The sequence below is a fragment of the Schistocerca gregaria genome, chromosome 3, assembly GCF_023897955.1.
Source record: "Schistocerca gregaria isolate iqSchGreg1 chromosome 3, iqSchGreg1.2, whole genome shotgun sequence".
In the NCBI taxonomy this organism is placed as follows: Eukaryota; Metazoa; Arthropoda; class Insecta; order Orthoptera; family Acrididae; genus Schistocerca; species Schistocerca gregaria.
The window spans coordinates 55,313,247-55,385,335 of NC_064922.1; positions in this window are offsets into that span (position 1 = coordinate 55,313,247).

The window sequence follows — 72,089 nt, forward strand, 5'->3', positions numbered from 1 at the left end:
TTACAGAATGCCTCCAGATGTGCATCGGAAACTACTACTGGTCTTCCAGGGAACGATCTGAGCGTAAACTCTTTGAGACATTCCTCAGATGGAGGAAAGTGCGCATGGTGACTGTTGTATTCAATCCCGATGCAATTTCTATGTTTCATCAACAGTCTTATAGTCCACAGATTACAGAATGCCTCCAGATGCGCATCGGAAACTACTACTGGTCTTCAGGGGAACGATCAAAGCGTAGACTGTTTGAGACATTACTCCCATGGAGGAAAGAGAGCATGGTGACCGTTGTATTCAATCCCGATGGAATTTCTGTGTTTTATCAACAGTCTGAATGTCCACAGATTACAGAATGCCTCCAGATTTGCATCGGAAACTACTACTGGTCTTCCAGGGAACGATCAAAGCGTAGACTGTTAGAGACATTTCTCCCGTGGAGGAAAGTGCGCATGGAGACTGCTGTATTCAATCCCGATGCAATTTCTGTGTTTCATCAACACTTTGAAGGTAACAGACTACAGAATGCCTCCAGATGTGCATCGGAAACTACTACTGGTCTTCCAGGGAACGATCAAAGCGTATACTGTTTGAGACATTGCTCTCATGGAGGAAAGTGCGCATGGTGACTGTTGTATTCAATCCCAATGCAATTTCTGTGGTTCATCAACACTCTGATAGTCCACAGATTACAGAATGCCTCCAGATGTGCATCGGAAACTACTACTGGTCTTCAAGGGAACGATCAAAGCGTAGACTGTTTGAGACACTACTCCCATGGAGGAAAGTGCGCATGGTGACTGTTGTATTCAATCTCGATGCAATTTCTGTGTTTCATCAACACTCTGATAGTCCACAGATTACAGAATGCCTCCAGATGTGCATCGGAAAATACTACTGGTCTTCGTGGGATCGATCAAAGCGTAGATTGTTAGAGACATTACTCCAATGAAGGGAAGTGCGCATCGTGATTGTTGTATTCAATCCCTATGCAATTTCTGTGTTTCATCAACACTCTGATAGTCCACAGATTACAGAATGCCTCCAGATGTGCATCGGAAAATTTTACTGGTCTTCCAGGGAACGATCAAAGCGTAGACTGTTTGAGGCATTACACCCATGGAGGAATGTGCGCATGGTGACAGTTGTATTCAATCCCGATGCAATTTCTGTGTATCATCAACACTCTGATAGTCCACAGATTACGGAATGCTTCCCGATGTGCATCGGAAACTACTACTGGTCTTCCAGGGGACGATCAAAGCGTAGACTGTTTGAGACATTACTCCCATGGAGGGAAGTGACCATGGTGATCGTTGTATTCAATCCCGATGCAATTTCTGTGTTTCATCAACACTCTGATCGTCCACAGATTACAGAATGCCACCAGATGTTCATCGGAAAGATCTTCTGGTCTTCCAGGGAACGATCAAAGCGTACACACTTTGAGATACTACTCCCATGGAGGAAAGTGCGCATGGGGACTGTTGTATTCAATCCCGATGCAATTTCCGTGTTTCATCAACACTCTGATAGTGAACAGATTACAGAATGCCTCCAGATGTGCGTCGGAAACTACTAATGGTCTTCCAGGGAACGATCAGAGCGTAAACTCTTTGAGACATAGCTCAGATGGAGGAAAGTGCGCATGATGACTGTTGTATTCAATCCCGATGCAATTTCTATGTTTCATCAACAGTCTTATAGTCCACAGATTACAGAATGCCTCCAGATGCGCATCGGAAACTACTACTGGTCTTCAGGGGAACGATCAAAGCGTAGACTGTTTGAGACATTACTCCCATGGAGGAAAGAGAGCATGGTGACCGTTGTATTCAATCCCGATGGAATTTCTGTGTTTTATCAACAGTCTGAATGTCCACAGATTACAGAATGCCTCCAGATGTGCATCGGAAACTACTACTGGTCTTCCAGGGAACGATCAAAGCGTATACTGTTTGGGACATTGCTCTCATGGAGGAAAGTGCGCATGGTGACTGTTGTATTCAATCCCAATGCAATTTCTGTGGTTCATCAACACTCTGATAGTCCACAGATTACAGAATGCCTCCAGATGTGCATCGGAAACTACTACTGGTCTTCAAGGGAACGATCAAAGCGTAGACTGTTTGAGACACTACTCCCATGGAGGAAAGTGCGCATGGTGACTGTTGTACTCAATCTCGATGCAATTTCTGTGTTTCATCAACACTCTGATAGTCCACAGATTACAGAATGCCTCCAGATGTGCATCGGAAACTACTACTGGTCTTCGTGGGATCGATCAAAGCGTAGATTGTTAGAGACATTACTCCAATGAAGGGAAGTGCGCATCGTGATTGTTGTATTCAATCCCTATGCAATTTCTGTGTTTCATCAACACTCTGATAGTCCACAGATTACAGAATGCCTCCAGATGTGCATCGGAAAATTTTGCTAGTCTTCCAGGGAACGATCAAAGCGTAGACTGTTTGAGGCATTACACCCATGGAGGAATGTGCGCATGGTGACAGTTGTATTCAATCCCGAGGCAATTTCTGTGTTTCATCAACACTCTGATAGTCCACAGATTGCAGAATGCCTCCAGATGTGCATCGGAAACTACTACTGGTCTTCCAGGGAACGATCAAAGCGTAGACTGTTTGGGACATTACAGCCATGGAGGAAAAAGGGCATGGTGGCTGTTGTATTCAATCCCGAGGCAATTTCTGTGTTTCATCAACACTCTGATAGTCCACAGATTACAGAATTCTTCCAGATGTGCATCGGAAACTACTACTGGTCTTCCAGGGGACGATGACAGCGTAGACTGTTTGAGACATTACTCCCATGGAGGAAAGTGTGCATGGTGACTGTTGTATTCAATCCCGATGCAATTTCTATGTTTCATCAATACTCTGATAGTCCACAGATTACAGAATGCCTCCAGATGTGCATCGGAAACTTTTACTGGTCTTCCAGGGAACGATCAAAGCGTAGACTGTTTGAGGCATTACACCCATGGAGGAATGTGCGCATGGTGACAGTTGTATTCAATCCCGAGGCAATTTCTGTGTTTCATCAACACTCTGATAGTCCACAGATTACAGAATGCCTCCAGATGTGCATCGGAAACTACTACTGGTCTTCCACGGAACGATCAAAGTGTAGACTGTTTAAGAATTACTCCAATGGAGGAAAGTCCGCATGGTGGCTGTTGTATTCAATTCCGATGCAATTTCTGTGTTTCATGAACACTCTGATAGTCCTCAGATTACAGAATGCCTCCAGATGTGCATCGGAAACTACTACTGGTCTTCCAGGGAACGATCAAAGCGTAGTCTCTTTGAGAAATTACTCCCATGGAGGAAAGGGCGCATGGTGACTGTTGAATTCAATCCAGATGCAATTTCTGTGTTTCATCAACACTCTGATAGTCCACAGATTACGGAATGCTTCCAGATGTGCATCGGAATCTACTACTGGTCTTCCAGGGGACGTTCAAAGCGTAGACTGTTTGAGACATTACTCCCATGGAGGGAAGCGACCATTGTGATCGTTGTATTCAATCCCGATGCAATTTCTGTGTTTTATCAACACTCTGATAGTCCACAGATTACAGAATGCCACCAGATGTTCATCGGAAACAACTTCTGGTCTTCCAGGGAACGATCAAAGCGTACACACTTTGAGATACTACTCCCATGGAGGAAAGTGCGCATGGGGACTGTTGTATTCAATCACGATGCAATTTCTGTGTTTCATCAACAGTCTTATAGCCTACAGGTTACAGAATACCTCCAGATGCGCATCGGAAACTACTACTGGTCTTCAGGGGAACGATCAAAGCGTAGACTGTTTGAGACATTACTCCCAACTAGGAAAGTGTGCATAGTGACTGTTGTGTTCAATCCCGATGCAATTTCTGTGTTTCATCAATGCTCTGATAGTCCACAGATTACAGAATGCCTCCAGATGTGCATCGGAAACTACTACTGGTCTTCAAGGGAACGATCAAAGCGTAGACTGTTTGAGACACTACTCCCATGGAGGAAAGTGCGCATGGCGACTGTTGTATTCAATCTCGATGCAATTTCTGTGTTTCATCAACACTCTGATAGTCCACAGATTACAGAATGGCTCCAGATGTGCATCGGAAACTACCACTGGTCTTCCTGGGATCGATCAAAGCGTAGATTGTTAGAGACAATACTCCAATGAAGGGAAGTGCGCATGGTGACTGTTATATTCAATCCCGATACAATTTCTGTGTTTCATCAACTCTCTGATCGTCCACAGATTACAGAATGCCTCCAGATGTGCATCGGAAACTACTACTGGTCTTCCAGGGAACGACGAAAGCGTAGACTGTTTGAGACATTACTCCCATGGAGGAAAGTGTGCATAGTGACTGTTGTGTTCAATCCCGATGCAATTTCTGTGTTTCATCAATACTCTGATAGTCCACAGATTACAGAATGCCTCCAGATGTGCATCGGAAACTTTTACTGGTCTTCCAGGGAACGATCAAAGCGTAGACTGTTTGAGACATTACAGCCTTTGAGGAAAAAGGGCATGGTGACTGTTGTATTCAATCCCGATGCAATTTCTGTGTTTCATCAACACTTTGAAGGTCCACAGAGTACAGAATGCCTCCAGATGTGCATCGGAAACTACTACTGTTCTTCCAGGGAACGATCAAAGCGTAAACTGTTTGAGACATTACTCCCATGGAGGAAAGTGTACATGGTGACTGTTGTATTCAATCCCGATGCAATTTCTGTGTTTCATCTACACTTTGAAGGTCCACAGAGTACAGAATGCCTCAGATGTGCATCGGAAATTACTACTGGTCTTCCAGGGAACGATCAAAGCGTAAACTGTTTGAGACATTACTCCCATGGAGGAAATCGCGCATGGTGACTGTTGTATTCAATCCCGATGCAATTTCTGTGTTTCATCAACTCTCTGATCTCCCACAGATTACAGAATGCCTCCAGATGTGCATCGGAAACTACAACTGGTCTTCCAGGGAACGATGAAAGGGTAGACTGTTTGAGACATTACTCCCATGGAGGAAAGTGTGCATGGTGACTGTTGTGTTCAATCCCGATGCAATTTCTGTGTTTCATCAATACTCTGATAGTCCACAGATTACAGAATGCCTCCAGATGTGCATCGGAAACTTTTACTGGTCTTCCAGGGAACGATCAAAGCGTAGACTGTTTGAGACATTACAGCCATGGAGGAAAAAGGGCATGGTGACTGTTGTATTCAATCCCGATGCAATTTCTGTGTTTCATCAACACTCTGATAGTCCACAGATTATAGAATGCCTCCAGATGTGCATCGGAAACTACTACTGGCCTTTCAGGGAACGATCAAACCGTAGACTGTTTGAGACATCACTCTCATGGAGGAAAGTGCGTATGGTGACTGTTGTATTCAATCCCGATGCAATTTCTGTGTTTCATCAATACTCTGATAGTCCACAGCTTACTGAATGATTACAGATGTGCATCGGAAACTTTTACTGGTCTTCCAGGGAACGATCAAAGCATAGACTGTTTGAGGCATTATACCCATGGAGGAATGTGCGCATGGTGACAGTTGTATTCAATCCCGAGGCAATTTCTGTGTTTCATCAACACTCTGATAGTCCACCGATTACAGAATGCCTCCAGATGTGCATCGGAAACTACTACTGGTCTTCCAGGGAACGATGAAAGCGTAGACTGTTTGAGACATTAGTCCTATGGAGGAAAGTGCGCATGGTGACTGTTGTATTCAATCCCGATGCGATAACTGTGTTTCATCGACACTCTGATTGTCCACAGATTAAAAAATGCTTCCAGATGTGCATCGGAAACTACTACTGGTCTTCCAGGGAACGATCAAAGCGTAGACTGTTTGAGACATTACTCCTATGGAGGAAAGTGCGCATGGTGACTGTTGTATTCAATCCCGATGCGATAACTGTGTTTCATCAACACTCTGATAGTCCACAGATTAAAAAATGCTTCCAGATGTGCATCGGAAACTACTACTGGACTTCCAGGGAACGATCAAAGCGTAGACTGTTTGAGACATTACTACCATGGAGAAATGTGCGCATGGTGACTGTTGTATTCAATCCCGATGCAATTTCTGTGTTTCATCAACACTCTGATAGTCCACAGATTACAGAATGAGTCCAGATGTGCATCGGAAACTACTACTGGTCTTCGAGGGAACGATCAAAACGTAGACTGTTAGAGACATCACTCCCATTAAGGAAAGTGCGCATGGTGACTGTTATATTCAATCCCGATGCAATTTCTGTGTTTCATCAACATTCCTATGGTGTATAGATTACAGAATGCCTCCAGATGTGCATCGGAAACTACTACTGGTCTTCCAATGAACGATCAAAGCGTAGTCTCTTTGAGAAATTACTCCCATGGAGGAAAGGGCGCATGGTGACTGATGAATTCAATCCAGATGCAATTTCTGTGTTTCATCAACACTCTGATAGTCCACAGATTACGGAATGCTTCCAGATGTGCATCGGAAACTACTACTGGTCTTCCAGGGGACGATAAAAGCGTAGACTGTTTGAGACATTACTCCCATGGAGGGAAGCGTCCATGGTGATCGTTGTATTCAATCCCGATGCAATTTCTGTGTTTCATCAACACTCTGATAGTCCACAGATTACAGAATGCCGCCAGATGTTCATCGGAAACAACTTCTGGTCTTCCAGGGAACGATCAAAGCGTACACACTTTGAGATACTACTCCCATGGAGGAAAGTGCGCATGGGGACTGTTGTATTCAATCACGATGCAATTTCTGTGTTTCATCAACACTCTGATAGTGCACAGATTACAGAATGCCTCCAGATGTGCATCGGAAACTACTACTGGTCTTCCAGGGAACGATCAGAGCGTAAACTCTTTGAGACATTGCTCAGATGGAGGAAAGTGCGCATGGTGACTGTTGTATTCAATCCCGATGCAATTTCTGTGTTTCATCAACACTTTGAAGCTAACAGACTACAGAATGCCTCCAGATGTGCATCGGAAACTACTACTGGTCTTCCAGGGAACGATCAAAGCGTATACTGTTTGAGACATTGCTCTCATGGAGGAAAGTGCGCATGGTGACGGTTGTATTCAATCCCAAAGCAATTTCTGTGGTTCATCAACACTCTGATAGTCCACAGATTACAGAATGCCTCCAGATGTGCATCGGAAACTACTACTGGTCTTCAAGGGAACGATCAAAGCGTAGACTGTTTGAGACACTACTCCCATGGAGGAAAGTGCGCATGGCGACTGTTGTATTCAATCTCGATGCTATTTCTGTGTTTCATCAACACTCTGATGGTCCACAGATTACAGAATGGCTCCAGAGGTGCATCGGAAACTACCACTGGTCTTCCTGGGATCGATCAAAGCGTAGATTGTTAGAGACATTACTCCCATGAAGGGAAGTGCGCATGGTGACTGTTGTATTCAATCCCGACACAATTTCTGTGTTTCATCAACTCTCTGATCGTCCACAGATTACAGAATGCCTCCAGATGTGCATCGGAAACTACTACTGGTCTTCCAGGGAACGACGAAAGCGTAGACTGTTTGAGACATTACTCCCATGGAGGAAAGTGTGCATAGTGACTGTTGTGTTCAATCCCGATGCAATTTCTGTGTTTCATCAATACTCTGAAGGTCCACAGATTACAGAATGCCTCCAGATGTGCATCGGAAACTTTTACTGGTCTTCCAGGGAACGATCAAAGCCTAGACTGTTTGAGACATTACAGCCTTTGAGGAAAAAGGGCATGGTGACTGTTGTATTCAATCCCGATGCAATTTCTGTGTTTCATCAACACTTTGAAGGTCCACAGAGTACAGAATGCCTCCAGATGTGCATCGGAAACTACTACTGGTCTTCCAGTGAACGATCAAAGCGTAGACTGTTTGAGACATTACTCCCATGGAGGAAAGTGTGCATGGTGACTGTTGTATTCAATCCCGATGCAATTTCTGTGTTTCATCTACACTTTGAAGGTCCACAGAGTACAGAATGCCTCCAGATGTGCATCGGAAATTACTACTGGTCTTCCAGGGAACGATCAAAGCGTAAACTGTTTGAGACATTACTCCCATGGAGGAAATGGCGCATGGTGACTGTTGTATTCAATCCCGATGCAATTTCTGTGTTTCATCAACTCTCTGATCTCCCACAGATTACAGAATGCCTCCAGATGTGCATCGGAAACTACTACTGGTCTTCCAGGGAACGATCAAAGCGTAGTCTCTTTGAGAAATTACTCCCATGGAGGAAAGAGCGCATGGTGACTGCTGAATTCAATCCAGATGCAATTTCTGTGTTTCATCAACACCCTGATAGTCCACAGATTACGGAATGCCTCCAGATGTGCATCGGAAACTACTACTGGTCTTCCAGGGAACGATCAAAGCTTAGACTGTTTGAGACATTACTCCCATGGAGGGAAGTGCGCATGGTGATCGTTGTATTCAATCCCGATGCAATTTCTGTGTTTCATCAACACACTGATAGTCCACAGATTACAGAATGCCACCAGATGTTCATCGGAAACAACTTCTGGTCTTCCAGGGAATGTTCAAAGCGTAGACACTTTGAGATACTACTCCCATGGAGGAAAGTGCGCATGGGGACTGTTGTATTCAATCCCGATGCAATTTCTGTGTTTCATCAACACTCTGATAGTGCACAGATTACAGAATGCCAAGAGATGTGCATCGGAAACTACTACTGGTCTTCCAGCGAACGATCAGAGCGTAAACTCTTTGAGACATTGCTCAGATGGAGGAAAAAGCGTATGGTGCCTGTTGTATTCAATCCCGATGGAATTTCTGTGTTTTATCAACAGTCTGATAGTCCACAGATTACAGAATGCCTCCAGATGTGCATCGGAAACTACTACTGATCTTCCAGGGAACGATCAAAGCGTAGACCGTTACAGACATTTCTCCCGTGCAGGAAAGTGCGCATGGTGACTGGTGTATTCAATCCCGATGCAATATCTGTGTTTCATCAACACTTTGAAGGTAACAGATTACAGAATGCCTCCAGATGTGCATCGGAAACTACAACTTGTCTTCCAGGGAACGATCAAAGCGTATACAGTTTGAGACATTGCTCTCATGGAGGAAAGTGCGCATGGTGACTGTTGTATTCAATCCCAATGCAATTTCTGTGGTTCATCAACACTCTGATAGTCCACAGATTACAGAATGCCTCCAGATGTGCATCGGAAACTACTACTGGTCTTCAAGGGAACGATCAAAGCGTAGACTGTTTGAGACACTACTCCCATGGGGGAAAGTGCGCATGATTACTGTTGTATTCAATCTCGATGCAATTTCTGTGTTTCATCAACACTCTGATAGTCCACAGATTACAGAATGCCTCCAGATGTGCATCGGAAACTACTACTGGTCTTCAAGGGAACGATCAAAGCGTAGACTATTTGAGACACTACTCCCATGGAGGAAAGTGCGCATGGCGACTGTTGTATTCAATCTCGATGCAATTTCTGTGTTTCATCATTACTCTGATAGTCCACAGATTACTGAATGCCTCCAGATGTGCATCGGAAACTACTACTGGTCTTCGTGGGATCGATCAAAGCGTAGATTGTTAAAGACATTACTCCCATGAAGGGAAGTGCGCATGGTGACTGTTGTATTCAATCCCGAAGCAATTTCTGTGTTTCATCAACTCTCTGATCACCCACAGATTACAGAATGCCTCCAGATGTGCATCGGAAACTACTACTGGTCATCCAGGGAACGATGAAAGGGTAGACTGTTTGAGACATTACTCCCATGGAGGAAAGTGTGCATGGTGACTGTTGTTTTCAATCCCGATGCAATTTCTGTGTTTCATCAATACTATGATAGTCCACAGGTTACAGAATGTCTCCAGATGTGCATCGGAAACTTTTACTGGTCTTCCAGGGAACGATCAAAGCGTAGTCTCTTTGAGAAATTACTCCCATTTAGGAAAGGGCGCATGGTGACTGCGGAATTCAATCCAGATGCAATTTCTGTGTTTCATCAACACCCTGATAGTCCACAGATTACAGAATGAGTCCAGATATGCATCGGAAACTACTACTGGTCTTCAAGGGAACGATCAAAGCGTAGACTGTTTGAGACATTACTCCCATGGAGGAAAGTGCGCATGGTGACTGTTGTATTCAATCCCGATGCAATTTCTGTGTTTCATCAACACTCTGATAGTCCACAGATTACAGAATGAGTCCAGATATGCATCGGAAACTACTACTGGTCTTCGAGGGAACGATCAAAGCGTAGACTGTTAGAGACCTCACTCCCATTAAGGAAAGTGCGCATGGTGACTGTTGTATTCAATCCCGATGCGATAACTGTGTTTCATCGACACTCTGATTGTCCACAGATTAAAAAATGCTTCCAGATGTGCATCGGAAACTACTACTGGTCTTCCAGGGAACGATCAAAGCGTAGACTGTTTGAGACATTACTCCTATGGAGGAAAGTGCGCATGGTGACTGTTGTATTCAATCCCGATGCGATAACTGTGTTTCATCATACTCTGATAGTCCACAGATTAAAAAATGCTTCCAGATGTGCATCGCAAACTACTACTGGTCTTCCAGGGAACGATCAAAGCGTAGACTGTTTGAGACATTACTACCATGGAGAAATGTGCGCATGGTGACTGTTGTATTCAATCCCGATGCAATTTCTGTGTTTCATCAACACTCTGATAGTCCACAGATTACAGAATGAGTCCAGATATGCATCGGAAACTACTACTGGTCTTCGAGGGAACGATCAAAGCGTAGACTGTTAGAGACCTCACTCCCATTAAGGAAAGTGCGCATGGTGACTGTTGTATTCAATCCCGATGCAATTTCTGTGTGTCATCAACATTCCTATGGTGTATAGATTACAGAATGCCTCCAGATGTGCATCGGAATCTACTACTGGTCTTCCAGGGAACGATCAAAGCGTAGTCTCTTTGAGAAATTACTCCCATGGAGGAAAGAGCGCATGGTGACTGCTGAATTCAATCCAGATGCAATTTCTGTGTTTCATCAACACTCTGATAGTCCACAGATTACGGAATGCCTCCAGATGTGCATCGGAAACTACTACTGGTCTTCCAGGGAACGATCAAAGCTTAGACTGTTTGAGACATTACTCCCATGGAGGGAAGTGCGCATGGTGATCGTTGTATTCAATCCCGATGCAATTTCTGTGTTTCATCAACACACTGATAGTCCACAGATTACAGAATGCCACCAGATGTTCATCGGAAACAACTTCTGGTCTTCCAGGGAACGTTCAAAGCGTAGACACTTTGAGATACTACTCCCATGGAGGAAAGTGCGCATGGGGACTGTTGTATTCAATCCCGATGCAATTTCTGTGTTTCATCAACACTCTGATAGTGCACAGATTACAGAATGCCAAGAGATGTGCATCGGAAACTACTACTGGTCTTCCAGCGAACGATCAGAGCGTAAACTCTTTGAGACATTGCTCAGATGGAGGAAAAAGCGTATGGTGCCTGTTGTATTCAATCCCGATGGAATTTCTGTGTTTTATCAACAGTCTGATAGTCCACAGATTACAGAATGCCTCCAGATGTGCATCGGAAACTACTACTGATCTTCCAGGGAACGATCAAAGCGTAGACCGTTACAGACATTTCTCCCGTGCAGGAAAGTGCGCATGGTGACTGGTGTATTCAATCCCGATGCAATATCTGTGTTTCATCAACACTTTGAAGGTAACAGATTACAGAATGCCTCCAGATGTGCATCGGAAACTACAACTTGTCTTCCAGGGAACGATCAAAGCGTATACTGTTTGAGACATTGCTCTCATGGAGGAAAGTGCGCATGGTGACTGTTGTATTCAATCCCAATGCAATTTCTGTGGTTCATCAACACTCTGATAGTCCACAGATTACAGAATGCCTCCAGATGTGCATCGGAAACTACTACTGGTCTTCAAGGGAACGATCAAAGCGTAGACTGTTTGAGACACTACTCCCATGGGGGAAAGTGCGCATGGTTACTGTTGTATTCAATCTCGATGCAATTTCTGTGTTTCATCAACACTCTGATAGTCCACAGATTACAGAAAGCCTCCAGATGTGCATCGGAAACTACTACTGGTCTTCAAGGGAACGATCAAAGCGTAGACTATTTGAGACACTACTCCCATGGAGGAAAGTGCGCATGGCGACTGTTGTATTCAATCTCGATGCAATTTCTGTGTTTCATCATTACTCTGATAGTCCACAGATTACTGAATGCCTCCAGATGTGCATCGGAAACTACTACTGGTCTTCGTGGGATCGATCAAAGCGTAGATTGTTAAAGACATTACTCCCATGAAGGGAAGTGCGCATGGTGACTGTTGTATTCAATCCCGAAGCAATTTCTGTGTTTCATCAACTCTCTGATCACCCACAGATTACAGAATGCCTCCAGATGTGCATCGGAAACTACTACTGGTCATCCAGGGAACGATGAAAGGGTAGACTGTTTGACACATTACTCCCATGGAGGAAAGTGTGCATGGTGACTGTTGTTTTCAATCCCGATGCAATTTCTGTGTTTCATCAATACTATGATAGTCCACAGGTTACAGAATGTCTCCAGATGTGCATCGGAAACTTTTACTGGTCTTCCAGGGAACGATCAAAGCGTAGTCTCTTTGAGAAATTACTCCCATTTAGGAAAGGCGCATGGTGACTGCGGAATTCAATCCAGATGCAATTTCTGTGTTTCATCAACACCCTGATAGTCCACAGATTACGGAATGCTTCCAGATGTGCATCGGAAACTACTACTGGTCTTCAAGGGAACGATCAAAGCGTAGACTGTTTGAGACATTACTCCCATGGAGGAAAGTGCGCATGGTGACTGTTGTATTCAATCCCGATGCAATTTCTGGGTATTCATCAACTCTCTGATCACCCACAGATTACAGAATGCCTCCAGATGTGCATCGGAAACTGCTACTGGTCTTCCAGGGAACGATGAAAGGGTAGACTGTTTGAGGCATTACACCCATGGAGGAATGTGCGCATGGTGACAGTTGTATTCAATCCCGATGCAAGTTCTGTGCTTCATCAACTCTCTGATCACCCACAGATTACAGAATGCCTCCAGATGTGCATCGGAAACTTTTACTGGTCTTCCAGGGAACGATCAAAGCGTAGACTGTTTGAGACATTACAGACATGGAGGAAAAAGGGCATGGTGACTGTTGTATTCAATCCCGAGGCAATTTCTGTGTTTCATCAACACTCTGATAGTCCACAGATTACAGAATGCCACCAGATGTGCATCGGAAACTACTACTGGTCCTCCAGGGAACGATAAAATTGTAGACTGTTTAACAATTACTCCCATGGAGGAAAGTGCGCATGGTGACTGTTGTATTCAATCCCGATGCGATAACTGTGTTTCATCGACACTCTGATTGTCCACAGATTAAAAAATGCTTCCAGATTTGCATCGGAAACTACTACTGGTCTTCCAGGGAACGATCAAAGCGTAGACTGTTTGAGACATTACTCCTATGGAGGAAAGTGCGCATGGTGACTCTTGAATTCAATCCCGATGCGATAACTGTGTTTCATCAACACTCTGATAGTCCACAGATTAAAAAACGCTTCCAGATGTGCATCGGAAACTACTACTGGTCTTCCAGAGAGCGATCAAAGCGTACACTGTTTGAAACATTACTACCATGGAGAAATGTGCGCATGGTGACTGTTGTATTCAATCCCGATGCAATTTCTGTGTTTCATCAACACTCCAATAGTCCACAGATTACAGAATGCCACCAGATGTTCATCGGAAACAACTTCTGGTCTTCCAGGGAACGATCAAAGCGTAGACACTTTGAGATACTACTCCCATGGAGGAAAGTGCGCATGGGGACTGTTGTATTCAATCCCGATGCAATTTCTGTGTTTCATGAACACTCTGATAGTGCACAGATTACAGAATGCCTCCAGATGTGCATCGGAAACTACTACTGGTCTTCCAGGGAACGATCAGAGCGTAAACTCTTTGAGACATTGCTCAGATGGAGGAAAGTGCGCATGGTGACTGTTGTATTCAATCCCGATGCAATTTCTGTGTTTCATCAACAGTCTTATAGTCCACAGATTACAGAATGCCTCCTGATGCGCATCGGAAACTACTACTGGTCTTCCAGGGAACGATCAAAGCGTAGACTGTTAGAGACATTTCTCCCGTGGAGGAAAGTGCGCATGGTGACTACTGTATTCAATCCCGATGCAATTTCTGTGTTTCATCAACACTTTGAAGGTAACAGATTACAGAATGCTTCCAGATGTGCCTCGGAAACTACTACTTGTCTTCCAGGGAACGATCAAAGCGTATACTGTTTGAGACATTGCCCTCATGGAGGAAAGTGCGCATGGTGACTGTTATATTCAATCCCAATGCAATTTCTGTGGTTCGTCAACACTCTGATAGTCCACAGATTACAGAATGCCTCCAGATGTGCATCGGAAATTACTACTGGTCTTCCAGGGAACGATCAAAGCTTAAACAGTTTGAGACATTACTCCCATGGAGGAAAGTGCGCATGGTGACTGTTGTATTCAATCCCGATGCAATTTCTGTGTTTCATTAACTCTCTGATCACCCACAGATTACAGAATGCCTCCAGATGTGCATCGGAAACTACAACTGGTCTTCCACTGAACGATGAAAGGGTAGACTGTTTGAGACATTACTCCCATGGAGGAAAGTGTGCATGGTGACTGTTGTGTTCAATCCCGATGCAATTTCTGTGTTTCATCATTACTCTGATAGTCCACAGATTACAGAATGCCTCCAGATGTGCATCGGAAACTGTAACTGGTCTTCCAGGGAACGATCAAAGCGTAGACTGTTTGAGACATTACAGCCATGGAGGAAAATGGCATGGTGACTGTTGTATTCAGTCCCGAGGCAATTTCTGTGTTTCATCAACACTCTGATAGTCCACAGATTACAGAATTCCTCCAGATGTGCATCGGAAACTACTACTGGTCCCCCAGGGAACGATCAAAGTGTAGACTGTTTAAGAATTACTCCCATGGAGGAAAGTACGCATGGTGACTGTTGTATTCCATTCCGATGCAATTTCTGTGTTTCATGAACACTCTGATAGTCTACAGATTACAGAATGCCTCCAGATGAGCATCGAAACTACTACTGGTCTTCCAGGGAACGATCAAAGCGTAGACTGTTTAAGACATTACTCCTATGGAGGAAAGTGCGCATGGTGACTGTTGTATTCAATCCCGATGCGATAACTGTGTTTCATCAACACTCTGATAGTCCACAGATTAAAAAACGCTTCCAGATGTGCATCGGAAACTACTACTGGTCTTCCAGGGAACGATCAAAGCGTACACTGTTTGAAACATTACTACCATGGAGAAATGTGCGCATGGTGACTGTTGTATTCAATCCCGATGCAATTTCTGTGTTTTATCAACACTCTGATAGTGCACAGATTACAGAATGCCTCCAGATGTGCATCGGAAACTACTACTGGTCTTCCAGGGAACGATCAGGGCGTAAACTCTTTGAGACATTGCTCAGATGTAGGAAAGTGCGCATGGTGACTGTTGTATTCAATCCCGATGCAATTTCTGTGTTTCATCAACAGTCTTATAGTCCACAGATTACAGAATGCCTCCAGATGCGCATCGGAAACTACTACTGGTCTTCCAGGGAACGATCAAAGCGTAGACTGTTTGAGACATTACTACCATGGAGGAAAGAGCGCGTGGTGACTGTTGTATTCAATCCCGATGGAATTTCTGTGTTTTATCAACAGTCTGATAGTCCACAGATTACAGAATGCCTCCAGATGTTCATCGGAAACTACTACTGGTCTTCGAGTTAACGATCAAAGCGTAGACTGTTAGAGACATCACTCCCATTAAGGAAAGTGCGCATGGTGAATGTTGTATTCAATCACGATGCAATTTCTGTGTTTCATCAACATTCTTATGGTCTACAGATTACAGAATACCTCCAGATGTGCATCGGAAACTACTACTGGTCTTCCAGGGAACGATCAAAGCGTAGCTTCTTTGAGAAATTACTCCCATGGAGGAAAGGGCGCATGGTGACTGTTGAATTCAATCCTGATGCAAATTCTGTGTTTCATCAACACTCCGATAGTCCACAGATTACAGAATGCCACCAGATGTTCATCGAAAACAACTTCTGGTCTTCCAGGGAACGATCAAAGCGTAGACACTTTGAGATACTACTCCCATGGAGGAAAGTGCGCATGGGGACTGTTGTATTCAATCCCGATGCAATTTCTGTGTTTCATCAACACTCTGATAGTGCACAGATTACAGAATGTCTCCAGATGTGCATCGGAAACTACTACTGGTCTTCCAGGGAACGATCAGAGCGTAAACTCTTTGAGACATTGCTCAGATGGAGGAAAGTGCGCATGGTGACTGTTGTATTCAATCCCGATGCAATTTCTGTGTTTCATCAACAGTCTTATAGTCCACAGATTACAGAATGCCTCCAGATGCGCATCGGAAACTACTACTGGTCTTCCAGGGAACGATCAAAGCGTAGACTGTTTGAGACATTTCTCCCTTGGAGGAAAGTGCGCATGGTGAGTACTGTATTCAATCCCGATGCAATTTCTGTGTTTCATCAACACTTTGAAGGTAACAGATTACAGAATGCCTCCGGATGTGCCTCGGAAACTACTACTTGTCTTCCAGGGAACGATCAAAGCGTATACTGTTTGAGACATTGCTCTCATGGAGGAAAGTGCGCATGGTGACTGTTGTATTCAATCCCAATGCACTTTCTGTGGTTCATCAACACTCTGATAGTCCACAGATTACAGAATGCGTCCAGATGTGCATCGGAAATTACTACTGGTCTTCCAGGGAACGATCAAAGCGTAAACTGTTTGAGACATTACTCCCATGGAGGAAAGTGCGCATGGTGACTGTTGTATTCAATCCCGATGCAATTTCTGTGTTTTATCAACTCTCTGATCACCCACAGATTACAGAATGCCTCCAGATGTGCATCGGAAGCTACTACTGGTCTTCCAGGGAACGATGAAAGGGTAGACTGTTTGAGACATTACTCAGATGGAGGAAAGTGTGCATGGTGACTGTTGTGTTCAATCCCGATGCAATTTCTGTGTTTCATCATTACTCTGATAGTCCACAGATTACAGAATGCCTCCAGATGTGCATCGGAAACTGTAACTGGTCTTCCAGGGAAAGATCAAAGCGTAGACTGTTTGAGACATTACAGCCATGGAGGAAAATGGCATGGTGACTGTTGTATTCAATCCCGAGGCAATTTCTGTGTTTCATCAACACTCTGATAGTCCACAGATTACAGAATTCCTCCAGATGTGCATCGGAAACTGCTACTGGTCTTCCAGGGAACATTCAAAGTGTAGACTGTTTGAGAATTACTCCCATGGAGGAAAGTGCGCATGGTGACTGTTGTATTCAATTCCGATGCAATTTCTGGGTTTCATGAACACTCTGATAGTCCACAGATTACAGAATGCCTCCAGATGTGCATCGGAAACTACTACTGCTCTTCCAGGGAACGATCAAAGCGTAGACTGTTTGAGACATTACTCCTATGGAGGAAAGTGCGCATGGTGACTGTTGTATTCAATCCCGATGCGATAACTGTGTTTCATCGACACTCTGATAGTCCACAGATTTAAAAATGCTTCCAGATGTGCATCGGAAACTACTACTGGTCTTCCAGGGAACGATCAAAGCCTAGACTGTTTGAGACATTACTCCTATGGAGGAAAGTGCGCATGGTGACTGTTGAATTAAATCCCGATGCAATTTCTGTGTTTCATCAACACTCTGATTGTCCACAGATTAAAAAATGCTTCCAGATGTGCTTCGGAAATTACTACTGGTCTTCCAGGGAACGATTAAAGCGTAGACTGTTTGAGACATTACTCCTATGGAGGAAAGTGCGCATGGTGACTGTTGTATTCAATCCCCATGCGATAACTGTGTTTCACCGACACTCTGATGGTCCACAGATTAAAAAATGCTTCCAGATGTGCATCGGAAACTACTACTGGTCTTCCAGGGAACGATCAAAGCGTAGACTGTTTGAGACATTACTCCTATGGAGGAAAGTGCGCATGGTGACTGTTGTATTCAATCCCGATGCGATAACTGTGTTTCATCAACACTCTGATAGTCCACAGATTAAAAAACGCTTCCAGATGTGCATCGGAAACTACTACTGGTCTTCCAGGGAACGATCAAAGCGTACACTGTTTGAAACATTACTACCATGGAGAAATGTGCGCATGGTGACTGTTGTATTCAATCCCGATGCAATTTCTGTGTTTCATCAACACTCTGATAGTCCACAGATTACATAATGCCTCCAGATGTGCATCGGAAACTACTACTGGTCTTCGAGTTAACGATCAAAGCGTAGACTGTTAGAGACATCACTCCCATTAAGGAAAGTGCGCATGGTGACTGTTGTATTCAATCCCGATGCAATTTCTGTGTTTCATCAACAGTCTTATAGTCCACAGATTACAGAATGCCTCCAGATGCGCATCGGAAACTACTACTGGTCTTCCAGGGAACGATCAAAGCGTAGACTGTTTGAGACATTTCTCCCTTGGAGGAAAGTGCGCATGGTGAGTACTGTATTCAATCCCGATGCAATTTCTGTGTTTCATCAACACTTTGAAGGTAACAGATTACAGAATGCCTCCGGATGTGCCTCGGAAACTACTACTTGTCTTCCAGGGAACGATCAAAGCGTATACTGTTTGAGACATTGCTCTCATGGAGGAAGTGCGCATGGTGACTGTTGTATTCAATCCCAATGCACTTTCTGTGGTTCATCAACACTCTGATAGTCCACAGATTACAGAATGCGTCCAGATGTGCATCGGAAATTACTACTGGTCTTCCAGGGAACGATCAAAGCGTAAACTGTTTGAGACATTACTCCCATGGAGGAAAGTGCGCATGGTGACTGTTGTATTCAATCCCGATGCAATTTCTGTGTTTTATCAACTCTCTGATCACCCACAGATTACAGAATGCCTCCAGATGTGCATCGGAAGCTACTACTGGTCTTCCAGGGAACGATGAAAGGGTAGACTGTTTGAGACATTACTCAGATGGAGGAAAGTGTGCATGGTGACTGTTGTGTTCAATCCCGATGCAATTTCTGTGTTTCATCATTACTCGGATAGTCCACAGATTACAGAATGCCTCCAGTTGTGCATCGGAAACTGTAACTGGTCTTCCAGGGAAAGATCAAAGCGTAGACTGTTTGAGACATTACAGCCATGGAGGAAAATGGCATGGTGACTGTTGTATTCAATCCCGATGCAATTTCTGTGTTTCATCAACACTCTGATAGTCCACAGATTACAGAATTCCTCCAGATGTGCATCGGAAACTGCTACTGGTCTTCCAGGGAACATTCAAAGTGTAGACTGTTTGAGAATTACTCCCATGGAGGAAAGTGCGCATGGTGACTGTTGTATTCAATTCCGATGCAATTTCTGGGTTTCATGAACACTCTGATAGTCCACAGATTACAGAATGCCTCCAGATGTGCATCGGAAACTACTACTGCTCTTCCAGGGAACGATCAAAGCGTAGACTGTTTGAGACATTACTCCTATGGAGGAAAGTGCGCATGGTGACTGTTGTATTCAATCCCGATGCGATAACTGTGTTTCATCGACACTCTGATAGTCCACAGATTTAAAAATGCTTCCAGATGTGCATCGGAAACTACTACTGGTCTTCCAGGGAACGATCAAAGCCTAGACTGTTTGAGACATTACTCCCATGGAGGAAAGTGCGCATGGTGACTGTTGAATTAAATCCCGATGCAATTTCTGTGTTTCATCAACACTCTGATTGTCCACAGATTAAAAAATGCTTCCAGATGTGCTTCGGAAATTACTACTGGTCTTCCAGGGAACGATTAAAGCGTAGACTGTTTGAGACATTACTCCTATGGAGGAAAGTGCGCATGGTGACTGTTGTATTCAATCCCCATGCGATAACTGTGTTTCACCGACACTCTGATGGTCCACAGATTAAAAAATGCTTCCAGATGTGCATCGGAAACTACTACTGGTCTTCCAGGGAACGATCAAAGCGTAGACTGTTTGAGACATTACTCCTATGGAGGAAAGTGCGCATGGTGACTGTTGTATTCAATCCCGATGCGATAACTGTGTTTCATCAACACTCTGATAGTCCACAGATTAAAAAACGCTTCCAGATGTGCATCGGAAACTACTACTGGTCTTCCAGGGAACGATCAAAGCGTACACTGTTTGAAACATTACTACCATGGAGAAATGTGCGCATGGTGACTGTTGTATTCAATCCCGATGCAATTTCTGTGTTTCATCAACACTCTGATAGTCCACAGATTACATAATGCCTCCAGATGTGCATCGGAAACTACTACTGGTCTTCGAGTTAACGATCAAAGCGTAGACTGTTAGAGACATCACTCCCATTAAGGAAAGTGCGCATGGTGACTGTTGTATTCAATCCCGATGCAATTTCTGTGTTTCATCAACATTCTTATGCTCTACAGATTACAGAATACCTCCAGATGTGCATCGGAAACTACTACTGGTCTTCCAGGGAACGATCAAAGCGTAGCCTCTTTGAGAAATTACTCCCATGGAGGAAAGGGCGCATGGTGACTGTTGAATTCAATGCCGATGCAATTCCTGTGTTTCATCAACACTCCGATAGTCCACAGATTACAGAATGCCACCAGATGTTCATCGGAAACAACTTCTGGTCTTCCAGGGAACGATCAAAGCGTAGACACTTTGAGATACTACTCCCATGGAGGAAAGTGCGCATGGGGACTGTTGTATTCAATCCCGATGCAATTTTTGTGTTTCATCAACACTCTGATAGTGCACAGATTACAGAATGCCTCCAGATGTGCATCGGAAACTACTACTGGTCTTCCAGGGAACGATCAGAGCGTAAACTCTTTGAGACATTGCTCAGATGGAGGAAAGTGCGCATGGTGCCTGTTGTATTCAATCCCGATGCAATTTCTGTTTTTCATCAACAGTCTTATAGACCACAGATTACAGAATGCCTCCAGATGCGCATCGGAAACTACTACTTGTCTTCCAGGGAACGATCAAAGCGTAGACTGTTTGAGACATTACGCCCATGGAGGAAAGAGCGCGTGTTGACTGTTGTATTCAATCCCGATGCAATTTCTGTGTTTTATCAACTCTCTGATCACCCACAGATTACAGAATCCCTCCAGATGTGCATCGGAAACTACTACTGCTCTTCCAGGGAACGATCAAAGCGTAGACTGTTTGAGACATTACTCCTATGGAGGAAAGTGCGCATGGTGACTGTTGTATTCAATCCCGATGCGATAACTGTGTTTCATCGCCACTCTGATAGTCCACAGATTTAAAAATGCTTCCAGATGTGCATCGGAAACTACTACTGGTCTTCCAGGGAACGATCAAAGCGTAAACTGTTTGAGACATTACTCCCATGGAGGAAAGTGCGCATGGTGACTGTTGTATTCAATCCCGATGCAATTTCTGTGTTTTATCAACTCTCTGATCACCCACAGATTACAGAATCCCTCCAGATGTGCATTGGAAACTACTACTGGTCTTCCAGGGAACGATGAAAGGGTAGACTGTTTGAGACATTACTCAGATGGAGGAAAGTGTGCATGGTGACTATTGTGTTGAATCCCGATGCAATTTCTGTGTTTCATCATTACTCTGATAGTCCACAGATTACAGAATGCCTCCAGATGTGCATCGGAAACTGTAACTGGTCTTCCAGGGAAAGATCAAAGCGTAGACTGTTTGAGACATTACAGCCATGGAGGAAAATGGCATGGTGACTGTTGTATTCAATCCCGAGGCAATTTCTGTGTTTCATCAACACTCTGATAGTCCACAGATTACAGAATTCCTCCAGATGTGCATCGGAAACTACTACTGGTCTTCCAGGGAACATTCAAATTGTAGACTGTTTGAGAATTACTCCCATGGAGGAAAGTGCGCATGGTGACTGTTGTATTCAATTCCGATGCAATTTCTGGGTTTCATGAACACTCTGATAGTCCACAGATTACAGAATGCCTCCAGATGTGCATCGGAAACTACTACTGCTCTTCCAGGGAACGATCAAAGCGTAGACTGTTTGAGACATTACTCCTATGGAGGAAAGTGCGCATGGTGACTGTTGTATTCAATCCCGATGCGATAACTGTGTTTCATCAACACTCTGATAGTCCACAGATTAAAAAACGCTTCCAGATGTGCATCGGAAACTACTACTGGTCTTCCAGGGAACGATCAAAGCGTACACTGTTTGAAACATTACTACCATGGAGAAATGTGCGCATGGTGACTGTTGTATTCAATCCCGATGCAATTTCTGTGTTTCATCAACACTCTGATAGTCCACAGATTACATAATGCCTCCAGATGTGCATCGGAAACTACTACTGGTCTTCGAGTTAACGATCAAAGCGTAGACTGTTAGAGACATCACTCCCATTAAGGAAAGTGCGCATGGTGACTGTTGTATTCAATCCCGATGCAATTTCTGTGTTTCATCAACATTCTTATGCTCTACAGATTACAGAATACCTCCAGATGTGCATCGGAAACTACTACTGGTCTTCCAGGGAACGATCAAAGCGTAGCCTCTTTGAGAAATTACTCCTATGGAGGAAAGGGCGCATGGTGACTGTTGAATTCAATCCCGATGCAATTTCTGTGTTTCATCAACACTCCAATAGTCCACAGATTACAGAATGCCACCAGATGTACATCGGAAACAACTTCTGGTCTTCCAGGGAACGATCAAAGCGTAGACAATTTGAGATACTACTCCCATGGAGGAAAGTGCGCATGGGGACTGTTGTATTCAATCCCATAGCAATTTCTGTGTTTCATCAACACTCTGATAGTGCACAGATTACAGAATGCCTCCAGATGTGCATCGGAAACTACTACTGGTCTTCCAGGGAACGATCAGAGCGTAAACTCTTTGAGACATTGCTCAGATGGAGGAAAGTGCGCATGGTGACTGTTGTATTCATTCCCGATGCAATTTCTGTGTTTCATCAACAGTCTTATAGACCACAGATTACAGAATGCCTCCAGATGCGCATCGGAAACTACTACTGGTCTTCCAGGGAACGATCAAAGCGTAGACTGTTTGAGACATTACGCCCATGGAGGAAAGAGCGCGTGTTGACTGTTGTATTCAATCCCGATATAATTTCTGTGTTTTATCAACAGTCTGATAGTCCACAGATTACAGAATGCCTCCAGATGTGCATCGGAAACTACTACAGGTCTTCGAGTTAACGATCAAAGCGTAGACTGTTAGAGACATCACTCCCATTATGGAAAGTGCGCATGGTGACTGTTGTATTCAATCCCGATGCAATTTCTGTGTTTCATCAACATTCGTATGGTCAACAGATTACAGAATACCTCCAGATGTGCATCGGAAACCACTACTGGTCTTCCAGGGAACGATCAAAGCGTAGCCTCTTTGAGAAATTACTCCCATGGAGGAAAGGGCGCATGGTGACTGTTGAATTCAATCCCGATGCAATTTCTGTGTTTCATCAACACTCCAATAGTCCACAGATTACAGAATGCCACCAGATGTTCATCGGAAACAACTTCTGGTCTTCCAGGGAACGATCAAAGCGTAGACACTTTGAGATACTACTCCCATGGAGGAAAGTGCGCATGGGGACTGTTGTATTCAATCCCGATGCAATTTCTGTATTTCATCAACACTCTGATAGTGCACAGATTACAGAATGCCTCCAGATGTGCATCGGAAACTACTACTGGTCTTCCAGGGAACGATCAGAGCGTAAACTCTTTGAGACATTGCTCAGATGGAGGAAAGTGCGCATGGTGACTGTTGTATTCAATCCCAATGCAATTTCTGTGGTTCATCAACACTCTGATAGTCCACAGATTACAGAATGCCTCCAGATGTGCATCGGAAATTACTACTGGTCTTCCAGGGAACGATCAAAGCTTAAACAGTTTGAGACATTACTCCCATGGAGGAAAGTGCGCATGGTGACTGTTGTATTCAATCCCGATGCAATTTCTGTGTTTCATCAACTCTCTGATCACCCACAGATTACAGAATGCCTCCAGATGTGCATCGGAAACTACTACTTGTCTTCCAGGGAACGATGAGAGGGTAGACTGTTTGAGACATTACTCCCATGGAGGAAAGTGTGCATGGTGACTGTTGTGTTCAATCCCGATGCAATTTCTGTGTTTCATCATTACTCTGATAGTCCACAGATTACAGAATGCCTCCAGATGTGCATCGGAAACTGTAACTGGTCTTCCAGGGAACGATCAAAGCGTAGACTGTTTGAGACATTACAGCCATGGAGGATAATGGCATGGTGACTGTTGTATTCAATCCCGAGGCAATTTCTGTGTTTCATCATCACTCTGATAGTCCACAGATTACAGAATTCCTCCAGATGTGCATCGGAAACTACTACTGGTCCTCCAGGGAACGATCAAAGTGTAGACTGTTTAAGATTTCTCCCATGGAGGAATGTACGCATGGTGACTGTTGTATTCAATTCCGATGCAATTTCTGTGTTTCATGAACACTCTGATAGTCTACAGATTACAGAATGCCTCCAGATGTGCATCGGAAACTGCTACTGGTCTTCCAGGGAACGATCAAAGCGTAGACTGTTTAAGACATTACTCCTATGGAGGAAAGTGCGCATGGTGACTGTTGTATTCAATCCCGATGCGATAACTGTGTTTCATCAACACTCTGATAGTCCACAGATTAAAAAACGCTTCCAGATGTGCATCTGAAACTACTACTGGTCTTCCAGGGAACGATCAAAGCGTACACTGTTTGAAACATTACTACCATGGAGAAATGTGCGCATGGTGACTGTTGTATTCAATCCCGATGCAATTTCTGTGTTTCATCAACACTCTGATAGTCCACAGATTACAGAATGCCTCCAGATGTGCATCGGAAACTACTACTGGTCTTCGAGTTAACGATCAAAGCGTAGACTGTTAGAGACATCACTCCCATTAAGGAAAGTGCGCATGGTGACTGTCGTATTCAATCCCGATGCAATTTCTGTGTTTCATCAACATTCTTACGGTCTACAGATTACAGAATACCTCCAGATGTGCATCGGAAACTACTACTGGTCTTCCAGGGAACGATCAAAAAGTAGCCTCTTTGAGAAATTACTCCCATGGAGGAAAGGGCGCATGGTGACTGTTGAATTCAATCCCGATGCAATTTCTGTGTTTCATCAACACTCCGATAGTTTACAGATTACAGAATGCCACCAGATGTTCATCGGAAACAACTTCTGGTCTTCCAGGGAACGATCAAAGCGTAGACACTTTGAGATACTACTCCCATGGAGGAAAGTGCGCATGGGGACTGTTGTATTCAATCCCGATGCAATTTCTGTGTTTTATCAACACTCTGATAGTGCACAGATTACAGAATGCCTCCAGATGTGCATCGGAATCTACTACTGGTCTTCCAGGGAACGATCAGAGCGTAAACTCTTTGAGATATTGCTCAGATGGAGGAAAGTGCGCATGGTGACTCTTGTATTCAATCCCGATGCAATTTCTGTGTTTCATCAACAGTCTTATAGTCCACAGATTACAGAATGCCTCCAGATGCGCATCGGAAACTACTACTGGTCTTCCAGGGAACGATCAAAGCGTAGACTGTTTGAGACATTACTCCCATTTAGGAAAGAGCGCGTGGTGACTGTTGTATTCAATCCCGATGGAATTTCTGTGTTTTATCAACAGTCTGATAGTCCACAGATTACAGAATGCCTCCAGATGTGCATCGGAAACTACTACTGGTCTTCGAGTTAACGATCAAAGAGTAGACTGTTAGAGACATCACTCCCATTAAGGAAAGTGCGCATGGTGAATGTTGTATTCAATCGCGATGCAATTTCTGTGTTTCATCAACATTCTTATGGTCTACAGATTACAGAATACCTCCAGATGTGCATCGGAAACTACTACTGGTCTTCCAGGGAACGATCAAAGCGTAGCTTCTTTGAGAAATTACTCCTATGGAGGAAAGGGCGCATGGTGACTGTTGAATTCAATCCCGATGCAATTTCTGTGTTTCATCAACACTCCGATAGTCCACAGATTACAGAATGCCACCAGATGTTCATCGGAAACAACTTCTGGTCTTCCAGGGAACGATCAAAGCGTAGACACTTTGAGATACTACTCCCATGGAGGAAAGTGCGCATGGGGACTGTTGTATTCAATCCCGATGCAATTTCTGTGTTTCATCAACACTCTGATAGTGCACAGATTACAGAATGCCTCCAGATGTGCATCGGTAACTACTACTGGTCCTACAGGGAACGACCAGAGCGTAATCTCTTTGAGACATTGCTCAGATGGAGGAAAGTGCGCATGGTGACTGTTGTATTCAATCCCGATGCAATTTCTGTGTTTCATCAACAGTCTTATAGTCCACAGATTACAGAATGCCTCCAGATGCGCATCGGAAACTACTACTGGTCTTCCAGGGAACGATCAAAGCGTAGACTGTTTGAGACATTTCTCCCTTGGAGGAAAGTGCGCATGGTGAGTACTGTATTCAATCCCAATGCACTTTCTGTGGTTCATCAACACTCTGATAGTCCACAGATTACAGAATGCGTCCAGATGTGCATCGGAAATTACTACTGGTCTTCCAGGGAACGATCAAAGCGTAAACTGTTTGAGACATTACTCCCATGGAGGAAAGTGCGCATGGTGACTGTTGTATTCAATCCCGATGCAATTTCTGTGTTTTATCAACTCTCTGATCACCCACAGATTACAGAATGCCTCCAGATGTGCATCGGAAACTACTACTGGTCTTCCAGGGAACGATGAAAGGGTAGACTGTTTGAGACATTACTCCCATGGAGGAAAGTGTGCATGGTGACTGTTGTGTTCAATCCCGATGCAATTTCTGTGTTTCATCATTACTCTGATAGTCCACAGATTACAGAATGCCTCCAGATGTGCATCGGAAACTGTAACTGGTCTTCCAGGGAAAGATCAAAGCGTAGACTGTTTGAGACATTACGGCCATGGAGGAAAATGGCATGGTGACTGTTGTATTCAATCCCGAGGCAATTTCTGTGTTTCATCAACACTCTGATAGTCCACAGATTACAGAATTCCTCCAGATGTGCATCGGAAACTACTACTGGTCTTCCAGGGAACATTCAAAGTGTAGACTGTTTGAGAATTACTCCCATGGAGGAAAGTGCGCATGGTGACTGTTGTATTCAATTCCGATGCAATTTCTGGGTTTCATGAACACGCTGAAAGTCCACAGATTACAGAATGCCTCCAGATGTGCATCGGAAACTACTACTGCTCTTCCAGGGAACGATCAAAGCGTAGACTGGTTGAGACATTACTCCTATGGAGGAAAGTGCGCATGGTGACTGTTGTATTCAATCCCGATGCGATAACTGTGTTTCATCGACACTCTGATAGTCCACAGATTTAAAAATGCTTCCAGATGTGCATCGGAAACTACTACTGGTCTTCCAGGGAACGATCAAAGCGTAGACTGTTTGAGACATTACTCCTATGGAGGAAAGTGCGCATGGTGACTGTTGTATTCAATCCCCATGCGATAACTGTGTTTCATCGACACTCTGATGGTCCACAGATTAAAAAATGCTTCCAGATGTGCATCGGAAACTACTACTGGTCTTCCAGGGAACGATCAAAGCGTAGACTGTTTGAGACATTACTCCTATGGAGGAAAGTGCGCATGGTGACTGTTGTATTCAATCCCGATGCGATAACTGTGTTTCATCAACACTCTGATAGTCCACAGATTAAAAAACGCTTCCAGATGTGCATCGGAAACTACTACTGGTCTTCCAGGGAACGATCAAAGCGTACACTGTTTGAAACATTACTACCATGGAGAAATGTGCGCATGGTGACTGTTGTATTCAATCCCGATGCAATTTCTGTGTTTCATCAACACTCTGATAGTCCACAGATTACATAATGCCTCCAGATGTGCATCGGAAACTACTACTGGTCTTCGAGTTAACGATCAAAGCGTAGACTGTTAGAGACATCACTCCCATTAAGGAAAGTGCGCATGGTGACTGTTGTATTCAATCCCGATGCAATTTCTGTGTTTCATCAACATTCGTATGCTCTACAGATTACAGAATACCTCCAGATGTGCATCGGAAACTACTACTGGTCTTCCAGGGAACGATCAAAGCGTAGCCTCTTTGAGAAATTACTCCCATGGAGGAAAGGGCGCATGGTGACTGTTGAATTCAATGCCGATGCAATTCCTGTGTTTCATCAACACTCCGATAGTCCACAGATTACAGAATGCCACCAGATGTTCATCGGAAACAACTTCTGGTCTTCCAGGGAACGATCAAAGCGTAGACACTTTGAGATACTACTCCCATGGAGGACAGAGCGCATGGGGACTGTTGTATTCAATCCCGATGCAATTTCTGTGTTTCATCAACACTCTGATAGTGCACAGATTACAGAATGCCTCCAGATGTGCATCGGAAACTACTACTGGTCTTCCAGGGAACGATCAGAGCGTAAACTATTTGAGACATTGCTCAGATGGAGGAAAGTGCGCATGGTGACTGTTGTATTCAATCCCGATGCAATTTCTGTGTTTCATCAACCGTCTTATAGTCCACAGATTACAGAATGCCTCCAGATGCGCATCGGAAACTACTACTGGTCTTCCAGGGAACGATCAAAGCGTAGACTGTTTGAGACATTACGCCCATGGAGGAAAGAGCGCGTGTTGACTGTTGTATTCAATCCCGATGGAATTTCTGTGTTTTATCAACAGTCTGATAGTCCACAGATTACAGAATGCCTCCAGATGTGCATCGGAAACTACTACTGGTCTTCGAGTTAACGATCAAAGCGTAGACTGTTAGAGACATCACTCCCATTACGGAAAGTGCGCATGGTGACTGTTGTATTCAATCCCGATGCAATTTCTGTGTTTCATCAACATTCTTATGGTCTACAGATTACAGAATACCTCCAGATGTGCATCTGAAACTACTACTGGTCTTCCAGGGAACGATCAAAGCGTAGCCTCTTTGAGAAATTACTCCCATGGAGGAAAGGGCGCATGGTGACTGTTGAATTCAACCCGATGCAATTTCTGTGTTTCATCAACACTCCAATAGTCCACAGATTACAGAATGCCACCAGATGTTCATCGGAAACAACTTCTGGTCTTCCAGGGAACGATCAAAGCGTAGACACTTTGAGATACTACTCCCATGGAGGAAAGTGCGCATGGGGACTGTTGTATTCAATCCCGATGCAATTTCTGTGTTTCATCAACACTCTGATAGTGCACAGATTACAGAATGCCTCCAGATGTGCATCGGAAACTACTACTGGTCTTCCAGGGAACGATCAGAGCGTAAACTCTTTGATACATTGCTCAGATGGAGGAAAGTGCGCATGGTGACTGTTGTATTCAATCCCGATGCAATTTCTGTGTTTCATCAACAGTCTTATAGTCCACAGATTACAGAATGCCTCCAGATGCGCATCGGAAACTACTACTGGTCTTCCCGGGAACGATCAAAGCGTAGACTGTTAGAGACATTTCTCCCGTGGAGGAAAGTGCGCATGGTGACTACTGTATTCAATCCCGATGCAATTTCTGTGTTTCATCAACACTTTGAAGGTAACAGATTACAGAATGCCTCCAGATGTGCCTCGGAAACTACTACTTGTCTTCCAGGGAACGATCAAAGCGTATACTGTTTGAGACCTTGCCCTCATGGAGGAAAGTGCGCATGGTGACTGTTGTATTAAATCCCAATGCAATTTCTGTGGTTCATCAACACTCTGATAGTCCACAGATTACAGAATGCCTCCAGATGTGCATCGGAAATTACTACTGGTCTTCCAGGGAACGATCACAGCTTAAACAGTTTGAGACATTACTCCCATGGAGGAAAGTGCGCATGGTGACTGTTGTATTCAATCCCGATGCAATATCTGTGTTTCATCAACTCTCTGATCACCCACAGATTACAGAATGCCTCCAGATGTGCATCGGAAACTACTACTGGTCCTCCAGGGAACGATCAAAGTGTAGACTGTTTAAGAATTACTCCCATGGAGGAAAGGATGCATGGTGACTGTTGTATTCAATTCCGATGCAATTTCTGTGTTTCATGAACACTCTGATAGTCCACAGATTACAGAATGCCTCCAGATGTGCATCGGAAACTACTACTGGTCTTCCAGGGAACGATCAAAGCGTAGACTGTTTAAGACATTACTCCTATGGAGGAAAGTGCGCATGGTGACTGTTGTATTCAATCCCGATGCGATAACTGTGTTTCATCAACACTCTGATAGTCCACAGATTAAAAAACGCTTCCAGATGTGCATCGGAAGCTACTACTGGTCTTCCAGGGAACGATCAAAGCGTACACTGTTTGAAACATTACTACCATGGAGAAATGTGCGCATTGTGACTGTTGTATTCAATCCCGATGCAATTTCTGTGTTTCATCAACACTCTGATAGTCCACAGATTACAGAATGCCTCCAGATGTGCATCGGAAACTACTACTGGTCTTCGAGTTAACGATCAAAGCGTAGACTGTTAGAGACATCACTCCCATTAAGGAAAGTGCGCATGGTGACTGTCGTATTCAATCCCGATGCAATATATGTGTTTCATCAACATTCTTACGGTCTACAGATTACAGAATACCTCCAGATGTTCATCGGAAACTACTACTGGTCTTCCAGGGAACGATTAAAGCGTAGCCTCTTTGAGAAATTACTCCCATGGAGGAAAGGGCGCATGGTGACTGTTGAATTCAATGCCGATGCAATTTCTGTGTTTGATCAACACTCCGATAGTTTACAGATTACAGAATGCCACCAGATGTTCATCGGAAACAACTTCTGGTCTTCCAGGGAACGATCAAAGCGTAGACACTTTGAGATACTACTCCCATGGAGGAAAGTGCGCATAGGGACTGTTGTATTCAATCCCGATGCAATGTCTGTGTTTTATCAACACTCTGATAGTGCACAGATTACAGAATGCCTCCAGATGTGCATCGGAAACTACTACTGGTCTTCCAGGGAACGATCAGAGCGTAAACTCTTTGAGACATTGCTCAGATGGAGGAAAGTGCGCATGGTGACTGTTGTATTCAATCCCGATGCAATTTCTGTGTTTCATCAACAGTCTTATAGTCCACAGATTACAGAATGCCTCCAGATGCGCATCGGAAACTACTACTGGTCTTCCAGGGAACGATCAAAGCGTAGACTGTTTGAGACATTACTCCCATGGAGCAAAGAGCGCGTGGTGACTGTTGTATTCAATCCCGATGGAATTTCTGTGTTTTATCAACAGTCTGATAGTCCACAGATTACAGAATGCCTCCAGATGTGCATCGGAAACTACTACTGGTCTTCGAGTTAACGATCAAAGCCTAGACTGTTAGAGACATCACTCCCATTAAGGAAAGAGCGCATGGTGAAAGTTGTATTCAATCACGATGCAATTTCTGTGTTTCATCAACATTCTTATGGTCTACAGATTACAGAATACCTCCAGATGTGCATCGGAAACTACTACTGGTCTTCCAGGGAACGATCAAAGCGTAGCTTCTTTGAGAAATTACTCCCATGGAGGAAAGGGCGCATGGTGACTGTTGAATTCAATCCCGATGCAATTTCTGTGTTTCATCAACACTCCGATAGTCCACAGATTACAGAATGCCACCAGATGTTCATCGGAAACAACTTCTGGTCTTCCAGGGAACGATCAAAGCGTAGACACTTTGAGATACTACTCCCATGGAGGAAAGTGCGCATGGGGACTGTTGTATTCAATCCCGATGCAATTTCTGTGTTTCATCAACACTCTGATAGTTCACAGATTACAGAATGCCTCCAGATGTGCATCGGAAACTACTACTGGTCTTCCAGGGAACGATCAGAGCGTAAACTCTTTGAGACATTGCTCAGATGGAGGAAAGCGCATGGTGACTGTTGTATTCAATCCCGATGCAATTTCTGTGTTTCATCAACAGTCTTATAGTCCACAGATTACAGAATGCCTCCAGATGCGCATCGGAAACTACTACTGGTCTTCCAGGGAACGATCAAAGCGTAGACTGTTAGAGACATTTCTCCCTTGGAGGAAAGTGCGCATGGTGAGTACTGTATTCAATCCCGATGCAATTTCTGTGTTTCATCAACACTTTGAAGGTAACAGATTTCAGAATGCCTAAAGATGTGCCTCGGAAACTACTACTTGTCTTCCAGGGAACGATCAAAGCGTATACTGTTTGAGACATTGCTCTCATGGAGGAAAGTGCGCATGGTGACTGTTGTATTCAATCCCAATGCAATTTCTGTGGTTCATCAACACTCTGATAGTCCACAGATTACAGAATGCGTCCAGATGTGCATCGGAAAATACTACTGGTCTTCCAGGGAACGATCAAAGCGTAAACTGTTTGAGACATTACTCCCATGGAGGAAAGTGCGCATGGTGACTGTTGTATTCAATCCCGATGCGATAACTGTGTTTCATCAACACTCTGATAGTCCACAGATTAAAAAACGCTGCCCAGATGTGCATCGGAAACTACTACTGGTCTTCCAGGGAACGATCAAAGCGTACACTGTTTGAAACATTACTACCATGGAGAAATGTGCGCATGGTGACTGTTGTATTCAATCCCGATGCAATTTCTGTGTTTCATCAACACTCTGATAGTCCACAGATTACATAATGCCTCCAGATGTGCATCGGAAACTACTACTGGTCTTCGAGTTAACGATCAAAGCGTAGACTGTTAGAGACATCACTCCCATTACGGAAAGTGCGCATGGTGACTGTTGTATTCAATCCCGATGCAATTTCTGTGTTTCATCAACATTCGTATGCTCTACAGATTACAGAATACCTCCAGATGTGCATCGGAAACTACTACTGGTCTTCCAGGGAACGATCAAAGCGTAGCCTCTTTGAGAAATTACTCCCATGGAGGAAAGGGCGCATGGTGACTGTTGAATTCAACCCGATGCAATTTCTGTGTTTCATCAACACTCCAATAGTCCACAGATTACAGAATGCCACCAGATGTTCATCGGAAACAACTTCTGGTCTTCCAGGGAACGATCAAAGCGTAGACACTTTGAGATACTACTCCCATGGAGGAAAGTGCGCATGGGGACTGTTGTATTCAATCCCGATGCAATTTCTGTGTTTCATCAACACTCTGATAGTGCACAGATTACAGAATGCCTCCAGATGTGCATCGGAAACTACTACTGGTCTTCCAGGGAACGATCAGAGCGTAAACTCTTTGATACATTGCTCAGATGGAGGAAAGTGCGCATGGTGACTGTTGTATTCAATCCCGATGCAATTTCTGTGTTTCATCAACAGTCTTATAGTCCACAGATTACAGAATGCCTCCAGATGCGCATCGGAAACTACTACTGGTCTTCCCGGGAACGATCAAAGCGTAGACTGTTAGAGACATTTCTCCCGTGGAGGAAAGTGCGCATGGTGACTACTGTATTCAATCCCGATGCAATTTCTGTGTTTCATCAACACTTTGAAGGTAACAGATTACAGAATGCCTCCAGATGTGCCTCGGAAACTACTACTTGTCTTCCAGGGAACGATCAAAGCGTATACTGTTTGAGACCTTGCCCTCATGGAGGAAAGTGCGCATGGTGACTGTTGTATTAAATCCCAATGCAATTTCTGTGGTTCATCAACACTCTGATAGTCCACAGATTACAGAATGCCTCCAGATGTGCATCGGAAATTACTACTGGTCTTCCAGGGAACGATCACAGCTTAAACAGTTTGAGACATTACTCCCATGGAGGAAAGTGCGCATGGTGACTGTTGTATTCAATCCCGATACAATTTCTGTGTTTCATCAACTCTCTGATCACCCACAGATTACAGAATGCCTCCAGATGTGCATCGGAAACTACTACTGGTCCTCCAGGGAACGATCAAAGTGTAGACTGTTTAAGAATTACTCCCATGGAGGAAAGGATGCATGGTGACTGTTGTATTCAATTCCGATGCAATTTCTGTGTTTCATGAACACTCTGATAGTCCACAGATTACAGAATGCCTCCAGATGTGCATCGGAAACTACTACTGGTCTTCCAGGGAACGATCAAAGCGTAGACTGTTTAAGACATTACTCCTATGGAGGAAAGTGCGCATGGTGACTGTTGTATTCAATCCCGATGCGATAACTGTGTTTCATCAACACTCTGATAGTCCACAGATTAAAAAACGCTTCCAGATGTGCATCGGAAGCTACTACTGGTCTTCCAGGGAACGATCAAAGCGTACACTGTTTGAAACATTACTACCATGGAGAAATGTGCGCATTGTGACTGTTGTATTCAATCCCGATGCAATTTCTGTGTTTCATCAACACTCTGATAGTCCACAGATTACAGAATGCCTCCAGATGTGCATCGGAAACTACTACTGGTCTTCGAGTTAACGATCAAAGCGTAGACTGTTAGAGACATCACTCCCATTAAGGAAAGTGCGCATGGTGACTGTCGTATTCAATCCCGATGCAATTTATGTGTTTCATCAACATTCTTACGGTCTACAGATTACAGAATACCTCCAGATGTTCATCGGAAACTACTACTGGTCTTCCAGGGAACGATTAAAGCGTAGCCTCTTTGAGAAATTACTCCCATGGAGGAAAGGGCGCATGGTGACTGTTGAATTCAATGCCGATGCAATTTCTGTGTTTGATCAACACTCCGATAGTTTACAGATTACAGAATGCCACCAGATGTTCATCGGAAACAACTTCTGGTCTTCCAGGGAACGATCAAAGCGTAGACACTTTGAGATACTACTCCCATGGAGGAAAGTGCGCATAGGGACTGTTGTATTCAATCCCGATGCAATTTCTGTGTTTTATCAACACTCTGATAGTGCACAGATTACAGAATTCCTCCAGATGTGCATCGGAAACTACTACTGGTCTTCCAGGGAACGATCAGAGCGTAAACTCTTTGAGACATTGCTCAGATGGAGGAAAGTGCGCATGGTGACTGTTGTATTCAATCCCGATGCAATTTCTGTGTTTCATCAACAGTCTTATAGTCCACAGATTACAGAATGCCTCCAGATGCGCATCGGAAACTACTACTGGTCTTCCAGGGAACGATCAAAGCGTAGACTGTTTGAGACATTACTCCCATGGAGCAAAGAGCGCGTGGTGACTGTTGTATTCAATCCCGATGGAATTTCTGTGTTTTATCAACAGTCTGATAGTCCACAGATTACAGAATGCCTCCAGATGAGCATCGGAAACTACTACTGGTCTTCGAGTTAACGATCAAAGCCTAGACTGTTAGAGACATCACTCCCATTAAGGAAAGAGCGCATGGTGAATGTTGTATTCAATCACGATGCAATTTCTGTGTTTCATCAACATTCTTATGGTCTACAGATTACAGAATACCTCCAGATGTGCATCGGAAACTACTACTGGTCTTCCAGGGAACGATCAAAGCGTAGCTTCTTTGAGAAATTACTCCCATGGAGGAAAGGGCGCATGGTGACTGTTGAATTCAATCCCGATGCAATTTCTGTGTTTCATCAACACTCCGATAGTCCACAGATTACAGAATGCCACCAGATGTTCATCGGAAACAACTTCTGGTCTTCCAGGGAACGATCAAAGCGTAGACACTTTGAGATACTACTCCCATGGAGGAAAGTGCGCATGGGGACTGTTGTATTCAATCCCGATGCAATTTCTGTGTTTCATCAACACTCTGATAGTTCACAGATTACAGAATGCCTCCAGATGTGCATCGGAAACTACTACTGGTCTTCCAGGGAACGATCAGAGCGTAAACTCTTTGAGACATTGCTCAGATGGAGGAAAGCGCATGGTGACTGTTGTATTAAATCCCGATGCAATTTCTGTGTTTCATCAACAGTCTTATAGTCCACAGATTACAGAATGCCTCCAGATGCGCATCGGAAACTACTACTGGTCTTCCAGGGAACGATCAAAGCGTAGACTGTTAGAGACATTTCTCCCTTGGAGGAAAGTGCGCATGGTGAGTACTGTATTCAATCCCGATGCAATTTCTGTGTTTCATCAACACTTTGAAGGTAACAGATTTCAGAATGCCTAAAGATGTGCCTCGGAAACTACTACTTGTCTTCCAGGGAACGATCAAAGCGTATACTGTTTGAGACATTGCTCTCATGGAGGAAAGTGCGCATGGTGACTGTTGTATTCAATCCCAATGCAATTTCTGTGGTTCATCAACACTCTGATAGTCCACAGATTACAGAATGCGTCCAGATGTGCATCGGAAAATACTACTGGTCTTCCAGGGAACGATCAAAGCGTAAACTGTTTGAGACATTACTCCCATGGAGGAAAGTGCGCATGGTGACTGTTGTATTCAATCCCGATGCAATTTCTGTGTTTCATCAACTCTCTGATCACCCACAGATTACAGAACGCCTCCAGATGTGCATCGGAAACTACTACTGGTCTTCCAGGGAACGATGAAAGGGTAGACTGTTTGAGACATTACTCCCATGGAGGAAAGTGTGCATGGTGACTGTTGTGTTCAATCCCGATGCAATTTCTGTGTTTCATCATTATTCTGATAGTCCACAGATTACAGAATGCCTCCAGATGTGCATCGGAAACTGTAACTGGTCTTCCATTGAACGATCAAAGCGTACACTGTTTGAAACATTACTACCATGGAGAAATGTGCGCATTGTGACTGTTGTATTCAATCCCGATGCAATTTCTGTGTTTCATCAACACTCTGATAGTCCACAGATTACAGAATGCCTCCAGATGTGCATCGGAAACTACTACTGGTCTTCGAGTTAACGATCAAAGCGTAGACTGTTAGAGACATCACTCCCATTAAGGAAAGTGCGCATGGTGACTGTCGTATTCAATCCCGATGCAATTTATGTGTTTCATCAACATTCTTACGGTCTACAGATTACAGAATACCTCCAGATGTTCATCGGAAACTACTACTGGTCTTCCAGGGAACGATTAAAGCGTAGCCTCTTTGAGAAATTACTCCCATGGAGGAAAGGGCGCATGGTGACTGTTGAATTCAATGCCGATGCAATTTCTGTGTTTGATCAACACTCCGATAGTTTACAGATTACAGAATGCCACCAGATGTTCATCGGAAACAACTTCTGGTCTTCCAGGGAACGATCAAAGCGTAGACACTTTGAGATACTACTCCCATGGAGGAAAGTGCGCATAGGGACTGTTGTATTCAATCCCGATGCAATTTCTGTGTTTTATCAACACTCTGATAGTGCACAGATTACAGAATTCCTCCAGATGTGCATCGGAAACTACTACTGGTCTTCCAGGGAACGATCAGAGCGTAAACTCTTTGAGACATTGCTCAGATGGAGGAAAGTGCGCATGGTGACTGTTGTATTCAATCCCGATGCAATTTCTGTGTTTCATCAACAGTCTTATAGTCCACAGATTACAGAATGCCTCCAGATGCGCATCGGAAACTACTACTGGTCTTCCAGGGAACGATCAAAGCGTAGACTGTTTGAGACATTACTCCCATGGAGCAAAGAGCGCGTGGTGACTGTTGTATTCAATCCCGATGGAATTTCTGTGTTTTATCAACAGTCTGATAGTCCACAGATTACAGAATGCCTCCAGATGTGCATCGGAAACTACTACTGGTCTTCGAGTTAACGATCAAAGCGTAGACTGTTAGAGACATCACTCCCATTAAGGAAAGAGCGCATGGTGAAAGTTGTATTCAATCACGATGCAATTTCTGTGTTTCATCAACATTCTTATGGTCTACAGATTACAGAATACCTCCAGATGTGCATCGGAAACTACTACTGGTCTTCCTGGGAACGATCAAAGCGTAGCTTCTTTGAGAAATTACTCCCATGGAGGAAAGGGCGCATGGTGACTCTTGAATTCAATCCCGATGCAATTTCTGTGTTTCATCAACACTCCGATAGTCCACAGATTACAGAATGCCACCAGATGTTCATCGGAAACAACTTCTGGTCTTCCAGGGAACGATCAAAGCGTAGACACTTTGAGATACTACTCCCATGGAGGAAAGTGCGCATGGGGACTGTTGTATTCAATCCCGATGCAATTTCTGTGTTTCATCAACACTCTGATAGTTCACAGATTACAGAATGCCTCCAGATGTGCATCGGAAACTACTACTGGTCTTACAGGGAACGATCAGAGCGTAAACTCTTTGAGACATTGCTCAGATGGAGGAAAGTGCGCATGGTGACTGTTGTATTCAATCCCGATGCAATTTCTGTGTTTCATCAACAGTCTTATAGTCCACAGATTACAGAATGCCTCCAGATGCGCATCGGAAACTACTACTGGTCTTCCAGAGAACGATCAAAGCGTAGACTGTTTGAGACATTTCTCCCTTGGAGGAAAGTGCGCATGGTGAGTACTGTATTCAATCCCGATGCAATTTCTGTGTTTCATCAACACTTTGAAGGTAACAGATTACAGAATGCCTAAAGATGTGCCTCGGAAACTACTACTTGTCTTCCAGGGAACGATCAAAGCGTATACTGTTTGAGACATTGCTCAGATGGAGGAAAGTGCGCATGGTGACTGTTGTATTCAATCCCGATGCAATTTCTGTGTTTCATCAACAGTCTTATAGTCCACAGATTACAGAACGCCTCCAGATGTGCATCGGAAACTGTAACTGGTCTTCCAGGGAACGATCAAAGCGTAGACTGTTTGAGACATTACAGCCATGGAGGAAAATGGCATGGTGACTGTTGTATTCAATCCCGAGGCAATTTCTGTGTTTCATCAACACTCTGATAGTCCACAGATTACAGAATTCCTCCAGATGTGCATCGGAAACTACTACTGGTCTTCCAGGGAAGATTCAAAGTGTAGACTGTTTGAGAATTACTCCCATGGAGGAAAGTGCGCATGGTGACTGTTGTATTCAATTCCGATGCAATTTCTGGGTTTCATGAACACTCTGATAGTCCACAGATTACAGAATGCCTCCAGATGTGCATCGGAAACTACTACTGCTCTTCCAGGGAACGATCAAAGCGTAGACTGTTTGAGACATTACTCCTATGGAGGAAAGTGCGCATGGTGACTGTTGTATTCAATCCCGATGCGATAACTGTGTTTCATCGACACTCTGATAGTCCACAGATTTAAAAATGCTTCCAGATGTGCATCGGAAACTACTACTGGTCTTCCAGGGAACGATCAAAGCGTAGACTGTTTGAGACATTACTCCTATGGAAGAAAGTGCGCATGGTGACTGTTGAATTCAATCCCGATGCAATTTCTGTGTTTCATCAACACTCTGACTGTCCACAGATTAAAAAATGCTTCCAGATGTGCTTCGGAAATTACTACTGGTCTTCCAGGGAACGATCAAAGCGTAGACTGTTTGAGACATTACTCCTATGGAGGAAAGTGCGCATGGTGACTGTTGTATTCAATCCCCATGCGATAACTGTGTTTCATCGACACTCTGATGGTCCACAGATTAAAAAATGCTTCCAGATGTGCATCGGAAACTACTACTGGTCTTCCTGGGAACGATCAAAGCGTAGACTGTTTGAGACATTACTCCCATGGAGGAAACTGCGCATGGTGACTGTTGTATTCAATCCCGATGCAATTTCTGTGTTTCATCAACTCTCTGATCACCCACAGATTACAGAATGCCTCCAGATGTGCATCGGAAACTACTACTGGTCTTCCAGGGAACGATGAAAGGGTAGACTGTTTGAGACATTACTCCCATGGAGGAAAGTGTGCATGGTGACTGTTGTGTTCAATCCCGATGCAATTTCTGTGTTTCATCAACAGTCTTATAGTCCACAGATTACAGAATGCCTCCAGATGTGCATCGGAAACTGTAACTGGTCTTCCAGGGAACGATCAAAGCGTAGACTGTTTGAGACATTACAGCCATGGAGGAAAATGGCATGGTGACTGTTGTATTCAATCCCGAGGCAATTTCTGTGTTTCATCAACACTCTGATAGTCCACAGATTACAGAATTCCTCCAGATGTGCATCGGAAACTACTACTGGACTTCCAGGGAACGATCAAAGTGTAGACTGTTTGAGAATTACTCCCATGGAGGAAAGTGCGCATGATGACTGTTGTATTCAATTCCGATGCAATTTCTGTGTTTCATGAACACTCTGATAGTCCACAGATTACAGAATGCCTCCAGATGTGCATCGGAAACTACTACTGGTCTTCCAGGGAACGATCAAAGCGTAGACTGTTTGAGACATTACTCCTATGGAGGAAAGTGCGCATGGTGACTGTTGTATTCAATCCCGATGCGATAACTGTGTTTCATCGACACTCTGATAGTCCACAGATTAAAATATGCTTCCAGATGTGCATCGGAAACTACTACTGGTCTTCCAGGGAACGATCAAAGCGTAGACTGTTTGAGACATTACTCCTATGGAGGAAAGTGCGCATGGTGACTGTTGAATTCAATCCCGATGCGATAACTGTGTTTCATCAACACTCTGATAGTCCACAGATTAAAAATGCTTCCAGATGTGCTTCGGAAACTACTACTGGTCTTCCAGGGAACGATCAAAGCGTAGACTGTTTGAGACATTACTCCTATGGAGGAAAGTGCGCATGGTGACTGTTGTATTCAATCCCGATGCAATTTCTGTGTTCCTAAACACTCTGATAGTCCACAGATTACAGATTGCCTCCAGATGTGCATCGGAAATTACTACTGGTCTTTCAGGGAGCGATCAAAGCGCAGGCTGTTTGAGATATTACTCGCATGGAGGAAAATGCGCATTGTGAATGTTGTATTCAATCCCGAGGCGATAACTGTATTTCATCAACACTCTGATAGTCCACAGATTACAGAATGCGTCCAGATGTGCATCGAAAACTACTACTGGTCTTCCAGGGAACGATCAAAGCGCAGACTGTTTGAGACATTACTCCCATGGAGGAAAGTGCGCATGGTGACCGTTGTATTCAATCCCGATGCAATTTCTGTGTTTCATCAACACTCTGATAGTCCACAGATTACAGAATGCCACCAGATGTGCTTCGGAAACTACTACTGGACTTCCAGGGAACGATCAAAGCGTGGACTGTTTGAGACATTACTCCCATGGAGGAAAGTGCGAATGGTTACTGTTGTATTCAATCCCGATGCAATATCTGTGTATCATCAACACTCTGATAGTCCACAGATTACAGAATGCCTCCAGATGTGCATCGGAAACTACTACTGGTCTTCCATTGAACGATCAAAGCGTAGACTCTTTGAGACATTGCTCAGATGGAGGAAAGTGCGCATGGTGACTGTTGTATTCAATCCCGATTTAATTTCTGTGTTTCATCAACACTCTGATAGTCCACAGATTACAGAATGCTTCCAGATGTGCATCGGAAACTACTACTGGTCTTCCAGGGCTCGATCAAGGCGTAGTCTCTTTGAGACATTACTCCCATGGAGGAAAGTGCGCATGGTGACTGTTGTATTCAATCCGGATGCAATATCTGTGTTTCATCAACAGTCTGATAGTCCACAGATTACAGAATGCCTCCAGATGTGCATCGGAAACTACTACTGGTCTTCCAGGGAACGATGAAAGCGTAGACTGTTGGAGACATTACTCCAATGGAGGAAAGTGCGCATGGTGACTGTTGTATTCAATCCGGATGCAATATCTGTGTTTCATCAACACTCTGATAGTCCACAGATTACAGAATGCCTCCAGATGTGCATCGGAAACTACTACTGGTCTTCCAGGGAACGATCAAAGCGTAGACTCTTTGAGACATCACTCCCATGGAGGAAAGTACGCATGGTGACTGTTGTATTCAATCTCGATGCAATTTCTGTGTTTCATCAACACTCTGATAGTCCACAGATTACAGAATGCCTCCAGATTTGCATCGGAAATTACTACTGGTCTTCCAGGGAACGATGAAAGCGTAGACTGTTGGAGACATTACTCCAATGGAGGAAAGTGCGCATGGTGACTGTTGTATTCAATCACGATGCAATTTATGAGTTTCATCAACACTCTGATAGTCCACAGATTACAGAATGCCTCCAGATGTGCTTCGGAAACTACTACTTGTCGTCCAGGGAACGATCAAATCGTAGACTGTTTAAGACATTACTCCAATGGAGGAAAGTGTGCATGGTGACTGTTGTATTCAATCCCGAGGCAATTTCTGTGTTTCATCAACACTTTGAAGGTCCACTGATTACAGAATGCCTCCAGATATGCATCGGAAACTACTACTGGAATTCCATGGAACGATCAAAGCGTAGACTGTTTGAGAATTACTCTCATGGAGGAAAGTGTGCATGGTGACTGTTGTATTCAATTACGATGCAATTTCTGTGTTTCATGAACACTCTGATAGTCCACAGATTACAGAATGCCTCCAGATGTGCATCGGAAACTACTACTGCTCTTCCAGGGAACGATCAAAGCGTAGACTGTTTGAGACATTACTCCTATGGAGGAAAGTGCGCATGGTGACTGTTGTATTCACTCCCGATGCAATATATGTGTTTCATCAACACTCTGATTGTCCACAGAATACACAATGGCTCCAGATGTGCATCGGAAACTACTACTGGTCTCCCAGGGAACGATCAAAGCGCAGACTGTTTGAGACATTACTCCCATGGAGGAAAGTGAGCATGGTGCCTGTTGTTTTCAATCGCGAAGCAATTTCTGTGTTCCTAAACACTCTGATAGTCCACAGATTACAGAATGCCTCCAGATGTGTATCGGAAACTACTATTGGTCTTCCTGAGAACGATCAAAGCGTAGACTGTTTGAGACATTACTCCCATGGAGGAAACTGCGCATGGTGACAGTTGTATTCAATCCCGATGCAATTTCTGTGTTTCATCAACACTCTGATGGTACACAGATTACAGAATGCCTCCAGATGTGCATCGGAAAATACTACTGGTCTGCCAGGGAACGTTTAAAGCGTAGTCTCTTTGAGACATTACTCCCATGGAGGAAAGTGCGCATGGTGACTGTTGAATTCAATCCCGATGCAATTTCTGTGTTTGATCAACACTCTGATAGTCCACAGATTACAGAATGCCTCCAGATGTGCATCGGAAACTACTACTGGTCTTCCAGGGAACGATCAAAACGTAAACTGTTTAAGACATTACTCCAATGGAGGAAAGTGTGCATGGTGACTGTTGTATTCAATCTCGATGCAATTTCTGTGTTTGATCAACACTCTGATAGTCCACAGATTACAGAATGCCTCCAGATGTGCATTCGAAACTACTACTGGTCTTCCTGGGATCGATCAAAGCGTAGATTGTTTGAGACATTACTCGCATTGAGGAAAGTGCGCATGGTGACTGTTGTATTCAATCCCGATGCGATAACTGTGATTCATGAAAACTCTGATAGTGCACAGATTACAGAATGCCTCCAGATGTGCATCGGAAACTACTACTGGTCTTCCAGGGAACGATCAAAGCGTTGACTGTTTGAGACATTATTCCCATGGAGGAAAGTGCTCATGATGACTGTTGTATTCAATCTCGATCAATTTCTGTGTTTGATCAACACTCTGATAGTCCACAGATTACAGAATGCCTCCAGATGTGCATTCGAAACTACTACTGGTCTTCCTGGGATCGATCAAAGCGTAGATTGTTTGAGACATTACTCCCATGAAGGAAAGTGCGCATGGTGACTGTTGTATTCAATCCTGATGCAATTTCTGTGTTTCATCAACACTCTAATAGTCCACAGATTATAGAATGCATCCAGATGTGCAACGGAAAGTACTACTGGTCTTCCAAGGAGCGATCAAACCGTAAACTGTTTGAGACATTACCCCATGGAGGAAAGTGAGCATGGTGACTGTCGTATTCAATCCCGATGCAATTTCTGTGTTTCATCAACTCTCTGATAGTCCACAGATTACAGAATGCCTCCAGATGTGCATCGGAAACTACTACTGGTCTTCCAGGAAACGATCAAAGCGTAAACTGTTTGAGACATTACTCCCATGGAGGAAAGTGCGCATGGTGACTGTTGTATTCAATCCCGATGCAATTTCTGTGTTTCATCAACTCTCTGATAGTCCACAGATTACAGAATGCCTCCAGATGTGCATTCGAAACTACTACTGGTCTTCCTGGGATCGATCAAAGCGTAGATTGTTTGAGACATTACTCCCATGAAGGAAAGTGCGCATGGTGACTGTTGTATTCAATCCCGAGGCAATTTCTGTGTTTCATCAACACTTTGAAGGTCCACTGATTAGAGAATGCCTCCAGATATGCATCGGAAAATACTACTGGAATTCCAGGGAACGATCAAAGCGTACACTGTTTGAGAATTACTCCCATTGAGGAGAGTGCGCATGGTGACTGTTGTATTCAATCTCGATGCAATTTTGGTTTCATCAACACTCTGATAGTCCACAGAATACAGAATGCCTCCAGATGTGCATCGGAAACTACTACTGGTCTTCCAGGGAACGATCAAAGTGTAGACTCTTTGAGACATTACTCCCATGGAGGAAAGTGCGCATGGTGACTGTTGAATTCAATCCCGATGCAATTTCTGTGTTTCATCAACACTCTGATAGTCTGCAGATTACAGAATGGCTCCAGATGAGCATCGGAAACTACTACTGGTCTTCCAGGGAACGATCAAAGCGTAGGCTGTTTGAGATATTACTCGCATTGATGAAGGTGCGCATGGTGACTGTTGTATTCAATCCAGATGCGATAACTGTGTTTCATCAACACTCGGATAGTCCACAGATTACAGAATGCTTCCAGATGTGCATGGGAAACTACTACTCGTCATCCAGGAAACGATCAAAGCGTAGACTGTTTGAGACATTACTCCCATGGAGGAAAGTGCGCATGGTGACTGTTATATTCAATCCCAATGCAATTTCTGTGTTTCATGAAAACTCTGATAGGGCACAGATTACAGAATGCCTCCAGATGTGCATCGGAAACTACTACTGGTCTTCCAGGGAACGATCAAAGCGTAGACTGTTTGAGACATTACTCCCATGGAGGAAAGTGTTCATGGTGACTGTTGTATTCAATTCCGATGCAATTTCTGAATTTCATGAACACTCTGATAGTCCACAGATTACAGAATGCCTCCAGATGTGCATCGGAAACTACTACTGCTCTTCCAGGGAACGATCAAAGCGTAGACTGTTTGAGACATTACTCCTATGGAGGAAAGTGCGCATGGTGACTGTTGTATTCACTCCCGATGCAATATCTGTGTTTCATCAACACTCTGATTGTCCACAGAATACACAATGGCTCCAGATGTGCATCGGAAACTACTACTGGTCTTCCTGGGAACGATCATAGCGCAGACTGTTTGAGACATTACTCCCATGGAGGAAAGTGTTCATGGTGACTGTTGTATTCAATCCCGATGCAATTTTGGTTTCATCAACACTCTGATAGTCCACAGAATACAGAATGCCTCCAGATGTGCATCGGAAACTACTACTGGTCTTCCAGGGAACGATCAAAGTGTAGACTCTTTGAGACATTACTCCCATGGAGGAAAGTGCGCATGGTGACTGTTGAATTCAATCCCGATGCAATTTCTGTGTTTCATCAACACTCTGATAGTCTGCAGATTACAGAATGGCTCCAGATGAGCATCGGAAACTACTACTGGTCTTCCAGGGAACGATCAAAGCGTAGGCTGTTTGAGATATTACTCGCATTGATGAAGGTGCGCATGGTGACTGTTGTATTCAATCCAGATGCGATAACTGTGTTTCATCAACACTCGGATAGTCCACAGATTACAGAATGCTTCCAGATGTGCATGGGAAACTACTACTCGTCATCCAGGAAACGATCAAAGCGTAGACTGTTTGAGACATTACTCCCATGGAGGAAAGTGCGCATGGTGACTGTTATATTCAATCCCAATGCAATTTCTGTGTTTCATGAAAACTCTGATAGGGCACAGATTACAGAAAGCCTCCAGATGTGCATCGGAAACTACTACTGGTCTTCCAGGGAACGATCAAAGCGTAGACTGTTTGAGACATTACTGCCATGGAGGAAAGTGCGCATGGTGACTGTTGTATTCAATCTCGATGCTATTTCTGCGTTTCATCAACACTCTGATAGTCCACAGATTACAGAATGCTTCCAGATGTGCATTCGAAACTACTACTGGTCTTCCTGGGATCGATCAAAGCGTAGATTGTTTGAGACATTACTCCCATGAAGGAAAGTGCGCATGGTGAATGTTGTATTCAATCCCGATGCAATTTCTGTGTTTCATCAACACTCTAATAGTACACAGATTATAGAATGCCTCCAGATGTGCAACGGAAACTACTACTGGTCTTCCAAGAAGCGATCAAAGCGTAAACTGTTTGAGACATTACCCCATGGAGGAAAGTGCGCATGGTGACTGTTGTATTCAATCACGATGCAATTTCTGAGTTTCATCAACACTCTGATAGTCCACAGATTACAGAATGCCTCCAGATGTGTATCGGAAACTACTACTTGTCTTCCAGGGAACGATCAAAACGTAGACTGTTTAAGACATTACTCCAATGGAGGAAAGTGTGCATGGTGACTGTTGTATTCAATCCCGATGCAATTTTTGTTTCATCAACACTCTGATAGTCCACAGAATACAGAATGCCTCCAGATGTGCATTGGAAATTACTACAGGTCTTCCAGGGAACGATCAAAGCGTAGACTGTTTGAGACATTACTCCTATGGAGGAAAGTGCGCATGGTGACTGTTGTATTCACTCCCGATGCAATATCTGTGTTTCATCAACACACTGATTGTCCACAGAATACACAATGGCTCCAGATGTGCATCGGAAACTACTACTGGTCTTCCTCTGCACGATCAAAGCGCAGACTGTTTGAGACATTACTCCCATGGAGGAAAGTGTGCATAGTGACTGTTGTATTCTATCCCGATGCAATTTTTGTTTCATCAACACTCTGATAGTCCACAGAATACAGAATGCCTCCAGATGTGCATCGGAAACTACTACTGGTCTTCCAGGGAACGATCAAAGCGTAGACTCTTTGAGACATTACTCCCATGGAGGAAAGTGCGCATGGTGCCTGTTGTATTCAATCCCGAAGCAATTTCTGTGTTCCTAAACACTCTGATAGTCCACAGATTACAGAATGCCTCCAGATATGCATCGGAAAATACTACTGGAATTCCAGGGAACGATCAAAGCGTACACTGTTTGAGAATTACTCCCATTGAGGAGAGTGCGCATGGTGACTGTTGTATTCAATCTCGATGCAATTTCTGTGTTTCATCAACACTCTGATAGTCCACAGATTACAGAATGCCTCCAGATTTGCATCGGAAACTACTACTGGTCTTCCAGGGAACGATGAAAGCGTAGACTGTTTGAGACATTACTCCCATGGAGGAAAGTGCGCATGGTGACTGTTGTATTCAATCACGATGCAATTTCTGAGTTTCATCAACACTGTGATAGTCCACAGATTACAGAATGCCTCCAGATGTGCATCGGAAACTACTACTTGTCTTCCAGGGAACGATCAAAACGTAGACTGTTTAAGACATTACTCCAATGGAGGAAAGTGTGCATGGTGACTGTTGTATTCAATCCCGATGCAATTTTTGTTTCATCAACACTCTGATAGTCCACAGAATACAGAATGCCTCCAGATGTGCATTGGAAATTACTACTGGTCTTCCAGGGAACGATCAAAGCGTAGACTGTTTGAGACATTACTCCTATGGAGGAAAGTGCGCATGGTGACTGTTGTATTCACTCCCGATGGAATATCTGTGTTTCATCAACACACTGATTGTCCACAGAATACACAATGGCTCCAGATGTGCATCGGAAACTACTACTGGTCTTCCTCTGCACGATCAAAGCGCAGACTGTTTGAGACATTACTCCCATGGAGGAAAGTGTGCATAGTGACTGTTGTATTCAATCCCGATGCAATTTTTGTTTCATCAACACTCTGATAGTCCATAGAATACAGAATGCCTCCAGATGTGCATCGGAAACTACTACTGGTCTTCCAGGGAACGATCAAAGCGTAGACTCTTTGAGACATTACTCCCATGGAGGAAAGTGCGCATGGTGCCTGTTGTATTCAATCCCGAAGCAATTTCTGTGTTCCTAAACACTCTGATAGTCCACAGATTACAGAATGCCTCCAGATATGCATCGGAAAATACTACTGGAATACCAGGGAACGATCAAAGCGTACACTGTTTGAGAATTACTCCCATTGAGGAGAGTGCGCATGGTGACTGTTGTATTCAATTCCGATGCAATTTCTGTGTTTCATGAACACTCTGATAGTCCACAGATTACAGAATGCCTACAGATGTGCATCGGAAACTACTACTGCTCTTCCAGGGAACGATCAAAGCGTAGACTGTTTGAGACATTACTCCTATGGAGGAAAGTGCGCATGGTGACTGTTGTATTCACTCCCGATGCAATATCTGCGTTTCATCAACACTCTGATTGTCCACAGAATACACAATGGCTCCAGATGTGCATCGGAAACTACTACTAGTCTTCCTGGGAACGATCATAGCGCAGACTGTTTGAGACATTACTCCCATGGAGGAAAGTGTTCATGGTGACTGTTGTATTCAATCCCGATGGAATTTTGGTTTCATCAACACTCTGATAGTCCACAGACTACAAAATGCCTCCAGATGTGTATCGGAAACTACTGCGCATGGTGACTGTTGTATTCGATCCCGATGCAATTTCTGTGGTTCATCAACACTCTGATGGTACACAGATTACAGAATGCCTCCAGATGTGCATCGGAAACTACTACTGGTCTGCCAGGGAACGTTCAAAGCGTAGTCTCTTTGAGACATTACTCCCATGGAGGAAAGTGCGCATGGTGACTGTTGAATTCGTTCCCGATGCAATTTCTGTGTTTCATCAACACTCTGATAGTCCACAGATTACAGAATGGCTCCAGATGTGCATCGGAAACTACTACTGGTCTTCCAGGGAACGATCAAAGCGTAGGCTGTTTGAGATATTACTCGCATTTAGGAAAGTGCGCATGGTGACTGTTGTATTCAATCCCGATGCGATAACTGTGTTTCATCAACACTCGGATAGTCCACAGATTACAGAATGCTTCCAGATGTGCATGGGAAACTACTACTGGTCATCCAGGAATCGATCAAAGCGTAGACTGTTTGAGACATTACTCCCATGGAGGAAAGTGCGCATGGTGACTGTTATATTCAATCCCGATGCATTTTCTGTGTTTCATGAAAACTCTGATAGTGCACAGATTACAGAATGCCTCCAGATGTGCATCGGAAACTACTACTTGTCTTCCAGGGAACGATCAAAGCGTAGACTGTTTGAGACATTACTCCCATGGAGGAAAGTGCGCATGCTGACTGTTGTATTCTATCTCGATGCAATTTCTGTGTTTCATGAAAACTCTGATAGTGCACAGATTACAGAATGCCTCCAGATGTGCATCGGAAACTACTACTTGTCTTCCAGGGAACGATCAAAGCGTAGACTGTTTGAGACATTACTCCCATGGAGGAAAGTGCGCATGCTGACTGTTGTATTCTATCTCGATGCAATTTCTGTGTTTCATCAACACTCTGATAGTCCACAGATTACAGAATGCCTCCAGATGTGCATTCGAAACTACTACTGGTCTTCCTGGGATCGATCAAAGCGTAGATTGTTTGAGACATTACTCCCATGAAGGAAAGTGCGCATGGTGACTGTTGTATTCAATCCCGATGCAATTTCTGTGTTTCATCAACACTCTAATAGTCCACAGATTATAGAATGCCTCCAGATGTGCAACGGAAACTACTACTGGTCTTCCAAGGAGCGATCAAAGCGTAAACTGTTTGAGACATTACAGCATGGAGGAAAGTGGGCATGGTGACTGTTGTATTCAATCCCGATGCAATTTCTGTGTTTCATCAACTCTCTGATAGTCCACAGATTACAGAATGCCTACAGATGTGCATCGGAAACTACTACTGGTCTTCCAGGGAATGATGAAAGCGTAGACTGTTTGAGACATTACTCCCATGAAGGAAAGTGTGCATGGTGACTGTTGTATTCAATCTCGATGCAATTCCTGTGTTTCATCAACACTCTGATAGTCCACAGATTACAGAATGCCTCCAGATGTGCATTGGAAATTACTACTGGTCTTCCAGGGAACGATCAAAGCGTAAACTGTTTGAAACATTACTCCCATGGAGGAAAGTCCGCATGGTGACTGTTGTATTCAATCCCGATGCAATTTCTGTGTTTCATGAAAACTCTGATAGGGCACAGATTACAGAATGCCTCCAGATGTGCATCGGAAACTACTACTGGTCTTCCAGGGAACGATCAAAGCGTAGACTGTTTGAGACATTACTCCCATGGAGGAAAGTGCGCATGGTGACTGTTGTATTCAATCTCGATGCTATTTCTGCGTTTCATCAACACTCTGATAGTCCACAGATTACAGAATGCCTCCAGATGTGCATTCGAAACTACTACTGGTCTTCCTGGGATCGATCAAAGCGTAGATTGTTTGAGACATTACTCCCATGAAGGAAAGTGCGCATGGTGAATGTTGTATTCAATCCCGATGCAATTTCTGTGTTTCATCAACACTCTAATAGTCCACAGATTATAGAATGCCTCCAGATGTGCAACGGAAACTACTACTGGTCTTCCAAGGAGCGATCAAAGCGTAAACTGTTTGAGACATTACCCCATGGAGGAAAGTGGGCATGGTGACTGTTGTATTCAATCTCGATGCAATTCCTGTGTTCATCAACACTCTGATAGTCCACAGATTACAGAATGCCTCCAGATGTGCATTGGAAATTACTACTGGTCTTCCAGGGAACGATTAAAGCGTAAACTGTTTGAAACATTACTCCCATGGAGGAAAGTCCGCATGGTGACTGTTGTATTCAATCCCGATGCAATTTCTGTGTTTCATCAACTCTCTGATCATCCACAGATTACAGAATGCCTCCTGATGTGCATCGGAAACTACTACTGGTCTTCCAGCGAACGATCAAAGCGTAGACTGTTTGAGACATTACTCCCATTCAGGAAAGCGTGCATGGTGACTATTGTATTCAATCCCCATGAAGTTTCTGTGTTTCATCAATACTCTGATAGTCGACAGATTACAGAATGCCTCCAGATGTGCATCGGAAACTACTACTGGTCTTCCAGGGAACCATGAAAGCGTAGACTGTTTGAGACATTACTCCCATGAAGGAAAGTGCGCATGGTGACTGTTGTATTCAATCACGATGCAATTTCTGAGTTTCATCAACACTCTGATAGTCCACAGATTACAGAATGCTTCCAGATGTGCATCGGAAACTACTACTGGTCTTCCAGGGAACGATCAAAGCTTAGTCTCTTTGAGACATTACTCCCATGTAGGAAAGTGCGCATGGTGACTGTTGTATTCAATCTCGATGATATTTCTGTGTTTCATCAACACTCTGATAGTCCACAGATTACAGAATGCCTCCAGATTTGCATCGGAAACTACTACTGGTCTTCCAGGGAACGATGAAAGCGTAGACTGTTTGAGACATTACTCCCATGGAGGAAAGTGCGCATGGTGACTGTTGTATTCAATCACGATGCAATTTCTGAGTTTCATCAACACTCTGATAGTCCACAGATTACAGAATGCCTCCAGATGTGCATCGGAAACTACTACTTGTCTTCCAGGGAACGATCAAAACGTAGACTGTTTAAGACATTACTCCAATGGAGGAAAGTGTGCATGGTGACTGTTGTATTCAATCCCGATGCAATTTTTGTTTCATCAACACTCTGATAGTCCACAGAATACAGAATGCCTCCAGATGTGCATCGGAAACTACTACTGGTCTTCCAGGGAACGATCAAAGCGTAGACTCTTTGAGACATTACTCCCATGGAGGAAAGTGCGCATGGTGCCTGTTGTATTCAATCCCGAAGCAATTTCTGTGTTCCTAAACACTCTGATAGTCCACAGATTACAGAATGCCTCCAGATATGCATCGGAAAATACTACTGGAATTCCAGGGAACGATCAAAGCGTACACTGTTTGAGAATTACTCCCATTGAGGAGAGTGCGCATGGTGACTGTTGTATTCAATTCCGATGCAATTTCTGTGTTTCATGAACACTCTGATAGTCCACAGATTACAGAATGCCTACAGATGTGCATCGGAAACTACTACTGCTCTTCCAGGGAACGATCAAAGCGTAGACTGTTTGAGACATTACTCCTATGGAGGAAAGTGCGCATGGTGACTGTTGTATTCACTCCCGATGCAATATCTGTGTTTCATCAACACTCTGATTGTCCACAGAATACACAATGGCTCCAGATGTGCATCGGAAACTACTACTAGTCTTCCTGGGAACGATCATAGCGCAGACTGTTTGAGACATTACTCCCATGGAGGAAAGTGCGCATGGTGCCCGTTGTATTCAATCCCGAAGCAATTTCTGTGTTCCTAAACACTCTGATAGTCCACAGACTACAAAATGCCTCCAGATGTGTATCGGAAACTACTGCGCATGGTGACTGTTGTATTCGATCCCGATGCAATTTCTGTGGTTCATCAACACTCTGATGGTACACAGATTACAGAATGCCTCCAGATGTGCATCGGAAACTACTACTGGTCTGCCAGGGAACGTTCAAAGCGTAGTCTCTTTGAGACATTACTCCCATGGAGGAAAGTGCGCATGGTGACTGTTGAATTCATTCCCGATGCAATTTCTGTGTTTCATCAACACTCTGATAGTCCACAGATTACAGAATGGCTCCAGATGTGCATCGGAAACTACTACTGGTCTTCCAGGGAACGATCAAAGCGTAGGCTGTTTGAGATATTACTCGCATTGAGGAAAGTGCGCATGGTGACTGTTGTATTCAATCCCGATGCGATAACTGTGTTTCATCAACACTCGGATAGTCCACAGATTACAGAATGCTTCCAGATGTGCATGGGAAACTACTACTGGTCATCCAGGAAACGATCAAAGCGTAGACTGTTTGAGACATTACTCCCATGGAGGAAAGTGCGCATGGTGACTGTTATATTCAATCCCGATGCAATTTCTGTGTTTCATGAAAACTCTGATAGTGCACAGATTACAGAATGCCTCCAGATGTGCATCGGAAACTACTACTTGTCTTCCAGGGAATGATCAAAGCGTAGACTGTTTGAGACATTACTCCCATGGAGGAAAGTGCGCATGGTGACTGTTGTATTCAATCCCGATGCAATTTCTGTGTTTCATCAACACCCTAATGGTCCACAGATTATAGAATGCCTCCAGATGTGCAACGGAAACTACTACTGGTCTTCCAAGGAGCGATCAAAGCGTAAACTGTTTGAGACATTACCCCATGGAGGAAAGTGGGCATGGTGACTGTTGTATTCAATCCCGATGCAATTTCTGTGTTTCATCAACTCTCTGATAGTCCACAGATTACAGAATGCCTACAGATGTGCATCGGAAACTACTACTGGTCTTCCAGGGAATGATGAAAGCGTAGACTGTTTGAGACATTACTCCCATGGAGGTAAGTGTGCATGGTGACTGTTGTATTCAATCTCGATGCAATTCCTGTGTTTCATCAACACTCTGATAGTCCACAGATTATAGAATGCCTCCAGATGTGCAACGGAAACTACTACTGGTCTTCCAAGGAGCGATCAAAGCGTAAACTGTTCGAGACATTACTCCCATGGTGGAAAGTGCGCATGGTGACTGTTGTATTCAATCCCGATGCAATTTCTGTGTTTCATCAACTCCTTGATCATCCACAGATTACAGAATGCCTCCTGATGTGCATCGGAAACTACTACTGGTCTTCCAGCGAACGATCAAAGCGTAGACTGTTTGAGACATTACTCCCATTTAGGAAAGCGTGCATGGTGACTGTTGTATTCAATCCCCATGAGGTTTCTGTGTTTCATCAATACTCTGATAGTCGACAGATTACAGAAAGCCTCCAGATGTGCATCGGAAACTACTACTGGTCTTCCAGGGAACGATGAAAGCGTAGACTGTTTGAGACATTACTCCCATGGAGGAAAGTGCGCATGGTGACTGTTGTATTCAATCACGATGCAATTTCTGAGTTTCATCAACACTCTGATAGTCCACAGATTACAGAATGCTTCCAGATGTGCATCGGAAACTACTACTGGTCTTCCAGGGAACGATCAAAGCTTAGTCTCTTTGAGACAATACTCCCATGGAGGAAAGTGCGCATGGTGAGTGTTGTATACAATCTCGATGCAATTTCTGTGTTTCATCAACACTCTGATAGTCCACAGATTACAGAATGCCTCCAGATTTGCATCGGAAACTACTACTGGTCTTCCAGGGAACGATGAAAGCGTAGACTGTTGGAGACATTACTCCCATGGAGGAAAGTGCGCATGGTGACTGTTGTATTCAATCACGATGCAATTTCTGAGTTTCATCAACACTCTGATAGTCCACAGATTACAGAATGCCTCCAGATGTGCATCGGAAACTACTACTTGTCTTCCAGGGAACGATCAAAACGTAGACTGTTTAAGACATTACTCCAATGGAGGAAAGTGTGCATGGTGACTGTTGTATTCAATCCCAGGCAATTTCTGTGTTTCATCAACACTTTGAAGGTCCACTGATTACAGAATGCTTCCAGATATGCATCGGAAACTACTACTGGACTTCCAGGGAACGACCAAAGCGTAGACTGTTTGAGAATTACTCCCATGGATGAAAGTGCGCATGGTGACTGTTGTATTCAATTCCGATGCAATTTCTGTGTTTCATGAACACTCTGATAGTCCACAGATTACAGAATGCCTCCAGATGTGCATCGGAAACTACTACTGGTCTTCCAAGGAGCGATCAAAGCGTAAACTGTTTGAGACATTACCCCATGGAGGAAAGTGGGCATGGTGACTGTTGTATTCAATCCCGATGCAATTTCTGTGTTTCATCAACTCTCTGATAGTCCACAGATTACAGAATGCCTACAGATGTGCATCGGAAACTACTACTGGTCTTCCAGGGAATGATGAAAGCGTAGACTGTTTGAGACATTACTCCCATGGAGGAAAGTGTGCATGGTGACTGTTGTATACAATCTCGATGCAATTCCTGTGTTTCATCAACACTCTGATAGTCCACAGATTACAGAATGCCTCCAGATGTGCATCGGCAATTACAACTGGTCTTCCAGGGAACGATCAAAGCGTAAACTGTTTGAGACATTACTCCCATGGAGGAAAGTGCGCATGGTGACTGTTGTTTTCCATCCCGATGCAATTTCTGTGTTTCATCAACTCTCTGATCATCCACAATTTACAGAATGCCTCCTGATGTGCATCGGAAACTACTACTGGTCTTCCAGCGAACGATCAAAGCGTAGACTGTTTGAGACATTACTCCCTTTTAGGAAAGCGTGCATGGTGACTGTTGTATTCAATCCCCATGAAGTTTCTGTGTTTCATCAATACTCTGATAGTCGACAGATTACAGAAAGCCTCCAGATTTGCATCGGAAACTACTACTGGTCTTCCAGGGAACGATGAAAGCGTAGACTGTTTGAGACATTACTCCCATGGAGGAAAGTGCGCATGGTGACTGTTGTATTCAATCACGATGCAATTTCTGAGTTTCATCAACACTCTGATAGTCCACAGATTACAGAATGCCTCCAGATTTGCATCGGAAACTACTACTGGTATTCCAGGGAACGATGAAAGCGTAGACTGTTGGAGACATTACTCTCATGGAGGAAAGTGCGCATGGTGACTGTTGTATTCAATCACGATGCAATTTCTCAGTTTCATCAACATTCTGATAGTCCACAGATTACAGAATGCCTCCAGATGTGCATCGGAAACTACTACTGGTATTCCAGGGAACGATGAAAGCGTAGACTGTTGGAGACATTACTCCCATGGAGGAAAGTGCGCATGGTGACTGTTGTATTCACTCCCGATGCAATATCTGTGTTTCATCAACACTCTGATTGTCCACAGAATACACAATGGCTCCAGATGTGCATCGGAAACTACTACTGGTCTTCCAGGGAACGATCAAAGCGTAGACTCTTTGAGACATTACTCCCATGGAGGAAAGTGCGCATGGTGCCTGTTATATTCAATCCCGAAGCAATTTCTGTGTTCCTAAACACTCTGATAGTCCACAGATTACAGAATGCCTCCAGATGTGTATCTGAAACTACTACTGGTCTTCCTGAGAACGATCAAAGCGTAGACTGTTTGAGACATTACTCCCATGGAGGTAACTGCGCATGGTGACTGTTGTATTCAATCCCGATGCAATTTCTATGTTTCATCAACACTCTGATGGTACACAGATTACAGAATGCCTCCAGATGTGCATCGGAAACTACTACTGGTCTTCCAGGGAACGTTCAAAGCGTAGTCTCTTTGAGACATTACTCCCATGGAGGAAAGTGCGCATGGTGACTGTTGAATTCAATCCCGATGCAATTTCTGTGTTTCATCAACACTCGGATAGTCCACAGATTACAGAATGCTTCCAGATGTGCATGGGAAACTACTACCGGTCATCCAGAGAACGATCAAAGCGTAGACTGTTTGAGACATTACTCCCATGGAGGAAAGTGCGCAAGGTGACAGTTGTATTCAATCCCGATGCAATTTCTGTGTTTCATCAAAACTCTGATAGTGCACAGATTACAGAATGCCTCCAGATGTGCATCGGACACTACTACTGGTCTTCTAGGGAACGATCAAAGCGTAGACTGTTTGAGACATTACTCCCATGGAGGACTGTGCGCATGGTGACTGTTGTATTCAACCTCGATGCAATTTCTGTGTTTCATCAACACTCTGATAGTCCACAGATTACAGAATGCCTCCAGATGTGCATTCGAAACTACTACTGGTCTTCCTGGGATCGATCAAAGCGTAGATTGTTTGAGACATTACTCCCATGAAGGAAAGTACGCATGGTGACTGTCGTATTCAATCCCGATGCAATTTCTGTGTTTCATCAACACTCTAATGGTCCACAGATCATAGAATGCCTCCAGATGTGCAACGGAAACTACTACTGGTCTTCCAAGGAGCGATCAAAGCGTAAACTGTTTGAGACATTACCCAATGGAGGAAAGTGGGCATGGTGACTGTTGTATTCAATCCCGATGCAATTTCTGTGTTTCATCAACTCTCTGATGGTCCACAGATTACAGAATGCCTACAGATGTGCATCGGAAACTACTACTGGTCTTCCAGGGAATGATGAAAGCGTAGACTGTTTGAGACATTACTCCCATGGAGGAAAGTGTGCATGGTGAATGTTGTATTCAATCTCGATGCAATTCCTGTGTTTCATCAACACTCTGATATTCCACAGATTACAGAATGCCTCCAGATGTGCATCGGAAATTACTACTGGTCTTCCAGGGAAAGATCAAAGCGTAAACTGTTTGAGACATTACTAACATGGAGGAAAGTGCTCATAGTGACTGTTGTATTCAATCCCGATGCAATTTCTGTGTTTCATCAACTCTCTCATCATCCACAGATTACAGAATGCCTCCTGATGTGCATCGGAAACTACTACTGGTCTTCCAGCGAACGATCAAAGCGTAGACTGTTTGAGACATTACTCCCATGGAGGAAAGTGTGCATGGTGACTGTTGTATACAATCTCGATGCAATTCCTGTGTTTCATCAACACTCTGATAGTCCACAGATTACAGAATGCCTCCAGATGTGCATCGGCAATTACAACTGGTCTTCCAGGGAACGATCAAAGCGTAAACTGTTTGAGACATTACTCCCATGGAGGAAAGTGCGCATGGTGACTGTTGTATTCAATCCCGATGCAATTTCTGTGTTTCATCAACTCTCTGATCATCCACAATTTACAGAATGCCTCCTGATGTGCATCGGAAACTACTACTGGTCTTCCAGCGAACGATCAAAGCGTAGACTGTTTGAGACATTACTCCCTTTTAGGAAAGCGTGCATGGTGACTGTTGTATTCAATCCCCATGAAGTTTCTGTGTTTCATCAATACTCTGATAGTCGACAGATTACAGAAAGCCTCCAGATGTGCATCGGAAACTACTACTGGTCTTCCAGGGAACGATGAAAGCGTAGACTGTTTGAGACATTACTCCCATGGAGGAAAGTGCGCATGGTGACTGTTGTATTCAATCACGATGCAATTTCTGAGTTTCATCAACACTCTGATAGTCCACAGATTACAGAATGCCTCCAGATTTGCATCGGAAACTACTACTGGTATTCCAGGGAACGATGAAAGCGTAGACTGTTGGAGACATTACTCTCATGGAGGAAAGTGCGCATGGTGACTGTTGTATTCAATCACGATGCAATTTCTCAGTTTCATCAACATTCTGATAGTCCACAGATTACAGAATGCCTCCAGATGTGCATCGGAAACTACTACTGGTATTCCAGGGAACGATGAAAGCGTAGACTGTTGGAGACATTACTCCCATGGAGGAAAGTGCGCATGGTGACTGTTGTATTCACTCCCGATGCAATATCTGTGTTTCATCAACACTCTGATTGTCCACAGAATACACAATGGCTCCAGATGTGCATCGGAAACTACTACTGGTCTTCCAGGGAACGATCAAAGCGTAGACTCTTTGAGACATTACTCCCATGGAGGAAAGTGCGCATGGTGCCTGTTATATTCAATCCCGAAGCAATTTCTGTGTTTCTAAACACTCTGATAGTCCACAGATTACAGAATGCCTCCAGATGTGTATCTGAAACTACTACTGGTCTTCCTGAGAACGATCAAAGCGTAGACTGTTTGAGACATTACTCCCATGGAGGTAACTGCGCATGGTGACTGTTGTATTCAATCCCGATGCAATTTTTATGTTTCATCAACACTCTGATGGTACACAGATTACAGAATGCCTCCAGATGTGCATCGGAAACTACTACTGGTCTTCCAGGGAACGTTCAAAGCGTAGTCTCTTTGAGACATTACTCCCATGGAGGAAAGTGCGCATGGTGACTGTTGAATTCAATCCCGATGCAATTTCTGTGTTTCATCAACACTCGGATAGTCCACAGATTACAGAATGCTTCCAGATGTGCATGGGAAACTACTACCGGTCATCCAGAGAACGATCAAAGCGTAGACTGTTTGAGACATTACTCCCATTCAGGAAAATGTGCATGATGACTGTTGTATTCAATCCCCATGAAATTTCTGTGTTTCATCAACTCTCTGATGGTCCACAGATTACAGAATGCCTACAGATGTGCATCGGAAACTACTACTGGTCTTCCAGGGAATGATGAAAGCGTAGACTGTTTGAGACATTACTCCCATGGAGGAAAGTGTGCATGGTGAATGTTGTATTCAATCTCGATGCAATTCCTGTGTTTCATCAACACTCTGATATTCCACAGATTACAGAATGCCTCCAGATGTGCATCGGAAATTACTACTGGTCTTCCAGGGAAAGATCAAAGCGTAAACTGTTTGAGACATTACTAACATGGAGGAAAGTGCTCATAGTGACTGTTGTATTCAATCCCGATGCAATTTCTGTGTTTCATCAACTCTCTCATCATCCACAGATTACAGAATGCCTCCTGATGTGCATCGGAAACTACTACTGGTCTTCCAGCGAACGATCAAAGCGTAGACTGTTTGAGACATTACTCCCATTCAGGAAAATGTGCATGATGACTGTTGTATTCAATCCCCATGAAATTTCTGTGTTTCATCAACATTCTGATAGTCGACAGATTACAGAATGCCTCCAGATGTGCATCGGAAACTACTACTGGTCCTCCAGGGTACGATGAAAGCGTAGACTGTTTGAGACATTACTCCCATGGAGGAAAGTGCGCATGGTGACTGTTGTATTCAACCTCGATGCAATTTCTGTGCTTCTTCAACACTCTGATAGTCCACAGATTACAGAATGCCTCCAGATGTGCATTCGAAACTACTACTGGTCTTCCTGGGATCGATCAAAGCGTAGATTGTTTGAGACATTACTCCCATGGAGGAAAGTGCACAAGGTGACAGTTGTATTCAATCCCGATGCAATTTCTGTGTTTCATCAAAACTCTGATAGTGCACAGATTACAGAATGCCTCCAGATGTGCATCGGACACTACTACTGGTCTTCTAGGGAACGATCAAACCGTAGACTGTTTGAGACATTACTCCCATGGAGGACTGTGCGCATGGTGACTGTTGTATTCAACCTCGATGCAATTTCTGTGTTTCATCAACACTCTGATAGTCCACAGATTACAGAATGCCTCCAGATGTGCATTCGAAACTACTACTGGTCTTCCTGGGATCGATCAAAGCGTATATTGTTTGAGACATTACTCCCATGAAGGAAAGTGCGCATGGTGACTGTCGTATTCAATCCCGATGCAATTTCTGTGTTTCATCAACACTCTAATAGTCCACAGATCATAGAATGCCTCCAGATGTGCAACGGAAACTACTACTGGTCTTCCAAGGAGCGATCAAAGCGTAAACTGTTTGAGACATTACCCAATGGAGGAAAGTGGGCATGGTGACTGTTGTATTCAATCCCGATGCAATTTCTGTGTTTCATCAACACTCTGATGGTCCACAGATTACAGAATGCCTACAGATGTGCATCGGAAACTACTACTGGTCTTCCAGGGAATGATGAAAGCGTAGACTGTTTGAGACATTACTCCCATGGAGGAAAGTGTGCATGGTGAATGTTGTATTCAATCTCGATGCAATTCCTGTGTTTCATCAACACTCTGATAGTCCACAGATTACAGAATGCCTCCAGATGTGCATCGGAAATTACTACTGGTCTTCCAGGGAAAGATCAAAGCGTAAACTGTTTGAGACATTACTAACATGGAGGAAAGTGCTCATGGTGACTGTTGTATTCAATCCCGATGCAATTTCTGTGTTTCATCAACTCTCTCATCATCCACAGATTACAGAATGCCTCCTGATGTGCATCGGAAACTACTACTGGTCTTCCAGCGAACGATCAAAGCGTAGACTGTTTGAGACATTACTCCCATTCAGGAAAGCGTGCATGGTGACTGTTGTATTCAATCCCCATGAAATTTCTGTGTTTCATCAACACTCTGATAGTCGACAGATTACAGAATGCCTCCAGATGTGCATCGGAAACTACTACTGGTCTTCCAGGGTACGATGAAAGCGTAGACTGTTTGAGACATTACTCCCATGGAGGAAAGTGCGCATGGTGACTGTTGTATTCAATCACGATGCAATTTCTGAGTTTCATCAACACTCTGATAGTCCACTGATTACAGAATGCTTCCAGATGTGCATCGGAAACTACTACTGGTCGTCCAGGGAACGATCAAATCTTAGACTCTTTGAGACATTACTCCCAAGGAGGAAAGTGCGCATGGTGACTGTTGTATTCAATCTCGATGCAATTTCTGTGTTTCATCAACACTCTGATAGTCCACAGATTACAGAATGCCTCCAGATTTGCATCGGAAACTACTACTGGTCTTCCAGGGAACGATGGAAGCGTAGACTGTTTGAGACATTACTCCCATGGAGGAAAGTGCGCATGGTGACTGTTGTATTCAATCACGATGCAATTTCTGAGTTTCAGCAACACTCTGATAGTCCACAGATTACAGAATGCCTCCAGATGTGCATCGGAAACTACTACTTGTCTTCCAGGGAACGATCAAATCGTAGACTGTTTAAGACATTACTCCAATGGAGGAAAGTGCGCATGGTGCCTGTTGTATTCAATCCCGAAGCAATTTCTGTGTTCCTAAACACTCTGATAGTCCACAGATTACAGAATGCCTCCAGATGTGTATCTGAAACTACTACTGGTCTTCCTGAGAACGATCAAAGCGTAGACTGTTTGAGACATTACTCCCATGGAGGTAACTGCGCATGGTGACTGTTGTATTCAATCCCGATGCAATTTCTATGTTTCATCAACACTCTGATGGTACACAGATTACAGAATGCCTCCAGATGTGCATCGGAAACTACTACTGGTCTGCCAGGGAACGTTCAAAGCGTAGTCTCTTTGAGACATTACTCCCATGGAGGAAAGTGCGCATGGTGACTGTTGAATTCAATCCCGATGCAATTTCTGTGTTTCATCAACACTCGGATAGTCCACAGATTACAGAATGCTTCCAGATGTGCATGGGAAACTACTACTGGTCATCCGGAGAACGATCAAAGCGTAGACTGTTTGAGACATTACTCCCATGGAGGAAAGTGCGCAAGGTGACTGTTGTATTCAATCCCGATGCAATTTCTGTGTTTCATCAAAACTCTGATAGTGCACAGATTACAGAATGCCTCCAGATGTGCATCGGAAACTACTACTGGTCTTCTAGGGAACGATCAAAGCGTAGACTGTTTGAGACATTACTCCCATGGAGGACTGTGCGCATGGTGACTGTTGTATTCAACCTCGATGCTATTTCTGTGTTTCATCAACACTCTGATAGTCCACAGATTACAGAATGCCTCCAGATGTGCATTCGAAATTACTACTGGTCTTCCTGGGATCGATCAAAGCGTAGATTGTTTGAGACATTACTCCCATGAAGGAAAGTGCGCATGGTGACTGTCGTATTCAATCCCGATGCAATTTCTGTGTTTCATCAACATTCTAATAGTCCACAGATCATAGAATGCCTCCCGATGTGCAACGGAAACTACTACTGGTCTTCCAAAGAGCGATCAAAGCGTAAACTGTTTGAGACATTACCCCATGGAGGAAAGTGGGCATGGTGACTGTTGTATTCAATCCCGATGCAATTTCTGTGTTTCATCAACTCTCTGATGGTCCACAGATTACAGAATGCCTACAGATGTGCATCGGAAACTACTACTGGTCTTCCAGGGAATGATGAAAGCGTAGACTGTTTGAGACATTACTCCCATGGAGGAAAGTGTGCATGGTGAATGTTGTATTCAATCTCGATGCAATTCCTGTGTTTCATCAACACTCTGATAATCCACAGATTACAGAATGCCTCCAGATGTGCATCGGAAATTACTACTGGTCTTCCAGGGAAAGATCAAAGCGTAAACTGTTTGAGACATTACTAACATGGAGGAAAGTGCGCATGGTGACTGTTGTATTCAATCCCGATGCAATTTCTGTGTTTCATCAACTCTCTCATCATCCACAGATTACAGAATGCCTCCTGATGTGCATCGGAAACTACTACTGGTCTTCCAGCGAACGATCAAAGCGTAGACTGTTTGAGACATTACTCCCAATCAGGAAAGTGTGCATGGTGACTGTTGTGTTCAAACCCCATGAAATTTCTGTGTTTCATCAACACTCTGATAGTCGAAAGATTACAGAATGCCTCCAGATGTGCATCGGAAACTACTACTGGTCTTCCAGGGTACGATGAAAGCGTAGACTGTTTGAGACATTACTCCCATGGAGGAAAGTGCGCATGGTGACTGTTGTATTCAATCACGATGCAATTTCTGAGTCTCATCAACACTCTGATAGTCCACAGATTACAGAATGCCTCCAGATGTGCATCGGAAACTACTACTTGTCTTCCAGGGAACGATCAAATAGTAGACTGTTTAAGACATTACTCCAATGGAGGAAAGTGCGCATGGTGCCTGTTGTATTCAATCCCGAAGCGGTTTCTGTGTTCCTAAACACTCTGATAGTCCACAGATTACAGAATGCCTCCAGATGTGTATCTGAAACTACTACTGGTCTTCCTGAGAACGATCAAAGCGTAAACAGTTTGAGACATTACTCCCATGGAGGTAACTGCGCATGGTGACTGTTGTATTCAATCCCGATGCAATTTCTATGTTTCATCAACACTCTGATGGTACACAGATTACAGAATGCCTCCAGATGTGCATCGGAAACTACTACTTGTCTGCCAGGGAACGTTCAAAGCGTAGTCTCTTTGAGACATTACTCCCATGGAGGAAAGTGCGCATGGTCACTGTTGAATTCAATCCCGATGCAATTTCTGTGTTTCATCAACACTCGGATAGTCCACAGATTACAGAATGCTTCCAGATGTGCATGGGAAACTACTACTGGTCATCCGGAGAACGATCAAATCGTAGACTGTTTGAGACATTACTCCCATGGAGAAAAGTGCGCAAGGTGACTGTTGTATTCAACCTCGATGCAATTTCTGTGTTTCATCAACACTCTGATAGTCCACAGATTACAGAATGCCTCCAGATGTGCATTCGAAACTACTACTGGTCTTCCTGGGATCGATCAAAGCGTAGATTGTTTGAGACATTACTCCCATGAAGGAAAGTGCGCATGGTGACTGTCGTATTCAATCCCGATGCAATTTCTGTGTTTCATCAACACTCTAATAGTCCACAGATCATAGAATGCCTCCAGATGTGCAACGGAAACTACTACTGGTCTTCCAAGGAGCGATCAAAGCGTAAACTGTTTGAGACATTACCCCATGGAGGAAAGTGGGCATGGTGACTGTTGTATTCAATCCCGATGCAATTTCTGTGTTTCATCAACTCTCTGATGGTCCACAGATTACAGAATGCCTACAGATGTGCATCGGAAACTACTACTGGTCTTCCAGGGAATGATGAAAGCGTAGACTGTTTGAGACATTACTCCCATGGAGGAAACTGTGCATGGTGACTGTTGTATTCAATCTCGATGCAATTCCTGTGTTTCATCAACACTCTGATAGTCCACAGATTACAGAATGCATCCAGATGTGCATCGGAAATTACTACTGGTCTTCCAGGGAAAGATCAAAGCGTAAACTGTTTGAGACATTACTCCCATGGAGGAAAGTGCGCATGGTGGCTGTTGTGTTCAATCCCGATGCAATTTCTGTGTTTCATCAACTCTCTGATCATCCACAGATTACAGAATGCCTCCTGATGTGCATCGGAAACTACTACTGGTCTTCCAGCGAACGATCAAAGCGTAGACTGTTTGAGACATTACTCCATTTCAGGAAAGTGTGCATGGTGACTGTTGTATTCAATCCCCATGAAATTTCTGTGTTTCATCAACACTCTGATAGTCGACAGATTACAGAATGCCTCCAGATGTGCATCGGAAACTACTACTGGTCTTCCAGGGTACGATGAAAGCGTAGACTGTTTGAGACATTACTCCCATGAAGGAAAGTGCGCATGGTGACTGTTGTATTCAATCACGATGCAATTTCTGAGTTTCATCAACACTCTGATAGTCCACAGATTACAGAATGCTTCCAGATGTGCATCGGAAATTACTACTGGTCTTCCAGGGAACGATCAAAGCTTAGACTCTTTGAGACATTACTCCCATGGCGGAAAGTGCGCATGGTGACTGTTGTATTCAATCTCGATGCAATTTCTGTGTTCCTAAACACTCTGATAGTCCACAGATTACAGAATGCCTCCAGATGTGTATCTGAAACTACTACTGGTCTTTCTGAGAACGATCAAAGCGTAGACTGTTTGAGACATTACTCCCATGGAGGTAACTGCGAATGGCGACTGTTGTATTCAATCCCGATGCAATTTCTATGTTTCATCAACACTCTGATGGTACACAGATTACAGAATGCCTCCAGATGTGCATCGGAAACTACTACTGGTCTGCCAGGGAACGTTCAAAGCGTAGTCTCTTTGAGACATTACTCCCATGGAGGCAAGTGCGCATGGTGACTGTTGATTTCAATCCCGATGCAATTTCTGTGTTTCATCAACACTCTGATAGTCCACAGATTACAGAATGGCTCCAGATATGCATCGGAAACTACTACTGGTCTCCCAGGGAACGATCAAAGCGTAGGCTGTTTGAGATATTACTCGCATTGAGGAAAGTGCGCATGGTGACTGTTGTATTCAATCCCGATGCGATAACTGTGTTTCATCAACACTCGGATAGTCCACAGATTACAGAATGCTTCCAGATGTGCATGGGAAACTACTACTGGTCATCCAGAGAATGATCAAAGCGTAGACTGTTTGAGACATTACTCCCATGGAGGAAAGTGCGCAAGGTGACTGTTGTATTCAATACCGATGCAATTTCTGTGTTTCATCAAAACTCTGATAGTGCACAGATTACAGAATGCCTCCAGATGTGAATCGGAAACTACTACTGGTCTTCTAGGGAACGATCAAAGCGTAGACTGTTTGAGACATTACTCCCATGGAGGACGGTGCGCATGGTGACTGTTGTATTCAACCTCGATACAATTTCTGTGTTTCATCAACACTCTGATAGTCCACAGATTACAGAATGCCTCCAGATGTGCATTCGAAACTACTACTGGTCTTCCTGGGATCGATCAAAGCGTAGATTGTTTGTGACATTACTCCCATTAAGGAAAGTGCGCATGGTGACTGTCGTATTCAATCCCGATGCAATTTCTGTGTTTCATCAACACTCTAATAGTCCACAGATTATAGAATGCCTCCAGATGTGCAACGGAAACTACTACTGGTCTTCCAAGGAACGATCAAAGCGTAAACTGTTTGAGGCATTACCCCATGGAGGAAAGTGGGCATGATGACTGTTGTATTCAATCTCGATGCAATTTCTGTGTTTCATCAACTCTCTGATCATCCACAGATTACAGAATGCCTCCAGATGTGCATCGGAAACTACTACTGGTCTTCCATTGAACGATGAAAGCGTAGACTGTTTGAGACATTACTCCCATGGAGGAAAGTGCGCAAGGTGACTGTTGTATTCAATCCCGATGCAATTTCTGTGTTTCATCAGCACTCTGATAGTCCACAGATTACAGAATGCCTCCTGATGTGCATTCGAAACTACTACTGGTCTTGATGGGATCGATCAAAGCGTAGATTGTTTGAGACATTACTCCCATGAAGGAAAGTGAGCATGGTGACTGTCGTATTCAATCCCGATGCATTTTCTGTGTTTCATCAACACTCTAATAGGCCACAGATCATAGAATGCCTCCAGATGTGCATCGGAAACTACTACTGGTCTTCCAGGGTACGATGAAAGCGTAGACTGTTTGAGACATTACTCCCTTGGAGGAAAGTGCGCATGGTGACTGTTGTATTCAATCACGATGCAATTTCTGAGTTTCATCAACACTCTGATAGTCCACAGATTACAGAATGCTTCCAGATGTGCATCGGAAACTACTACTGGTCTTCCAGGGAACGATCAAAGCTTAGACTCTTTGAGACATTATTCCCATGGAGGAAAGTGCGCATGGTGAGTGTAGTATTCAATCTCGATGCAATTTCTGTGTTTCATCAACACTCTGATAGTCCACAGATTACAGAATGCCTCCAGATTCGCATCGGAAACTACTACTGGTCTTCCAGGGAACGATGAAAGCGTAAACTGTTTGAGACATTACTCCCATGGAGGACGGTGCGCATGGTGACTGTTGTATTCAACCTCGATACAATTTCTGTGTTTCATCAACACTCTGATAGTCCACAGATTACAGAATGCCTCCAGATGTGCATTCGAAACTACTACTGGTGTTCCTGGGATCGATCAAAGCGTAGATTGTTTGTGACATTACTCCCATTAAGGAAAGTGCGCATGGTGACTGTCGTATTCAATCCCGATGCAATTTCTGTGTTTCATCAACACTCTAATAGTCCACAGATTATAGAATGCCTCCAGATGTGCAACGGAAACTACTACTGGTCTTCCAAGGAACGATCAAAGCGTAAACTGTTTGAGGCATTACCCCATGGAGGAAAGTGGGCATGATGACTGTTGTATTCAATCTCGATGCAATTTCTGTGTTTCATCAACTCTCTGATCATCCACAGATTACAGAATGCCTCCAGATGTGCATCGGAAACTACTACTGGTCTTCCATTGAACGATGAAAGCGTAGACTGTTTGAGACATTACTCCCATGGAGGAAAGTGCGCAAGGTGACTGTTGTATTCAATCCCGATGCAATTTCTGTGTTTCATCAAAACTCTGATAGTGCACAGATTACAGAATGCCTCCAGATGTGCATCGGAAACTACTACTGGTCTTCTAGGGAATGATCAAAGCGTAGACTGTATGAGACATTACTCCCATGGAGGACTGTGCGCATGGTGACTGTTGTATTCAACCTCGATGCAATTTCTGTGTTTCATCAACACTCTGATAGTCCACAGATTACAGAATGCCTCCTGATGTGCATTCGAAACTACTACTGGTCTTGATGGGATCGATCAAAGCGTAGATTGTTTGAGACATTACTCCCATGAAGGAAAGTGAGCATGGTGACTGTCGTATTCAATCCCGATGCATTTTCTGTGTTTCATCAACACTCTAATAGGCCACAGATCATAGAATGCCTCCAGATGTGCAACGGAAACTACTACTGGTCTTCCAAGGAACGATCAAAGCGTAAACTGTTTGAGGCATTACCCCATGGAGGAAAGTGGGCATGATGACTGTTGTATTCAATCTCGATGCAATTTCTGTGTTTCATCAACTCTCTGATCATCCACAGATTACAGAATGCCTCCAGATGTGCATCGGAAACTACTACTGGTCTTCCATTGAACGATGAAAGCGTAGACTGTTTGAGACATTACTCCCATGGAGGAAAGTGCGCAAGGTGACTGTTGTATTCAATCCCGATGCAATTTCTGTGTTTCATCAGCACTCTGATAGTCCACAGATTACAGAATGCCTCCTGATGTGCATTCGAAACTACTACTGGTCTTGATGGGATCGATCAAAGCGTAGATTGTTTGAGACATTACTCCCATGAAGGAAAGTGAGCATGGTGACTGTCGTATTCAATCCCGATGCATTTTCTGTGTTTCATCAACACTCTAATAGGCCACAGATCATAGAATGCCTCCAGATGTGCATCGGAAACTACTACTGGTCTTCCAGGGTACGATGAAAGCGTAGACTGTTTGAGACATTACTCCCTTGGAGGAAAGTGCGCATGGTGACTGTTGTATTCAATCACGATGCAATTTCTGAGTTTCATCAAAGTCTGATAGTCCACAGATTACAGAATGCCTCCAGATGTGCATCGGAAACTACTACTTGTCTTCCAGGGAACGATCAAAACGTAGACTGTTTAAGACATTACTCCAATGGAGGGAAGTGTGCATGGTGACTGTTGTATTCAATCCCAGGCAATTTCTGCGTTTCATCAACACTTTGAAGGTCCACTGATTACAGAATGCATCCAGATATGCATCGGAAACTACTACTGGACTACCACGGAACGATCAAAGCGTAAACTGTTTGAGAATTACTCCCATGGAGGAAAGTGCGCATGGTGACTGTTGTATTCAATTCCGATGCAATTTCTGTGTTTCATGAACACTCTGATAGTCCACAGATTACAGAATGCCTCCAGATGTGCATCGGAAATTACTACTGCTCTTCCAGGGAACGATCAAAGCGTAGACTGTTTGAGACATTACTCCTATGGAGGAAAGTGCACATGGTGACTGTTGTATTCACTCCCGATGCAATATCTGTGTTTCATCAACACTCTGATTGTCCACAGAGTACACAATGGCTCCAGATATGCATCGGAAACTACTACTGGTCTTCCTGGGCACGATCAAAGCGCAGACTGTTTGAGACATTACTCCGATGGAGGAAAGTGTGCATAGTGACTGTTGTATTCAATCCCGATGGAATTTTGGTTTCATCAACACTCTGATAGTCCACAGAATACAGAATGCCTCCAGATGTGCATCGGAAACTACTACTGGTCTTCCAGGGAACGAGCAAAGCGTAGACTCTTTGAGACATTACTCCCATAAAGGAAAGTCTGCATGGTGCCTGTTGTATTCAATCGCGAAGCAATTTCTGTGTTCCTAAACACTCTGATAGTCCACAGATTACAGAATGCCTCCAGATGTGTATCTGAAACTACTACTGGTCTTCCTGAGAACGATCAAAGCGTAGACTGTTTGAGACATTACTCCCATGGAGGTAACTGCGCATGGTGACTGTTATATTCAATCCCGATGCAATTTCTATGTTTCATCAACACTCTGATGGTACACAGATTACAGAATGCCTCCAGATGTGCATCGGAAACTACTACTGGTCTGCCAGGGAACGTTCAAAGCGTATTCTCTTTGAGACGTTACTCCCATGGAGGAAAGTGCGCATGGTGACTGTTGAATTCCATCCCGATGCAATTTCTGTGTTTCATCAACACTCTGATAGTCCACAAATTACAGAATGCCTCCAGATGTGCATTCGAAACTACTACTGGTCTTCCGAGGAACGATAAAAGCGTAGGCTGTTTGAGATATTACTCGTATTGAGGAAAGTGCGCATGGTGACTGTTGTATTCAATCCCGATGCGATAACTGTGTTTCATCAACACTCGGATAATCCACAGATTACAGAATGCTTCCAGATTTGCATGGGAAACTACTACTGGTCATCCAGAGAACGATCAAAGCGTAGACTGTTTGAGACATTACTCCCATGGAGGAAAGTGCGCAAGGTGACTGTTGTATTCAATCCCGAAGCAATTTCTGTGTTTCATCAAAGCTCTGATAGTGCACAGGTTACAGAATGCCTCCAGATGTGCATCGGAAACTACTACTGGTCTTCTAGGGAACGATCAAAGCGTAGACTGTTTGAGACATTACTCCCATGGAGGAAAGTGGGCATGGTGACTGTTGTATTCAATCCCCATGAAATTTCTGAGTTTAATCAACACTCTGATAGTCGACAGATTACAGAATGCCTCCACCTGTGCATCGGAAACTTATACTGGACTTCCAGGGAACGATCAAAGCGTAGACTGTTGAGACATTACACCCACGGAGTAAAGTGCGCATGGTGACTGTTGTATTCAATCCTGAGGCAATTTCTGTGTTTCATCAACACTCTGATAGTCCACATATTACAGAATGCCTCCAGATGTGCATCGGAAACTACTACTGGTTTTCCAGGGAACGATCAGAGTGTAGACTGTTTGAGAATTACTCCCATGGAGGAAAGTGCCCATGGTGACTGTTGTATTCAATTCCGATGCAATTTCTGTGTTTCATGAACACTCTGATAGTCCACAGATTACAGAATGCCTCCAGATGTGCATCGGAAACTACTACTGGTCTTCCAGGGAAAGATTAAAGCGTAGACTGTTTGAGACATCACTCCCATGGAGGAAAGTGCGCAAGGTGACTGTTGTATTCAATCCCGAACCAATTTCTGTGTTTCATCAAAGCTCTGATAGTGCACAGTTTACAGGATGCCTCCAGATGTGCATCGGAAACTACTACTGGTCTTCTAGGGAACGATCAAAGCGTAGACTGTTTGAGACATTACTCCCATGGAGGACTGTGCGCATGGTGACTGTTGTATTCAACCTCGATGCAATATCTGTGTTTCATCAACACTCTGATAGTCCACAAATTACAGAATGGCTCCAGATGTGCATTCGAAACTACTACTGGTCTTCCAGGGAAAGACCAAAGCGTAGATTGTTTGAGACATTACTCCCATGAAGGAAAGTGCGCATTGTGACTGTTGTATTCAATCCCGATGCAATTTCTGTCTTTCATCAACACTCTGATAGTAAACAGATTATAGAATGCCTCCAGATGTGCAACGGAAACTACTACTGGTCTTCCAAAGAGCGATCAAAGCGTAAACGGTTTGAGACATTACCCCATGGAGGAAAGAGGGCATGGTGACTGTTGTATTCAATCCCGATGCAATTTCTGTGTTTCATCAACACT